The sequence below is a fragment of the Cibotium barometz genome, chromosome 17 (genome assembly GCF_041138505.1).
Source record: "Cibotium barometz isolate CiBa-2024 chromosome 17, ASM4113850v1, whole genome shotgun sequence".
Taxonomy (NCBI): domain Eukaryota; kingdom Viridiplantae; phylum Streptophyta; class Polypodiopsida; order Cyatheales; family Cibotiaceae; genus Cibotium; species Cibotium barometz.
Window position 1 is genome coordinate 39,375,969 of NC_141062.1, and position 72,089 is coordinate 39,448,057.

At 41.3% G+C, this 72,089-nt stretch overlaps 1 protein-coding gene across 2 annotated transcripts; it reads right to left on the reverse strand.

Moving 5' to 3' along the window:
• Window positions 1-30,462: 30,462 nt before the first annotated feature.
• Window positions 30,463-59,172, reverse strand: LOC147629989 (ATP-dependent Clp protease ATP-binding subunit CLPT1, chloroplastic-like). Of its 2 annotated transcripts, none has more exons than XM_086811546.1 (6): window positions 58,816-59,172; window positions 58,519-58,554; window positions 58,282-58,391; window positions 32,746-32,925; window positions 30,810-30,937; window positions 30,463-30,725 (listed from the first exon to the last, which is right to left on the reverse strand). In XM_086811546.1, exons 1-6 carry the CDS (start codon window positions 59,109-59,111, stop codon window positions 30,699-30,701), a joined length of 777 nt encoding a protein of 258 aa, XP_086667672.1. In that variant the 5' UTR covers window positions 59,112-59,172; the 3' UTR covers window positions 30,463-30,698. The 2 variants fall into 2 exon arrangements, with proteins under 2 accessions (XP_086667672.1, XP_086667671.1); XM_086811545.1 differs by having other exon boundaries at window positions 58,282-58,400; window positions 58,816-59,171.
• Between the last annotated feature and the right edge of the window lie 12,917 nt (window positions 59,173-72,089).

Sequence of the window (72,089 nt, forward strand, 5' to 3'; positions counted from 1 at the left end):
TCAGAGCTTGGGTGGGCTCTTGGTAATGGTGATTATTTATGTATAGTTTTTCTTGGTTATGAGTTCTTTGATTAAGCATTATTTTCAGTTATTATGAAAAAAAATTATGCACACTCATATTATCATTTGGATTTGCATTTGTGAGGATTTGAGAGAGATTTGGAGATGCCATTCTCAAGTTTGAGAGGAGATTTGCAACAATAAGGAGGTTGCATAGAAGCTGCCCAAGAGAGTTGCAAATGGGAGATTTGCAACATGGAGAGCCTACTCATTATCAAAGAAGCTAAAAATGGAGATTTCAGCAAGTATGAAGACTATGGAGTCTTCGGTGTCATCAAGGAAGCTGCCAAGAAAAGATTTATGAAGGTATTTTGGATTTTGCCTCATTAATTTTTGGTTTGGGCATGGAAGAATGCTCAATGTAAAGAAGGGTTGCTGATTTATGGGATGAGTGAATCCTATAGCTCTTGCAAGTTGGCAAAGAGCATGTGTGGAGGTGAAAGGCTTATCCAAGCAAGGGGCAAGTATTGTGGGCAAGGAAAGGAGCCCACAAATGTGCACATCAAATGGAGGGATGTGCTGATTTGCTCATGAAAGATGAGCAATGTTCGGTGGAAGCAAGATTAAGCTTTCACAAGTTATATCACCTTGGTTTCTTGGGAGAAACTTGGAAAGCAACCTGGGTAGCATTTTAATGGAGCTTATGAAGAGCTCAATGGCCATATTGATGCTCTCATGTGATGAAAAACAGGTAGCGGGAGAGGAGAGACACACAGGAGAAAACCCTAATGTATTAGTCAAACCCTAACCATAGAGGGAAGCTATGTCCCATCTCACACCATGCATAAAGCCATAATCCAAAAGCTACAACACACTACATGTATTGTGTCCACACACAGCTAACCTAGCTACTGTCCACACACAGTTAACCTAGCTACTGTCCACACACAGTTAACCCTAGCTACTGTCCACACAACTATGACCAGCTGGACGCGGTCATTTATGTCTCACACATGCTACTACCTAACACGCCAACACATAGTGCAACTGGTACAAGCTGACATCGAGCTTGAATCTCAACAGCCCCTCTCAAGCTCATGATGTACTGCCATAGATGAAGATGTAGATGAGCTTGGGCTATCAAAGCTCTAAACACTCCTCCTCAAGCTCATCCCATGTACTCCCAACATAGTACGGAAGTACTCAAACTTCTCCCTGCTAAGTGGCTTTGTAAAGATGTCAGCCACCTGCTCTTCAGTCTTCACATACTGCAAATCCATTGTACCATCCAACACTTTCTCTCTGAAAAAATGATAGTGGACCTCTATATGTTTGGTCCGCGCATGAAAAACTAGATTCTTGGCCAACTGTATGCTGCTCATGTTGTCACAATGAATGACCACCTTGCCCATCAATAGGCTCACCCAAATCAGCCAAGAGACTCTTTAACCATACTCCTTCACATGTAGCTATGGGCTATGGCTGCACCCCTATATTCAGCCTCTGTACTAGATAAAGCAATAGTAGGTTGCTTCTTACTGCTCCAATTCACCACTGCACTTCCAAATGTAAAGGCATAACTACTAGTAGACCTTCTGTCATACAAGCTACCTGCCCAATCTGCGTCTGTGTAGCCGCTGTGTACATCCAAGCCTTTACCATGCTCATAAAGAAGACCATAATGTGCAGTGGTCTTTACATAGCGCATAATGCGTCTCACTGCATCCAAATGAGGTTTTCTGGGGCACTAACCATGTCCCTGCATGGTCTTTGATCACTTCAATCCTAAGAAAATATCTCAATTCACCTAGGTCTTTCATGTCAAACTGCCCACCCAATGCCTTCTTGACATGTATAACATCTGTAGTAGCTCCTATGACAATCAAGTCATCCACATAGTTGACAAGCAAGACAATCCCATGATCTGTTTTCTTCACATAGAGTGAAGAATCTGCTGAAGAAACCTGAAATCCAAGGGAGATAAGATATCATCTTATCTTATCACTCCAAGCACGAGGTGCTTGCTTCAAACCATATAATGCTTTCTTTAACCTGCATACATGAGTGGCGTACCTCCGGTGTACATATCCTTTTGGCTATGCCATATAAACTTCCTCTTGTAAATCACCATTTAGAAATGCATTTTTCACATCCATTTGATACTATTTGTTGTAGCCATAGCAATGGCTGCTCTCACTGTTCCCATCGTTGCAAAACTGGAATAAATGTTTCATCATAGTCCAAGCCTTGGGTTTGTGCATAACCCTTAGCTACCAGCCGCGCTTTATGGCACTCAATAGAACCATCTGATTTGCATTTCACCTTATAAACCCATTTGCAACCAATGATATTTTTGCCTTGTGGTAAGGCAACCAAATCCCAAGTTTCATTATGGACCAATGCATCCATCTCAACATCAATTGCCTTCTCCCATACATGCTTTCCAATAGCTTCTGTATAGCATGTAGGTTCCACATGCTTCACCAAAGAGGTCATATATGATGCATAGCAAAGTCACGATATGTCAACCTGTCAACTAGATACCTGACCCTTTGGGATCTCCGCAATGCATGCGGATCACTCTGAACACCTATCACTCTAGCATGTGGAGGCACATATCTATCCTGTTGCACCTGGTGTGCGTAAAAGTGGTATGCCAAGTTCCTCATCCAAACTTTCTGAACTTGACAACTCATAACCTGTAATGCCAATTCCTTCAACCTTCTTTTTTCCTTTATCCACAGCATTACTCCTAGTTCTCACACTCTCATGTCTCAAGCATCCTGACCATGGACATATAGTACTACTCTCAGACTCTGCTGGCCTAAACATAGAAATAGAACTTGTTTGTGGCAAGTCACATACACATCAGCATTAACAAAATCAATGACACCCTCATCCTTTGTCTTGTGCCAATTAGCAAGTTCATCAAACACCACATCTCATGAGATAACCACTTGCCTAGTATGTGGATTGTAACATTTATATGCCTTGCGATCCTGTGCATACCCAACAAAAATGCACTTTTTTGCCTTAGGATCTAGCTTCTTCCTTCTCTCATCTGACACATGCACATAAGCTACGCTACTAAACACTTTGAGGTGTCCAATGTCTGGCCTAAAACCTGTAAGACGCATCTCTAGCGTACTTCCATGTATGGCAGCTGTCGGTGTCTTATTAAGTACATACACCGCTATGGCACATGCTTTTGCCCAATAATAGTTTGGCATGCTCTTTTCATTGAGCATTGCCCTAGCCACATCACCAATGACTCTATTTTTCCTCTCAGTAACACCATTTTGCTGAGGTGTGTACCTGCAAGTTAGCTGCCTTCTTATGCCATTCTTTCTCAAGAAGTTCTCAAAAGCATGTGAGGTGTATTCACCACCTCCATTTGTCCTCAAAAATTTTATCCAAGAGCCATATTGCTTCTCTGTAAGAGCTTTGAAGTCGATAAACTTTCCCAATACTTCACTCTTCTCTTTGAGAAAGTAAATCCAAGTTATTCTGCTGAAATCATCAATGAATGTCACATAATACAAGCTACCTTTAATGGATGGGTTTTGTGTAGGACCCCATACATCACTATGAACAATCTCAAGTGGCCTCTACTACTCATGTTGCCTTCTTTAGGAAATGGCAACCTTGCTTGCTTTCCAAACTGGCAAGCATCACATACATGCATATTTCCATCATACTTGAATCTAGGCAGCCCACCAACAATGCCTCTTGCCTGCATGTTCTTTAACCTTTGTATGTTCACATGTCCAATCCTTTTATGCCACATTTCAATGTCTTATACCGTATTTTATCTTTTAGAGAACATGGCCAATTTCAACTCAGGAATCCTAGCATCCAACTTAAATAACTTGCAATGACTCTACATCTATTTTTGAAATCCTCAAAACAAAGCAACCATGCTCGTTGAAACGAACCTGTAAACCTTGTTCAACCATTTGACCAACTGAGGCCAAACTCTTTATAAGAAGGCACATATAAGACATCTGCCACCATAGACTTTGTTTCACCATTGTGCATCACCAATGGTACACTTCCAACATGAGTGATAGCATGCTGGGAATCATCACCTGTCTCCACATAGCCTTTCACATCCATTGGCTTCATATGTTCAAACCATTCGCCATGACAAGTCATATGGTTTGATGCTCCATAGTCCATATACCAAGTGTCATCACTGTCACCATGTGTCATCATAGATCCCACGACATGTTTCATGGTAAACAAGTGATTTGCACTGCCATCATGTGATTGCTTTGATGCAAAATTTCTACCATTTGTATAATTTCCACCATGTTGTGCAAAGTTTCCACCATGTTGTGCTCTACCCCCTCAAATCATTTTGTTGACGGTAACAATCCACGTGCCATATGACCAAGCTTTCCACAGTAATGGCATTCCACATTTTGCATAGATGCTTGTTGGCCTTGCCAACGTCTCTTCCACGAGCATTACCTCTATCTCTCTGAGGTGTATATCCACGACGACAGACTCTAGCACCATATGAGGGCTGAAAATTCTGTTGTGGTGACCTATCTTGCCATCCACGACCATTACCACGACCTTGTGTGATGCAAATCTCCCCCTGCCTCTAAATCCCCTTTGTGAATAGAACGCCTGATTCCTGCCATGATCATCATGGCTAGTAGATGCATCATGAAAAGAGTCACTGAGTTTGATTTCCTCAACAAGCAAGAGTGAAACCAACTCATCAAAATTTGGTAAACCTATACTTGGAACAGAGATAGATGTATCAAAAGACTTGTACTCCTTGCCAAGACCACGCAAGGCAATGTCTACCAAATCATCATCAGGCATGGGGGCATTGATAGTTGCCAATGCATCTGTGTACTTCTTTATCTCTTATACATAATCATGAATACTCCTTCCTTTCCGCTTCACATTATGAATTTGTTGTCTCAAGTGAGACTTACAAGACTCAAATTGTTAACATCTATTTTATTCTTTTTAAGCTAATGGAGTTGCTATTTTGAGTATTGTATTAAAGGCTAATTTGTGTTATCTTACGTTTGTCTTTTATCCCTTTTACGTCATGGAGATTAGAGATGCTACTTTGAGTATATTGAAGAACTTCGACCACACATAGTCATCAAGCATGGCACTACTTGTTACACCTCAACAACATACACCCATCAAGCATGGTCTCAAGCTATACCAACAATACTAGGAAACTAGTATTTAATGTGGGGTCACCCATGATACCAATTCACTAGCATGGCACACTAGCGTTTAGGCATCCCCGTTCATCTAAAGGGTGGACATTATGTAATAGGGAGGCCCAGAGACATGTAAATCTTTAATCAATTAAAACAATAATTGGATGCGAGAAGGGACTTAACATAATAGAGAACATTGGAAAGAGTGTAAACCCTAGAGCCAGACACATAAGAAAGGGATAGATTGGAGGCTACAACACAAGTCTCCAATTTATCCTAAGCACTTGCACAAGCCTTGGCACTTGCACACCTGATAGATTGGAGGCTACAGCACAAGCCCAAGCACTTGCACAAGCCTTGGCAGAGGGGATGCCGCCCTTAGAGCCAATCAGGGAAGATTTAAAGGGGGAATGGGAATCAACTACCCTTCACAGGTTAGGAGGACCCAACTCCAAAAAAGAGAAAAAAACTATCCTGATTCACATCACATCACATCCATTTCACGTCACATCACATCCATTCATATCACATCACATCCATTTATATCACATCTCATCCATTCACATCTATTTACATCACATCACATTCACATCCATTCACATTTACATCACATCACATGTCATCCATTCACATCTCATCGCATCCATTCACATCCATCTCATTCATTACATCCACATCCATTCACATTTACATCACATCACATGTCATCCATTCACATCTCATCGCATCCATTCACATCCATCTCATTCATTACATCCACATCACATCACATACATCCCATCCACATTACATCACGTCCACATCTCATTCTCATCCATTTACATCACATCACTTCCTTTCACATGTCATCACATCTCAATCTCATCTCATCACATTCACATCCACATCCATTTACATCACATCACATCCCATCCACATCTCTTCACATCCACATCTACATCCATTTACATCACATCACATCGCATCCCATCCACATCTCATCACATCCACATCCATTTACATCACATCACATCCCATCCACATCTCTTCACATCCACATCCACATCCATTTACATCACATTCACATTTTATCACATCCACTCACATGTTGTCACATTGCATTCACATCGTATTCTCATCTAATTCACATCGTATTCACATCTATTCACATTTAGTAACATTTTCTACTTTCAATATCGATGGGACTTTTTCTAAATTTTTGCCAATTGCTTGGCCTAGTTAAAGGTACATGGATATTTTTATATTCTTTATCTCAAATTTCTCAAGTGAAATATATTCAATATTCTTCTTTTGAGTAAAAGATTCATTGGATTTACAAAAATCAATTCTACCCGTATTTCCCAATAATGCTCAAAATTTCACTTTTGATAAATACTCATAATTTGAATTATGCTAAAAATTTCTCTTTTTTCATTTAATTTCTTGGATCTCAAATATCATGGTAATTCCTCTTTTTGTATTTAAATGATTGAATTCCAAATGTCATAGGAATTTCTCTTTTATCATAAAATAAATTTATCTAAAATTCCTCTTTTCTTTAATAAAAACATCCATTATTTTAAATATGCCAAGAATTCCACTTTTACCATTTAAATGATTGAATTCCAATTGTCATGGAAATTCCTCTTTTATCATTTAAATTTTCTCATGCATAAAATAAATTTATCTAAAATTTCTCTTTAAATTAAATATTCATTATTTTAATATACCAAAATTTCTCTTTTTCCATTTAATTACATGGATCTCCATTATCATGGAGATTCCTCTTTTTGCATAAAAATAAAAATATTAAAAATTTCTTTTTTCTTTAATTAATTATTTATGCATAAATACTAAAAATTAGTTTCCCATGAATTTGATGAAAATCATTCTTTTAGCATAGGATGTCCAATCCTAGAATATGGTAGGAAGTCCTCTTTTCACATTATGCATAAAAATGAGTTATGTATTAATTTCTAAAAATTTTGCCATAGCTTCGCTGCTGCTATTACTGATAATTTTTAATATTTCTAGAAAGAATAAGACTTTGTAATACAATTATGATACAGGAAGCCCCCAACCAATCAACTGGTTTAGTATGTTGAGAAGAAAGCTCCAAGGATTGTTGAAGAGAGAAAGAAGCTCCAATCTCTCCAAAAGTAGAGGATTTTTAAGGGATAATAGAAAATATCATTATTTTAATGTAATACTGGCATGGTATAATTCACAGATTTGTTTACAAAAGAATAAGGATATATTTATAGAGGTGAGGGAGGCCACTAATCAAGTCCAGCTGGGCTCTAAAATTTTCCAGGTTCAGTTTGACTCAATTTGGAGAAGATTTGGACCAGTTTGGCTCCCTTTTTGATTTGGTTATCCAGGAGAGAGGAGAGATAAAAATATCACAATTTTTTTGAATTAAAAACTCATCCACATGTGTGAATTAGGCACCTACCTCAAGAGTCCCCCTCTCCTTACCAAGGTGTGAAAAATGCATCATTATTCTAAAATATCTTATTTTTTTTAGTAATATCTCATAGTTTTTAACTAATAAACCTTATACTCAGTCAACTCTTCATATTATGTGAGAATTTACTCATTTTTGGATATTTTCTTTTATTCTTTGGATTTATCTCATCCCAACACTTGGATTAATCCAATTGGCCCATTGGAACCTTAATTAGACCATAATGCAAAAATTTCTGAAAATGTAGACCCTTAGGCTAAGGTCCTATATACACATTTTCAATTAATTCCAAATGCATATTGGAAATTTCTTTTTGAAATTTTGTTTCAAGAAGGGAATCCATTTTAGACACTAGGAGGATTTTTTATATCCAAAGATATCTTAATTTAGGATTATCTCTCTCTAGACGTTTTCTCTCTCTAGGCCAAAACATGGTAAAACAAGATCTTTCTTCTATTTCAAAGAGGGGAATAATTACAAGAATAGAAGGGGAGGTTCTTACACCTTTACATCTCAAAAGCTGGAGGGAGGAATCTTACAATTGTTTTCCATCCTTGCACACGCGTAGCGTGATCAAAACAAACCCAAGCCTTCCTCAAATCCCCGTCTCTTTTTTGGCACATATAACTCACCAAATCTAAACCCGATGCAAGCCCTGTGGTTAACATTTTAGACACATAACACTGGTCTGACTCATCCAAAGCTTGCCCAAGAAAACAACTACCATGGAAGAACTCAAAAGCACATTGTCTCTTCAATTCTAGGATACTTCACTCTGCTCCTTGCACTGAACCATTGATCTTAGAAACACGCACCATCCTCTTGAATCTACAAGAGAATTGGACAGCTTAACAAACTATGTAAACGTTCATTCACAAGAATTACCAAACGATTAAAATCAATATATGAAAAGAATGTTACCTTTGACATCATTGAATTAGGGGATGCATGTGTTCCAATAATAGTGACAACTCTATGTTGCTAATATTTGATTCATTCTTTGTATGCTTCATGACATCCAATACGAGTTGTTTGGTGATATCCATTTGTACCTTCCTTGGACCACTTATAGCAACCTCTTAAACTGCCTCTTACACAAATTCTCTTATCTTTTGTAATGCATGCCTTGATGTGCCCCTTTGCACCTCATGCAAATGTTTCCCTTGATGTATCATCAAACATAGGCATATATCCATCCGTTGTTAAGCCCAAAGAGGGAAGTTTCTGTGTGAGTTTGCATATTATGTGAAAAATTACAAAGTTCTAATAAATACTCTTATAAATCAAAGTTTACTGAAATTAAGCCAAGACAATAAGCTTAGCAATCCATGATGTTGTATTCGGTGTGCCATTCATAGTTCTACTTCCACACAAGGCATAAGTGCACTCAAATAAGCCTCCACAAGAACTCTTTCGTACAACTCCAGGAAACTTCACATACAGGTTTCACCCAACAATGGCCATCATGTGCTTGCTTCATTCCTTGCATTGGAGAGGCTGAAGGATCACATACATTCGATAACTCAAAGCCATAGTACCATTATAGATTTGAGGAATCTCTTCTACTTTCTCATTATGTGTGCTTTCTAATAACAATTTACAAAGAACACTAGCATGAGATTCCTCAGACAATACGTATTTGACCACACTCTTTTGAAGTGGTGTACCTATGGGAGAATCTCCTATTGTAAGGTCAATAATGACTTCTTTTGGGGTGCTTGCTGTAGTGTTGCTTGACTCTCCTATTATTGGAATAACAAGGTATTATGTTGTTATATATTTATCAAAGATATAACATGGTTCCTCTCCACCAGTAGGTCTAGTTGACTCCATAGATATAAGAATCACTACACGATCATCTTGTGGTTTGATTGCAAAAACTATCAATCCACAGTGAGAACATAATATTCCATCAAAATCATCAGCTTTGGTAATATAACGACAACCCTATACAGTTCTAACAATAGGATCACTCTCCAAACCTCCCACAAAAATGTGAAAAGAAGTGTTCTCCATGGCAAGAAAAGCTCTTAGAAAACCAGCTCAGAAACACACAAGCTCTCAAAAAACTAGCTCACAAACATACAACAAACTAATGACAACGAATTTAAAATCTAAATACAAATTCTATACATATTAGAAAAAAATTTAAATATTATACTCATTTTTAAAAAATGATCATTATAAATAATGTCATTAATACACAATGTCTAAAATTCATTTTCAAATTATACTATACAATAAATGCTTGCATAACTACCTCTCATTTAATGATTATTCCATAACTAACTCTTACATAATGATTATTCCATAACTAACTGCTATATAATGATTATTCCATAACAAACTCTCATATAATGATTGCATAACCTTTATATCTATGATGTGATCCCAATTTAAGCTATATCCTTTTTGTCATCTCTTTTTATGATTCCATCCATTTATATTTCAAAAGAGTACATCCTTGTATTTCCCAACAATTTGAAAAGATTCAAAATGCAACATCTAGGCATGTTTATCATCATCATAATTAGGGTCTCTCCTTTAGGTTTTGCCGTAGTTTTTATGTAGGTTGGGAGGGTTAGTAGCCTTCCAAATGTTCTTATGATTACAACGTACAAACTTATAAAGGCCTTCACTTATTTTCGACATAGAGAGACAAAGAAGCTTGCCAGTCCCATCATATTCCTCCATTCTTCGAAGGTCGTCAAGTGTGTAACACAATGCAACATCACCACATTGTGGAGGAATGCAACACACATGTACACATGCATAATTGCAACTATAAATGTCATGCTTAGCATGTTTGTGTAAGTATGAAAATCATCAAGCATTTTCAAAATACCATAACTTAGAAGTATGGATATATTTTTTATTTTATGTATTTTTTGCTCAATATAAAAGGTAAAACATTTGTTAGCAGCCACAATATTAACAAAAAAAATGTTATGGAAAAACATTTGCTTGGTTAAAACGTGCTCTTTTCATTTTATTAGTTAAAAAATTTTGATGTAAGGATTCCAAAAGTGCAAAAGACTCTTTTGAAATGGGTTTCAATATGTAAAGATGGTGCTTCCTTGGTTGCTGGCCACTTTATGGGGTTCCTATCCAAATGATAGAGGGAAAGGGCCATAGATAGTTTATAGAGTTTATTGAAGTTTAAAGTGTGTGCCTTGGTTGCTGGCCACTTTATGGGGTTCCTATCCAAATGATAGAGGGAAAGGGCCATAGATAGTTTATAGAGTTTATTGAAGTTTAAAGTGTGTGCATGCCTACTACTTGGATAGGGCAAGGAAGAAATGAACTATTTTGAACGGATGCTATGACAAGTACCAAGAAGAGGAAGAAAGTGCAAGAGGAAGATGATGATTGGAGTCCTCCTTGAAGAAATCTAAGTCAAGTTGCTAAGTCTTCAAAGGTGCTTCTTCAAAAACCATAAAAGAAACTAAGGAAGTAGGAGAGGTGGACGAGGGAATCAAAAAAGAAGGCAAGAATGAAGAGGGTTTCATGGTGACTCCTACAACTCGCCGCGATTAGAACTCCGATAGATGTAGGTTCATTTGCTCCATCTCCTCATCCCATAATCCTGTGAAGAGAAGTGACTCAAGATGATGTTATTGCATGGGATGACATCTGGCGATTAAAAAACGAGGAGTTCAAGGATATGATCAAAGGCACAGAGTGGGAATTCATGAGCAAAAAGATGTTGTATGTGTGGGATGGCAATCATCGAGTTGTGACATGGATGGACGAGATTAATAAACGTGAGTCTACTTAAATTGCCTACTTTTTTAAATGTGTTCTTTTGTTTTATAAAATAGTTTTGGGACTATTTAGATTTGCACTATCTAACTATAGCATTCAAGAATGTCACATCAAGACATCCCTGTGTTGACATCAAGACATTCCTGTGTTGACACTATCATTATTGAATTCAATGAGGATAGTGAGAGGGAGGTTCTCACAGTGATCACTCACTTAAACAGGTAAGAGAATATATGTTTTAAGACTCTTTAAATTAGGAATATTCAACATACTATGTTTCAATCTTTCATTCATAACCTTAAATTTTGTTGCCATAGGATGAATGAAGTGGACTATGTTTCTTCTTCCCTTATGGACAAAGTCTTCCTCATTAGGGCACTTGGGCTGGCAAACAAAGAAACAATTATGAAGCACACTAGAGAGATGAACAAGGCATAGATGGACAAGCATGCCTCAACACAAAAAAAAGGGCCGCCCATCCTGGTATAACTGCAAGCTTTTGAAACTTTCCCAAATAGTATTGCAAGTAAACTTTCAATATTTAGACACTTGCAATATATGATAAACATTTGCATATCATCCACTAATGTTGTAATTCGTGAATAATAGGATGAGTACCTTGCAGCCACCCGAGATATTTACCCCCTCTAGTAGATAGTTTGCCTACACAAGAGTTTGAAGAGAAATTGAGAACAGCATTTTATAAAGATGAAAGAAATCCTATTCTATTTCCTCTGTCTATTTCATAGGCAATAACATTTTATGGTTTTAATATTATAATTTAATTATGGTGTTGTGTTGCAGCAGACGACTAGTGCAAGTTAATTAGGATGAGAAACCGTATTGTTTAACAGAGGATAGGCTATACAGCTTGGCAACTAGCTCATTGCCAAATGACCACAAAGCACAAATTTTGGATATTTTGATTGATGGCAGTTTTCAGAGACTGAAAGATTCACAAGTCCCTAAAAGTATGTAATAATCACTTTTTCTATCTTCTTGATATTTACAAAGTACTCTATTTTTTTAATAACAATTTCAATGGCAATGCAATAAATGCAAGTTTATTCAGGGATTGGCTTCAAAGAGAAGTCATAGGGTGTAGCCATCCTTGCAAAAATATCAAAAAAGTATAAGGTAATTTTTCCAAATACATTCTTGGATGACCTCACCGATCTTAAGAGAATGTATTTTGGGAAGCTGTTCGAGGAAACAGTGAGATCCCTAAAGAAACAAGGTGTGGTAGCTTCGAACCCTACTGTCCGTCAAGGCTACAAAGCGTGCTGTGTTCAGGTGTGTAACATTCTACAAAGTGTACTTACTACTTGGTTATACTCTTATATTTTTAAACTGAACGGATATAATAATGTGTAGATGAAATTGTAAGTGCCATGCGAAGAGATCTATTGTAGATGTGCCTACAATCTTAAAAGAATGGCGCAATCCAAAACATGAAAGCACTATGTATACACGATGCAGAGATATACAAGAGATGCCCATTGTTCCTTGACTTTCCAAGTGGCAAATTTTCCAAGAGTGAGAAGGAGATGTATACTCGGGCTTGTAAAGCAAAGCAATCAACCATGGTATGAACTATATAATTAGATATTTCACTTTAATTTAAATATTATTTCTTATATCTTTTTGAATGGTGAATTCTATTGTGAAGCCTGGAAGTCAGCGTGACAAATCACATGCTCAAGGTGGAAAAGGAGGCAAAGGTAAAGGTCTTATGATAGATGAAGGGGATGATGAAGATAAAGAGGATGATGATGATGAAGACGATGATGATGATGAAGGGGAAAAAATGCCAAAAAATAATGCAACAAAGGGGAATGGAAAAGGAAAGTCACTACAAGAAGAGGACGACTTTGATACCTCTCCATCAGAATATGAAGAAAGTGATTCTGATGATAGCACTCGCAAGATCCAGGCAACTCCAAAAGTTGAAGAAGTTGGTCATGCAGCAACACATGTAGGGCACTCTTTTACTTGTGGTTCATTGGTATTATTCTTATATTGTTTGCATACTAAAATAGATTAAGTTATGGATTCAGATAAGCTTGGCAAGAGGTGAAGCGCCAAATGCACCATTGCGACCAATTAATCCACCTAGCTTGGGTGACCTAACTCCAATCCAAATGAATTTGCCACGCATGATTTTACTCTCATTGGTAATGATAATGTAAAGTATTTGTGTGGTGCATGCACTTACAAAATGTACACTTTGTAGGAGTGTCTTGTTGTACCACGACAATAGTCCTCGGTGCTCCCAAACGAACATCAAAGTGCTAGTTCATCTACCGTTATAGAAGACTTGGTGTTAACAGGTGTAATAATCAATTGTGACCACATGTGAAAAGATTGTAAAGGTGTGTCTTTTATATCCTGTAATAACAATTGATGTATAACTCTACTCAACATGGTGTGGTAGGACATCATTCTACAAAGATGATGACATGTGTTGGGGATCCTTTGAAGATAGGCTGTGCACTTCTGAGAACTAGCAGTGTCCCCACCGAAGCTAGAACATGTCTTTGATATGTTGTTAAAGGCCAACATGGGAGACAATACCTTTACTGTTAGTGTGTGATTGTATTGTAGTGAGATTACCCACATGAGGTTCTGTTTATGGTTACCCCGATGACATTGTCCCACCATGGAATCTCTGCACATGTGAGTGATGAGATTATTTTCCCTTCATTAAGACCTTATGTGTTGTGCAAATGTTGCGTGTGTGTATGTCATACTTACGTTTTTTGTGTATCTGATTTCTTGGACTTTGATTACCAAGAAGCCGAAGCTAGAACATGTCTTTGATATGTTGTTGAAGGCCAACATGGGAGACAATACCTTTACTGTTAGTGTGTGATTGTACTGTAGTGAGATTACCCACATGAGGTTCTGTTTATGGTTACCCCGATGACATTGTCCCACCATGGAATCTCTGCACATGTGAATGATGAGATTATTTTCCCTTCATTAAGACCTTATGTGTTGTGCATATGTTGCGTGTGTGTATGTCATACTTACGTTTTTTGTGTATCTGATTTCTTGGACTTTGATTACCAAGAAGCCCTACCACAGGTTGATCAGGTAGGGCGATATGATGAAAGTAGTGTAGATGATATCTCTGTATCATTGCCGTTCTAGAAGCAGATTGAGAATGCAGCTCCTCAATATGAGATCTTAGATGAAGAGTTCGAGCGTATGCAGAATGAACTCGTCAGACCTCGACCACAGCATGTGACACCTGTCAGGAGCAGATCTGGAGAGGCACCCTTGCAAAAGGAGCTTGACGAAGCAGAAAAGGTATCTCCTTTTACCAGTTTCTCCCCAGATTTGATAATTAGGGCCTTTAGGGTATGTATACCCCACATGTATGATCCTATGCCCATCAGAGGCTAGCTGAGAAGTGCACTTTCTGAAGGCTCTCATGGGAAGCCCTGAATCTACAAAAATCAGGGCTTCCCATGCGAGCCTTCAGACAATGCACTTCCCAGCCTTTGATGGGCATGGGATCATACATCTGGGGTCTACATGCCCTGGAGGCCCTAAATATAAAATTTGGGGCCATTCTATATATAAAAAATCATCCTCTCCCATGCATTTCATGATCGATGCTACCTGACATCAATTTTATTGGTTTGCAGGAAATTGTGTATCTTGATGAATTTGATTTGAGGCAAAGTGGAAGATCTGGGGGCCAAGGAAGGGTTTAGAACTCTACACTCAAGGAGTACATTGGCAAACTTGCCAATGATGTGATAGTCTTCCACAAGAGTTGCTCTCCGGGGTATGCAGAGAACTTTTTGAAGATTAAAGCACTTACATAGGGTGACGCATTCAAACTTATTCTGACTAAATCAAGTTTGGAAAAAGTTGTTCTACTTCGACGCTCAAAGTTACTTTACTTTTTCTCGACTCAAAGGTCAGGACCTTCACATTCTGTGGTGGTAGGCATTGTTGTTTTTGGCGGGGGTACAGGATCCCACCGTCATCAGGACAGGCTTGAAGGGTTCCATGATTTGATTCCAACCATCAAGGCAGCTTCAGAGTCTAGAGAGCCTAATAGTAAGAAGCCTAGGATATAGCTATGATGATTATATAAGTTTGATGACTATGTTTTGAGATTACTATGTAATTTTTTATGCTATGAATGGAAATTTGGGTTGCACGGTTTTCTATTTAATACGTGTCTTGTAATGTATTTTATTAGTTGACTCAAGCAAATAAATTCAAATTACACATGTAACTCAAATAAAAACTGTATCCATTCGAAGACGCATAAATCAACAAATTATATAAAGTCAAATTAAAAGAGACTTATGGCAACACAAGATAAGAGAAAAAAATTTAAAGATATACATCGAGCTTTACATAGCTTTTGAGATATACATCGAGCTTTACCTAACTTTTTAATTTTTAATAAAGATATTTTTCTTTTATCAGAATGAGCTCTAATTTTATGTGTACATATAAGTATCATGGAACATCTCCTAGATAAAATATCAACCCCATCAGAGGTCTGTAGGGCTCTTGTCCAAAGGCTCGCGTCGTGTGTATAGACCTGCTATTAAAAAAAGAAGGCCACTACATGCGAACCTTCAGACAAGCACCCTCCTACAGGCCTTTGATAGGGCTGATATTTTATCTAAGACATGTAAACTATATGATCTATGCACAAAATAAATTTCAACCCATTCTGATCACTGCACGCCATGCATCAATTTTTTCTAAGAAAAAAAAATATCGTATAGCACTTGCACATGCACATGGACTTGCTTGCATATGCACATGGACTTGCTTGAATATGCACATGCATGCTCACGATGTAAGCCACATGATCTATGCACAAAACAAATTTTAGCCCATTATGATCTATGCACACCATGTGTCAATTTTTCTCGAAAAACTTAAGAATATACACCTACACATGCACAAATAAAAAAGCAACTACACATGCACATGCACTTGCAAATTTTTTTCCACGAAAATATAAGAATATACATTGACATTAGAAATGAAGAAAACTTAAAATATTCAAATCAATGGGAAAGTCCAGTACACAACATTGGAAACAAGGAAACTTAAAATATCCAAATCCGGTACATCGCATAAAGTACAACTAGTTGAGTAGAATTGAAGGAAAATGTGAAAACACAAAATGATACATGAGCATTTACACAACTCTTCAAACCATGTCATGGTTAAGGTTGAATACATCACTATTGTTACGAATCCTACGAACAAGAGTGAGATCCAAGGGCTTGAGTGTGATGCATCGAGCATGGATGACTAACAGCTGACCATCATGCATGAGATCCACCAAGTAACTTTCAGCCGCCTCTTGAAGAGCAAGATACTCTTGGGCTGACCATCGCTCCACATTACATGCTTGATCTCTTGAAAAGTACTTGTAGTGATTTCCCCTTTGTAGATCTTGCAGTATTTCTCACACCAACCTCGAGAAAGGCGCCTTGGGTATAATCAACCCAGGACTCTTCTGGAACCTCCTAATTTCACGAAAGAGCGGTGGTGTCTGGTCTCCATCTTCTCTTCTTATACGTAGGTGGATGAGCATTTCCAGCTAGAGCAGCAGGATGAGCTTGACCTTCATTATTGTCGGTGTCAGTACGTTCACTAGATCTGGATGAATGAACCGGTATCTTAGAAGGCATCATGTTTGCTCTTTGCTTAGTACACGCCATACTCACAAGCTAGAAGGAATGGAGAGAAATGGAGCAATGGAAAGAAATGAAAGAAGTGCCTTTATTTATAAATGGAACTTACTATAAGTTATTAACACTTACTTTTAAAAAATATCAACAGTATCAAAAAGTTATCCATGTTGACTTTAGTAAACACTTATTTTTAAAAAGTTATCCATGTTACTTCAGCAAACACCTATTTCTTTAAAACATTGGATTGCTCCAATACTCTCATAAACATAAAATGTTATTTCATAATTACAATTTTATCGATATTTCCATTTGCTACCGGCTCTCTCTTGGGTTGTCAACCATTCTGCATAATGTTCATTGGCCATGCTATTTTCATATCTTGTTTTCCTCACTTCATATATTGCCCTGAGAACAACTTCTATATCATTGGATTTGGACTTTATTAATTTGTCCTCATATCTTATCTCTATTCTCCTATACCACCATTGGAGTAACTGCCTCATAGGATTGGAATCATTGGTTCCACCTCCATGTGTCGTTGCTTTTTGGAATCCGCATCGAGCTTGCCAATGAGATCACTCCATGCCTTGTGTGGACCATATCGCCAAACTTCCTTGTTCGAGAAAGTATGGACCATGAGCCTCAAGTATGTGTTGCATTCAAAAACATAGGATCCACAATTAAATTCAAAATATTACAATCACAATTTAATTGTAAAAACGAAATGGAGACCACCCTGACCATATAGTGTGTAATGCAATTTGAAGTCCATGCCTCTGTCACACTGAGTTATGAAAGTTTACAACCGCCTCTTTAAATGCATTAGCATCATCAGAAATAAATGTCATCTTTTGTAAAAGTGGTGCCAATTTATCAAGTGCAATCCACACATTTACCTTTGCTATCCGCGTCCGTCTCCCATTGCTCCGATCAGGAACAACCATGTGTAGTTTTTTCCATGCTTTGTACTTCTCTGGTTCTTTTACAAGCAACTTCCCATCTTCATCTCTCGTGGTGGAGATAAGAATTTCCTAGCCTTCGCTTCTCCAAAACACAGTTTGCATGGAAAATTTTCATGCTTTCTTGACTTTTTCTCGTCCTTTTTTATTTCTACTTGGCCCCGACGCAATCCAACATCAGATAAGACTTGTTCTACCTTCTTGCATGTTGTATATCAGCATCTGAAGCAAGCTGCATCTTGTAGGCAAAACACAAGTACTCAAACACCAACTTCTCTATTATCCTTATTACTATGATGCAATGCAAGGTGCAAAAGTGGACCCTTGTAATAGGATCCCACTTAGGATCTAATGGCACTAACATTCCGTTCCTTTGAACACACTGGTCACGTGGTGGAGCACCACATTGTCCTGTCCTTGCAATCCATTGTTTCTTCCCATCCTTGCCTTTCTTTCTAGATTGCATGCAATATAAGCAAGGGAACTCACCTGATGCTGAATTTGAAACACCAAACATACATTTCAATGTTTTCAAATCGCCAGTAAGATGCCATTCTACCTTGTATTCACCAAATTCATCGACATGTAAAACTTCACCACCCCCGCTGTACAATATTTGTTATCTCTGTTAAGCTACAAAAAAATCTTAAGTACTTCATGGTCTTCCTTTGGTACCTCAAATGCAACAAGCCAACATATTTCATTCTTTGATTGCACACTGAAATATTTTGGATGTTTTGAATTGATGCTGGGAGCCAATGCCCTATTCATTAGTGTCAAGCTAACACATTCAAGCTTTTGGCCCTTGACGACTTCACTCTCATCAAGCTTCAAAACAAATTGAAGCTTACCTCTACACTCTTGTTGTAGAACTTTACCATTGCTGCTTGTAGCTTGCATACATTCAATACAAAGTTATTGTCTACATGAATTTGAAGGGCACTTCCTTTGATCCAGACTTAAGCATCTGTGTATGTTCTAAATGCATTGGCTCACCAATTGTGTCTAAAACTTTTGCATTAAGATCTTTTCGTGCTTGCTTTACATGGAATGGTTTAGGGATGGGCACCACCTGCCTCTTGTTAAGAACAGCCTTAAACCCTGCATCCAATTGCTTATAAAGCATAGCATAGGATTTGGAGCTAATCCCTACCTTGTCACATATGCCTTGAGCATCTATAGCTGTGAAGGTATTGCTTATCTCCTTCAAGCGTACTCTTGTAACATCATCACCAATGTGACAAGGTAGGGATTTGGAGCTAATCCCTACCTTGTCACATATGCCTTGAGCATCTATAGCTGTGAAGGTATTGCTTATCTCCTTCAAGCGTACTCTTGTAACATCATCACCAATGGTTTTGAATTTGAGGTTTTCTAATGCATACTTCACCATACCTTTGCTTAAGACCTTTGTAATTGCATCATCAACCTCTTCACTTGGGTTGGAAAACATATTCTTCATGTTTGCACATTGTGCATAGACCCGCCGATTATATTGCCCACTCCCTTTGGTCAACTCATGAAGTGGTTTGAGCAACCTCACACGCTCACGTGCTTGTTTAGTTTTCATTGAGGGTCCAGCAAGAGTCTTTGCAAGCATTGCTGCCATCTTTATGTTGTCCTTCTCCAAACCCTGCATTTTCAGACTATGAAAGGCATCTCCATGAAAGGAGCCAAGAGTACATGTAAGTGTCCAAGATATGAATGATCAAAAGATCCCTACAATGAACCCAAGGCCCTGTTTATAGTAGCCTTGCCCATGGCCCATTATTTGCATATTTTGGACCTTAGTTTTGCTTCATTAAAGTAATCAAGCAAGTCAGCATTACCCTCACAAACATATTTGACCAAAGAAGTTAAACCTAAAAATTTAGGTGGTTGTTGGGTCGAGGGATAGGCGGGTAAATTGATCCTTCCACCCATATATCGACATGCTTTCTCTCTAATTCCCTAGCTTGTTGCATTAAAAAAGGGTTGACCTTAGAAGCCTCTGTTCTCTTAGAGAGGAACATACTCATCATCCAGATCCACATGTGTAAATTTCTCTTAGAATTGTTTATGATGTTATAAAAACCATAAAACAATATTGAAATTGTAATTAACTCATTACTTTACAAAATATAAGTACAGTAAAATATTATCATTAATTTTAGATACTTGCGTTTCAAATAACATAAAATTAATGCCCTCTAAACATATGCATACCTCCATTGAGCATTGTAGCAACACTTCTTAATACCCTTTTTGATGCAACAACACTTCCTGACATTAAAATAATCACGTATAGAAAATCAATAAAGACAAATATGACTTTTTGGTTCCACTTGATGGCACCAAAAAGTCAAATCACTCTTCATTATTTTCCATGTATAAATAGTATGTGGTGAGGAAAGAGGAGATTCAGATAAAAGCTTAGAAGCTTGCTTGAGAGATTGAAGATTTGAATGGAGGGAAGTTCAAATAGACAAGAGTGACTATTGAATAAGGAAAAGTTTCCCAATGACAACCACCATAACTTTTTGAAAATGCACTAGAATAGAGCTTAAGCGTGTTTATATGCGCTGAAAAAAAATCAAAATACTAAGTTTGCTTCAAGATATATTCGAGTTCTTTTAAAAAACACCACTTTTTCCAATCAACATCCTTGAATTCCATGTTGTACTTATGTCATAAATATAGTTGTGCATAGTTACATATGTCAGAAATATTCTCATATTGTTTTCTTACTTTATAGAGTACTAGCTTTTCACATTTATGAATTTTCACTCCACATTGATTGAAGTTACGTAGAATTTAAGCACATTAGAATAAAATAAGCATTGAATCTCTTTAGAAAATATGAAAAAAGATGAATTTAGATTCGAAAAGAAAAGAGAGAAACCCAATATAATAATATTATTTTTGCACTTTTCTTAGATTTTAGGAAGAGATAGAAAGCCCTTAAAGGGCGCATTTGGAGCCGTAATTATCTCTAATGCAAAAGAAAACATATAGTCACTGGTAGATCTCTTATCTGTGAGCCCAATTAGTATATGTGTATCCATGTATCTGTATCTCTGTGCCAGCCTTATAGAAAAGTTCATAATCAACTATGGACTTTATGTACCTAAGAATCCTTCTAGCCACATCTAAATGTGGCTTCCTGGGGGCCTGCATAAATTAACTCTCACAAGTCTAACTGCATAGCTCAAATCTAGCCTAGTAATAATGGTCATGTACATCAAGCTACCCACTATGCGTGTGTACATAGTGGATAGTGGGGTCCTCAAAAAGCTCACTTGTATCTATGAAAAGCTTTGTGTTCTTCTTTAATGGCACTGAAATAGGCTTATAGCCTATCATACCATACTTAGACAACATGTCTAAACCATATTTCCTCTGTAAAACAACAAAATGCCATGAGTTGATCTTACCACCTCTATGCTTAAGAAATATTATAGATCACTCAAATCCTTCATCTCAAACTTATTCTTTAAAAGCCTCCTGATATCATGTACATCAGCATCACTATCACCAATGATAGTGATGATCAAGTTATTCATATAAATGACAAATACAATGATCCCTCTATCTTTCTCACATAAAGTGAAAAATATGCATAGGTTTAAAACTAGTTGTATTTCTTGCTAAGACCATTGAAGGTCAACGAAACCATATCATCATCATCTACTCGTGATCCAATAGAAGCAAGGGTATGTGCAAGCCCTTTAACCTTAATTAAGTAATCATTTATACTGAGCTTTCCTTTGGTCACATTATGTAGCTTCTACTTTAGGTGCATCTTTCGAGCTTGGGTATTTGTGATATACATCTTCTCAAGCCTCCCTAGGCATTTGTACATCTTGTACATGCACAATCATAGAATTTGTCACACTGATAAACAACTAATACAGTAACTTTCTGGCTCTTTCATGCCATGCTTTATATGCTTGCACTTTACTGACGGGTCTAATTTTCTTCAGTAATCTCTAGCTTCTTTTTATCATTTGTGATGAACTTCCAATATTCTTTTCCCATATAGGAATTGGTCAACTTGAACTTCTATACCTGGAAGTTATTCTTGTCTAGCGTCTCACTCACAATTTGTGACTATATCTTTACTTTCAGTAGCTTACCAAACATTGCTTGCAAAAAACCATTTGCACTTGCAACAAATTTGTAATCTTTAACAGCAACACGGTACTATAAACTTGTTATAATACCACTATATGTGACACCAGTCACATAAACATACATCCGCCAACACCTGTAAACACTTAGATTCTCTGCATAGACTGTCTTGTAACCAAATTTCTGCTACAACTTGGCACCAAACCAAAAAATGTGCTATACAACCAAAATAAACACTTTATACTATGAAAAACTTGTAGAGCCAAAACGAGGCCCAAAACACGTCTAAATCACACCAAAACACGTAAAAATATAGTTAATAGAATTAACTACACACAACATGGTCTTCTTTCTTCACCCAGGAGGATGCCTCAATCTGAAAAAATGACTTCCCTATCTGCTTGTATAACTGTCTCACAGCTAACCAAAAGTGTTGCTCCAAAATCAAGGAGGGAAAGAGTAGAAACACCCTTACACATGTACTACTTCCTTGCTTGCCTTTATAGCCTCAAAAGGCGAGATTCCAATGCTCATATGATATTTGCTATTGTAGGCAAATTCTACCAAATCTAACCATTCATCCCATGCATGTTGTGTCTCATAGCAATAATGCCTCAAGTAAGTCTTAAGCCACTTGTTCACCCTCCTAGTTTGACCATCGGTTTTCGGGTGATAGGCCATGCTTGGAATTCATCTAGTGCCCATGCTCTAAAATAATGTATGCCAAAATGTGCCCATGAACTTCACATCTCATCCATAACCTTTTGCTTGAAAGTTGAATGAGGCACAAGATACACCCTCTGCTTATGGTATGAAAGACCATTATGCAACCGAAAACGAGGTAAATGATCACAAGTACCATGCTATAATTTTTGTACCATTTGTGATACCTCTTCATCAATAATATAATCCTCTTGCATGTCATCAATCATATACTCTTCTTGGATATCATTAATCTAATCCTTGTGCACTTCTGTAATGGACAATAATGAGCATGCACACATTCTAGAAAGTGATTCACATTATCCTTTCCCTTCATATAAGTGATCACAAAGTCATAGTTTTGAAGGATAGCCAACCACCTTCTTTGCTTAGGTGAGAGATTAGGTTGTGAGAAGAAGTACTTGAGTACTCTATGATCACTTCTTATACAAAGAACCTGCTTCCATAGAGATAGTGATGCCATTTCTTGATTACATGCAAGATTGCAATCATCTCTTGGTCATAAACATGCAACTCCATCTCTATGTCATCAAGCTTGTGGCTTTCAAATCCAATCAATCTTGGTACAACACGGCACCAATGCCTCTTCCACATGCATTCACTCTTATAGTGAAAGGCTTGGAGAAATCCGGGCATAGCAAAATAGGAGTCAAAGTAAGCATCATTTTCAGCTCTTCAAAGCTTTTATGGGCTAGCATCCCAAAAGAATGCCTCTTTCTTCAAATTTTCCGTCTTCAATGAAGTCGCTATGTGAGAATATTTCTCAATAATGAGCCTCCGATAGAAAGGTGAAATACCCAAGAATCCCCTCAATTGAGTGATATTGGTGGGAGCAGGCCAATTCCTTGCACATTCCACCTTCTTAGGATCCACTGTTATGCCATCTTAGCCCACAAGGTGACCAAGGTACTCCACTTCATTTGCCATGAACGTACACTTGCTCTCTTTAGGATACAAATGGTTGGCTCTCAATGCATCCAAGACTTTACACACATGAACCAAGTGCTCCTCTTCACTCTTGCTATACGCCAATATGTCATCAAAGAAGACCAATACAAACTTAAAGAGGAATGGTTGAAACACTTTGTTCATCAAGGCTTGAAAAGTGGTGGATGCATTGCATAATCCAAACGGCATCACCACTTTGTTCATCAAGGCTTGAAAAGTGGCAGGTGCATTGCATAATCCAAAAGTCATAGAGACCCCTCTCGGTCCTAAATGCTATCTTGTATTCATCACTACTCTTCATCCTAATTTGGTGGTAGCCATATTCTCAAGTTAATCTTGGTGAAGAATTCGGCCCCTTTCAACTCATCCAAAAGATCATCTCTCCTTGGGATTGGATACCTATTCTTGATAGTAATCTTGTTCAAATCACGATAGTCCGATGCACATGTGAAAGGTACCATTCTTCTTCTTTACTAGAAGCACGGGTGATGCAAACGGTGATTGACTTGGCTCTACCCAACCCATTTTCATCAAATCTTTGACTTGTTTTGCCACCTCATCTTTCTCAACTTTTGACAATCTATATGGAGTCTTATTAACAAGCCTAGCATTATGCTCAAGATCTATCCCAAGATCCACATCATGCTCAAGTGGCAAAGCACTTACGCATTTGAAAAACATCTTCATAGTCCTTTAATAGTTTTGTTATTCCCTTATGTGTATTCTTGCTCTCCTCCACATGGTCTTCATCTTTGTGAAGCTGTAGTACATACATTTGTTCCATTTTTTTGAGCTCTCTCTTGAGTCGAGTGCCATTAATCAAAGTCAACTTTGAGCTGCAAAATCCATGCAAAGTGACACTCATTTCTCCATGCATAAAGCTCATGAAGCCTTGCTGCAAATTCATGGAGATGGTCCCAAAGAGTGAGCAGCCAATCACAACCCAAAACCATGTCCAATACTAGTAAATTTGTTTTGCAAGTGTAATCTTTTAAGAGCGATACATTCACATCCTTACAAACCATTGTACAATCCATAACATCTCCATTTTCCACTTGAACTTTGTGCATTATTTCCAAGGCATCTGGGTAAAATTTAAGATTACACAATAATTGTCAATTCACAAAACTGTGTACTACCACTATCCACCAACAAGAATTCCACTCTTCCATTGACCATAGCCTTAAGCCTCAAAGTATTTGCACCCTTGCAACTGGCATAGGCTTCATAGGAGATTGAGCATAGAGTAGCATCATATGCACATGCATCCATAGCACACAAAGTAATGGGTAAACCATCATCTTCATCATAAGGCTTCATAAGGGTTCAATAGAGCACCACCGGGGTCAAATGGAAACTCATCATATGGCTCTATGTCAGTGTCGGCATCGACATATTCAAAAAAATCATCAAATGATTCCACATCCTTGCCATTTTTCTCATCAATCACTTCTAAGAACACCATGTTGATAGTGACATTATTTGACAGGGTCGTCTTGTGCCACTTCTCACCGCATTTGTAACATAGACCTTTGTTTCTCAATGCATTGATGCAGTCTTCCTACATAAATTTTCTCTTATTAGTCCCATTGTTGTAAGACTTTTCATTCCCTTGTGAAGGCTTATGGAAGTGTTACCAAACCTGAAATTTTGTTTGCCACCATTTGAAATCTTCAGTAAACCCTTTCTTGTGGAGCATAAGCTTAAGGAACTTGTGAGTGTACTCCTTCACACTTGAATATATTTGTTGGCGACATCCCACTCACAAACAAGCTTGTCCTTATGCAACTTAGAAGTGAATGCATCTTTCATGTCCTCCTTGAAAGCATCCCATGTTGTGATTTTGTAGTCTTGTGATTGGAGATGCCTCCACCAAGCATGAGCATACCCTTCCAAGTGCAAGGTAGCGTAATAGATCTTGGCCCTTTCACTTTGAGGATTCATCTGGAAGTAGAGGTCCATCTTGTTGATCCACTCTTCAAAATCTTCGTTAGAGGTAGTTTCGCCATTGAACTTGGTAAGCATAATTTTGTCTTTCACTCCTCTAAACTCTTCTCAATCCACATGTTGATCCCCAGCATGAGCATGAACATTGCTATCTTCACATCTTTCATAATGATCTTCGTACCCATGAAACCTTGATGTTGACCATGACCTTGTTAGGTACACAAGGATCATTCTAAGAAGGAGCTGAGAAGATTGGCATGCATGCTCTTTGCCCTTTGCATTGCTTGGTGTGGATGCATACATAGAATCATGCATGGCTCCAAGGGAAGAGTGCAAGTTTGGGTTTTTCTCCTTGTTACCAAATGTGGCTTGACCCATGTCACTAAACATAATGTCTTTGGCTTGCCTTGAGCCTTCGACATTGTTGATCGACTATGATGTGTCCACCCAAGCCATGAGAGGTTCTTTCCACAAAGAAATCATGCATTGGAGTAGATCCATGAATGGGTTGCCACACATGATCTTGACTGTTGTATTGTGACAATTCACTCTTCAAATCATTGCGAAGCCCTTTGATTTATTCTACCATTGGTTTCATGATTGTTTCCATTATTCCATGCATTAGCATCATCATTTGTGTCATGTCACTATTCAAAGCGAGTGTTGTATTTGCATTAGTTTCCCCACCATGATTCGGTGCATTAGCAACTTTGGAATAGGTTGTACCACTTTGTACATGATATGCCCTTTGATTCTCGTTTTCATGCCAGCTCCCGAGCTTAGGATAAGTGTTTCTATTCTCAATCATGTCGACATGTTCCATATTCTCCATGTCCTTCACCTCTTAAAGAACTAAGGCTTGTTTGGGTGATCACTGTTTTGGCATTACAAGCTGAAATGAAAACAGAGTGTGGAAAGCTCAAATCTTGTTGGATTTTGGAGATTTTTTGTTCTATGGGAAGCTCTAGATGTGTCTATCCAAAAATGTAAAAATAGTACGAAATCGATGTGCCCTACTATTCTCGGTTTTAGGGTTTGCGTATCACTGCTACTAAAATTTAAAATTTTGCCCTCAAACCTTGAATAGAGGTCCGAATCTTAATGTCTTTAGCTTGTTGGAAAGCTATTGAATAGTACTATCACCCCTCTGAGCCGTTTCACTTCAGTCCAAGCCTAAGTACTCTCTGTTTTAAATTTTGGTCAAAGAAAACTATGTAGAGTTAACCAAGTGGTCGATGTCGGAATCGAGTGGTTTCCATCTCAAATGAAAGCCCTAAAGAGAAGGAATTCACCATCTATTCTCAATTGTTGATTGATCCCCTGTTCATTCTCAAATAGCCATGTTTTTTTGAGGCCGTATACATGCCTTGGAAAGATCTTAAATGTGCCCTGACATAATAAGAGTTTTGTATTTTTTGAAAAAAAAATCCTAATTTAGCCGCCCTTCAGAAGTCCAATCAAGGATGTCTTTAGCTCTTCTTGAAGCTTGAATTGAGCTCTTTCCAATGGTGTTGTATAGCTTTCAATCAACCTCCAAAACACTTATGACTAAATTTAGAGTTTTGGTTGCAGCCATGCATAGATGTTGGAGAAATCTGACGCCGCCGCTTTGGGATTTATGCCAAATCTCAAATATCTAGATGCATCAAATAAGTGTGCAACCAATGGCTAAACCTTGCCATAATTCTAGTGAACCAAATCACATCGAATAGCATCCATATTCATTGCATAATGCCAATATCATACCCTCCAATGGAATAGAATGCTAGGCCCCCCCTTGCCCGCATGCAACCAAATGGAATCAATGCCGATTGAGTTGATTGAGTCAATGACATTCTTCGATGCTTGCCGATCTCCCAAAGCACTCACGGCACAAAAGGTTCATAACATTCTCCCCCTTGGCCTTTTCACTGTATGCCAAGGATACCCTCTTCCCATAGTAGCTTCTAATTTTCTTGATGAAATTACAAAAGATCAATTATATAGGAAGAGGTAGGAGACTCACATGACTTGCATGAACTCATGCTAATACCATCATAACATGTATCAACAAGCATGGACTCATGCTCTTTTCCATCATCATATAGTTCCAAAACATCAAAAACATCCCACAAGCGTGTGAATCAAGTACATGTGCTCATACCATCTCTTGCCATCAAATAGGCATGTCATATGTCATTCCATAGCATGTAGATGGCTATGAATGGCAACTAGGGCATCAAAATGACATGAAATCAAGCATTGGCATCATCAATAGCATGTATGTAGCCATAGAAGCCCTCAAATGCATGAAATTGATTGGCATTGATCAAAATCCCCAAAATATTGACCTAGGGTTTGGCCCCAATGGCTCATGTGAGTGCAAGGACTTGCATAATGCCATCAATGTCTTGTGGAATGACTCCAAAATCATGGCAATGTCATGAAAAAATGATCAATAGCCTCCAATGGTAAGAAATTAGAGTTTTATGAGTCAAACCCTAAATCTCCATGAGAACTTGCAAGAAATCGTTCATTAATGCCCCAACGAGGAAGAGAAACTCACCAATGGTACTTAGAAAGCTCCAATGCTTGAAGGAGGTGAAGATTCAAGCCTCGTATGATGAAAAACATGATGCCTCATGTGCAGCTTTGTAGCCCTCATTCACCTACCGTCATGTGAACAATTTCCCAACTTTTCAAAAGTGACCCGATTCAATGGTAATGGCGCTAAAGCCTGTGTGAACAATGGTTCATTTTGTTCTGTTTTGCAAACGGAATACTAAAATGCTGGTTCTCTTGGAGCTTACAAGTTCCACATTCTTATTAAGTGATTTGAGATTGGAAGACCAAACCAACACACCATTCATTTATCAACAAATATTATGAATCTAGAATTCGTTATAGCAATATTTCCATGATAAAGATTCATGAACCATGTGGACAAGTTAAAAAGCACGCAATGTGCATGGACAATGGGTACACACCCATAGGGTTTAATGCGAATGTAAGGACAACAATAAAGATTATTTATTACTAACCATTGAAAGAGTCCTTACGATTCACACTTGAAAAGCCCTTAGAACGCACACCAACCAAAATCAATCATTCATCCATGGAGATAAAAACATAGCAAATGCAACTGCTTCATGAGAATTCCTTTCATGAACATTGCAACACAAAACTCCAATCATGGCATTAGTCATAAGCCATGATTGATTAGTTAATATTTTTACTAGTAAATGACCCACCGCTTTGCACGCTTATTAAAAGCTCCGTCCCTATCTCCCCAAACCTATGCCAAAGCTCTTTCTTCGTCTCTCAAACCTACCACGTGTAAGGCATGGGAATAGTGAAAATGAAGAATAGATACAGATTAAAATATTTTTGAGATGTTGGAACACACCAAAGCGTACTTCAGGGATTGTGCAGCCCCTTAATATGACTTTAGTGATTCATAGAAACTTGTCCTTGATGGTGCCTCTCAACAGCACCTACCATCCAATCCCCCCACCACCTCATGTCACACTCATGAGAAAATTCTTTTGAGTTCCAATATGGCACATGATGACAAGACACATGAATCCTTCAGCCTTTGACTACATCTAAACATGCAAAATGATACTTACTCTAACAGTCAGTTGTAATTTCGTCAGTGACTGTTGCAACATTAGCTAGAGATAAAGATACCAGAAACAATAATACAGATCCAATGATGCCACCAAGTGGACCTCATGGATTGATTCCCACATCCACAAGCAATACTTCTACTAGACATTGTGTCTCTGATAAGAACTCCAAGATGAAGTACAAATGCAATACTTACCACCAAAGCAATTCCTCTACCTTGAACACTGCATCCCATTTTCCTGCCAAAACTCACGCATGCTGTGCACTAAATTTAGAAGCAATGCATGCTCATTTAAGGTGCTCTAATGCACACCTAGATGTAGAGCTCTAAACAATGTCATTCTCAATTCAGCCCTGGTGATTCTGCAGTACACTCACATTAGTAATGAGGATGAGAAAATACAGGTAAAGTAAGGAAAGCTAGTCACCACTCACCCTATCAAAAATACCTCTCACATTTTTTCCCAAGAATCAAAACATAAACAAGACAATAGTCCTCTTACTTATGCTGTAAACCTTCACTGCATATTGTGTTACATGGTTGCTATGTCTAACAAAAAAGCATTATGACAACAATTTATAGTTAACCGCTATTGCACGAAACTGTTTGAACCAGTAGTTTGGAGCCAAAGCTACTTGATCATTCATACAAGAATTTATGTCTATGCCATCTTCCAACTTATGTGGCTCATTCCAAATGTTTCAGATGGATTAAAACCACACGCTCTTTGTAGGAAATGTGAGGGTCAAACTTACAACCTCTAAGATATGGTGGGAGGAGAGCAAACCACTTGGGCAAGAGCCCACCAACAGAGCTACATACAAAAAAGACATGCATAAATAGCTTTCATTTTATGCAAATAAATGTTCACTGGTGCCTGTTGTGTGTTGATGAGCACATGTACTCCTAAACAGCTACTTAACAAGTCATTACACACCTCTACCCACCACTATAACCTGACTCACTTGGCAAGTATGAACTTCCTACCCATAGGCTTTGAGACCAGCGAATTCCCCATAGGTTTGACATCAATTAGAGACAGAAAGAGAGCAACAACTAAAGATGACGAGGAATGCAAAGCAACAAGTCTCTTTACTTTGAAAACTTGGTTCTCAAACCCATTGATACAAAAAGAGAAAACTACCAAAATCATGTGCTTTCTTAAAAGTACAAACTTCAAGGGGGGGAACTTCTTGATGGCGTACCATGTCCCCAATGAAACTTCCAAATCACAAACTGCTCAAAGAAAATTAACTTAAGATCCTCTAAGACACCCATAGGTTGTTAGCTATGCTGCTTCACCTTTCTTTCTCAGTTAATTAAGGAAGGCTGCTTCAACTGCAACTCAACACAAGCATGAATCATTCAGGTTATTATCCATATGAGTAGTACTACTTGCAATAAAACAATAATAATACTCACAGTTTCTTCAAGCTCTTTTGCGTTTTTGTCATCAAAACCTAGGGCAGCAAGAATTTGCTGTCCTGCCGAACCTTTTTGGGCCCAAATACCAAGAAGCAAATGTGTTGTCGTCACCTCACCTTCATCCCCTGCACATTAAGCTTTCTCAAGTAACTTAGGTGGAAAGTAAAGTCTAGGTATAAACTAATTCCAAATCACTTAAGTTGAGCTCTTCCTTGAAATGTTTGTTCTTTGGCTTATGAAGGCTTTTCATGAAGGAAATCTCCCAATCATCTCCAAGGATGCGTAGTGGTTATTAAGTCAGTCACGCATATCAAGTGCCATACAGGGACCGTTTGGGTATGGAAAACACTAACACAGATAAGTAGGTCAAGTGTGCTGCCTTTATATTTAATTATATATGATGCAATACCTCCCAAAAAAAAACTAGACTCATAAATCTTAATGTATAATAAGGTATGATTTTGGAGGGACCCAACACTACTTCAATACCGTAGCTGTAAAATCAGGTTCAAATAGTGTTGTTGCTCAAGCTAATGCTTGAGGATTAAACCATTTTTTTCCTATTTCCTTTGTCAAAGAGGTCACAAACCTCTAATTTCTCAGATTAATGATTATCTTGATTAATCCTACAAGCATGTGTCTAGATTCCAGGTAGGCCCATGATGGATGTCTAGAACATGGTGGGACTACGAAGGGATCCCTGGCATGGCCCATAGAGATCGCCTTTGGATTTTCCAAGCAGGACCCGTGGGATTTGAACACTCTGCATTTACTTTATTTTATTTTTAAAAAAACACCCCCACACCCCCCCCCCTTTCTCCCATCTTCCTGGTCAAGTGCTTTTAGCTTTCGGTTTTTTTAAAAAAAAATCCATGGCAAGTTTCGCATCTTCTGGTCTTGAACCCCTGGGTGGGCGGGACACAGGCCCCCAGGTACCAAAGCATCCAGATGTCACATGCACACCCAGAAGGTGTGCAAGTGCCATGGCATATCAGAGCATTCATAAGCATTTAGCAGATAGCATTCAGGATCATCAAGTATTAATCCAGGCATTAATCACAGCATAAGCATGTGTTTGGGGCTTATACAGCACCAACAACAGGTACAAGGCATTTAAGAGCATTTAGTGCATGCATCAGCCATTACCTCAGGTCAGGACTTGCGGAACCAGCCAACAGGTTTATTACAGCAGCCGACATCATCATCTTCAGCATTTATGAGTCGTGGAAGATATTTTCAGGCAGCCGACTGCTGTACGCTGGCCGACCAGCATCAGAACATCATATAAACATATTCAGTCCATTGTCTCATCTCTTCTCAGCATTTTCCTATCTAGGGAGCAAGGAGAGTCAGCAGATCAGCATATTCAGCATTCAGACAGCAGTAAGCATTGAGTTCAGCCCTGTTTGATCTCATTGGGTCTCCAAAGGAAATTGTCAGACTATGCAACCCTATTGATCTCTGGTGGCCCTCATCTCACATAAGGCTCTAGTGATTCTAGGGTTTCCTTATTTTTTGGTGTTTTCTAGAAGAATTTTAGACCATTTATTATTCTTGTTCTCATGCGCCGATTTGCTCCCCCAACCCACTGCCCGGCAGAAGTTAATACAGCTCTCTCTCTCTTGCAGGGTACTCCAAATATGCCTCTACTATACCAAATAAGTTTGCCACCTTATTTGTATAACAAACCAAACCAATTGCTTTGCCAATAATGTAATCTGCAGAGCCTTGCAATTTTAAAAACAAACAGCTGTGGCATCTACTGTACTGGTGCGTGAGGTAGGAAAATAAGACAGTTAAATCAATCTACTTATAGAAATGGAAGGTCATCAGAATAATAAGAACGCATTAGTAGACAGCACTGACTTGCTAATCAAGCTTACTGTGACCTGTCTAACTAAATCAGGTGGCACAAGTCAACACGAACACTTGCCTGTTTTACGCTTCTCGTCTACAGCCCAATCAAGGGCCTTTTGGGCAGGCTCCGTCAAAGGAGGATGTTCTGGGCTGAAAAAATACATGTCGGCTTTTCCCAATAGTTTGATCGTTTCATCTCTAACTCCAAAAAGGGTGATCCCATTTGCACGTAAGTATCTTGCAGCCTGACTGGTCCCTGCACACGTATATCTTGAGACATCAATTTCCAAAAATCTGCTCCACCAGGCATCTACTATTTAAGCATTAGCCAGTATGATAACCTAGCAGCCTTTCTTAACCAAGGTATCAACATATTAAAACAAATATGGACAAAGAAAAAAGGGAAATTTGAAGCAAATATGATGCGAAGGCAAGAAGAAAGGACGACAAAACTCATACAAACTTGAACCTCCACTGCACTCTCTGCAGATTATTATGAAATTTAAATCAGACAAAAGCAAGCTCTTGATGCCAAAATTAAGCACATACTAGAGATTATCAAAAGTGCCAAAAATTTCTATGCAATCAAATGTAAATGCTGACATCGACATTCCAAGTTTTGCATTAAGAGAACACAGAGGCCTCAACATGAGCTTATTGCCATGCCTTTTCTGACTTGGCCAATGGACTTGCTAGAATCTCTGCCATACTACAATACTAGGACAGAGGCAATTTCTATCACATTTCTGGCCTGTTTACAACACTTTCACTGCACAAGCTGCCGCTGATTTCTCTTGCTCCAAAACCTGTTGCCCATCCTCTGTTCTTTTGTTCCCAACCTGCACGTTCTCATAGGCCTTTGCCTCCGCATACTAAAAGGCCTGCATCTCCTACTACCCAAAAGCATTCCTACCTCGCTGTACACTTAATAGCCTTGTCCCTTCACCAATTTGGGCTCACAGGAAGCCAGCCTTGTTGGTCATGACCACTCCCGGCTAGTTCAAGTGTGAACATAGCTTACTCACGGGCACCTTTTCCCTATGATGACTGGACACAAGTTTTTTCCCCGTGTGAACACACTTATGTGTGTTGGGCACCTTGCCCTAGGCTACTCACATTGTACTTTCATATTAATATAGAGTACATCTTTTCCAGCACTCTCACGTTTCTCTGTGCTTGAGGTTGTGTGTATGTGTATGTGTGTGCAAGCTAGCTTCCCTCCTACCCAACATTGGTATCAGAGCTTGGCTAGGGTTAGCATTAGGGTTTGCCCCCTGCTACCCATCAAAGCTTGAGCCTATTGCACACATCTGGAATTAGGGTTTCGCTGCATTAGGGTTTTGCCTTCAGCCACCCTGTCGCCGCCCTCAGCCGCCTCTGCACGCCCCCGCTACTCTGTTCGTACGCCGTACTGTATGGCTCTTCCGCCGCCCTTGTGTGCTGCCGCTGCCGCTGCCGCTGCCGCTGCCGCTGCCCTTGTGCGCTGACGCCGCCGGCGACGACTGTACCGCCGTCACCGTCGCCGCCTATACCTGCGTCGCCTCTGCCGCCGCCCTTGTGCGCCGTCGCACCCAGCCGCCCCAGATCTACTTCACACCGCCTGCACCGCTCCAGATCTGGCGCCACCCATCCACTACGCCTCAAATCTGGGCACCCAGCGCCAGCTGCGACAGTAACCGTCTATGCTCGTACCTACCTCGACGCCATCGCCGCCCTTAGCCGCCTGTGCGCCGCCGCCTGCGCACCATGAAACCGGGCTATGGACACACAACGCAGTAATTCTTTCAATTAAATACCTGGACTTTATGACACACACACAAACAGAATCCTCGCTCCCTCGCTCAACACCAGATTGGCCCCGAAGTCCGGCGCCCCTTTCAGTATTTATTTATCAATTAATTCAAGGGAAATTACAAGGGTATGGTATCTGTAGTTACAAGAGCAATTCACAGCCAAGAAACCCCTGTTTTAAGGAAATTTCGACAGCATTTCGGTACATAAACCTTCCCTGAACAAAATCCCAAGTCCCTGGTCCTCTTCCTTGGCCTTCTACCACTCAAATAAGCCCAAAACAGTGAATTTCAGCTTGCTGTATTTTCTGTACAGACCTGTTTTCAGCTCTGTTTTCAGCTCTGTACAACCACCACAGTCCTGGTAGACCCTAGCAAGGTCCTTCTGCAATCTAGCATCAACTGGGCCTTGGAACAGCCCCTGAACAGTTCAAAAACAGCATTGATTTAGTGCTAAATTGGACACCTGCTTGGTGAGGTAACTATCCTCACTTGTTCCTGCTTTGGAGCAACAGTTAGCTGCTCCTGTTCCTGTCAAAGGAGGCTCTTTCCTCAGCCAAAAATCATATTCCCCACACAGCTGTACATAATTCATGAGAGTAGCCCACTAGAGGGGCATTTTCATAGCTGAATATAGGTCAAGAGAGGCTGTGGGGAGCAAGCTCAACCCTCAGTGCATAGAGAACAAGGAAGGGGAAGCTCCAATAGCTCTTAACCTGCAACAATCCACCTGCCCTTTTACAAAAATGAGCCCAGGGGGAAGATAAGCAAGCGCCCAGTTTCCTGTACTTAGAAACTGGCCTAAAAGCTGCCACATGGCAGTCATGCAGCTCATTTCCCGTTCCAGCCTTCCGTTCTAAAAATCTCCCAATCTGCTAACATTTTGACATCAGTCCTTTGGTGATTATTGATCCTTGCAACATTCCGGAGAGATTGACGCGAAGAGATTTCAAATCTGATCACTGTCCAAAAATAGCAATTTCCCTAAATTTTAGGAGATATGCCCAAAGCATTCCTTCAGGTCATCTGACCAACATTCTCTTTCGTGACCACATCAGAAAACGTAATGTGGTCATGATACAGTGACTTTTCATTTCATGGACATTCACAAATGTGCATCTACATTTATGGCCAGGCACACTGTCCTACACCATTCTCAGTGGCCAAGTACACTGTCCTGGTCCACCGTTCGTCAAGCCTTCAGTGCCCAATCTTCTGGGATTTCAGGGTCCCAAGGCTCAAGTAAACCATCAGTCGCACGAAGTCCCAATGGTCCACCTTCTCTGGTCATGCAATGTCAAAGCTTGATCCAAGAGATATCTGAGGGTAGAAATCAACAGCAACTAAAGAACAAAAAGAAAAAGAAAATATATATATTTACTTAGGTAAATACAAGGAAAGCAACTGCAAAAGTTCACCACCTGGTGACACCTACTACCGTGAGCGCCGCCGCCTGTGCCGTCGCCCACCGCCGTACGACCGTACCTGCGCCTATACCGGACAGTTGTACCTACAACTGTGCCTACTCTGCACTACCCAAATCAACTTCAAATTCTAGATCTGCAATGTTTGACCTGAAATTGCACACATTGCCTGTTCAAATTTGGGGCTTTGTATAATTAAGCCTGCAATTGCAAAACTGGCACACATTGGCATTGATTTCAGCAGATTTGGTGCATAATTGCACTAGAAATTTGGGGATTTTGCAGAAATTGACTCGATTTTGCAAAAATTGGCACTATTTGCAGGTAATTTTGGGTATTGCAGGCACATTTGGTTGGCATTGGAGCATTTACCCCAAATTTTTTAGGAGTTGCAGCATTATTGCAGTATTACTACTTGTTTGAACACACTTGTGACCACCATGTTTGGGAACACTGGTGATTTATTTGGTATGCTTTCTGTTGAGGATAAGTTGGATGGCACTAACTATCCTATGTGGACATACATGATGAAACATGTACTTGTTGCAAAGAATTTGTGGGTTTATGTATCAAGGACTGATGTCAGGCCCATTGCTCCTGCACGAGTAACAAGTACTTCAGGAACCATTGATGCAGGTGATGATGTATCTTCAGGTGGTGCTACATCTTCTGCACCTTTGCCACCCACTCCAAAACAGCTCAGATGGGATGCCAAGGATGCTCAGGCACATGCTTTGATTGCCCTTTCATGCAGAAGGCAAGTTATACCGCACATTCGTTCATGCACTTCTTCTAAGGGTGCATGGGATGTACTTGCTTCTTTGTATCAGGTTCGCAATGAGACCCGTGTTGCCTATCTTCGCAAGAAGATTGAGTCTGAGCATATGGATGAGGGTGACTCAATGGACAAGTTCCTTACCCGCCCCAAGGATTTGCGAGAGCAGCTCATCAATATTGATGAGGTCATTCAAGATGGTTCACTTGTATCTACAGTGCTTCAGGGTTTGCCAGAATCCTATCAGGGTTTTGCTATTGCTCTTCGTCTACTCATGAAGGGTAATCCAAACTTGTATACCTTTGATGAGTTGGTGACTCTCATACTATAGGAGGAGCAGTCTCGTTCTAATAGGACCACTATGCTTTCTGCTGATCAGGCATTTGGTGCCTTTGATCAAAACAAAGGTAAATCTAGGACTTCATCTAGTGGTAAACCTAAGGGCAAACCACATGCCCATTCAGATTCTACCTCGTCTAAAGAGGGTGACAGCAAGAAAAAGAAGAGATGCAACTATTGTAGAAAATCTGGCCATCTTATTGAGGAATGTAGGAAGCGCATTGAGAGTGAAAAGAAGAAGAAGCTTTGGGCTTGTACCTTTTAAAAAAGGTGCAGACTTCAAAAGTTGAACCCTTTCTTTGCTAAAGAAGCATTGCTCTATCAAAATAGCACTATCAAAAGCACGATTCTTCAAACTACTTGAAGCAAAAACCTAAAAATACACAATGAATAGAAAGATAGGAAAGAGAATAAACATAGAAAGACTTGATTCTCTCAATGTAACATGCTTGCAAAAGCGTACTCAATTGAAGCTAACTAAACGCCACTCACATGGACTGCAAATACACAAACAACAAGGCTGAATTGACCTAATCTACTATAAATTGCATGAATGGATATATACAATGGATAACATGTAGATTTGTACACAAGATCTAGTCGCATCCTATTGTGCCAAAACCTAGAAAATTTTGATGGATCTTTTGGGCAAAAAACCACCTCATCCACCACTCAAGTACACTTACAACTCTGATATCTTGGATCTCCACTATTGGTGTGGCCACCAACTCCAAGTTCTAAACATCTATTGACTCTTCAAAAGACAGAGGTGTAACTCCTTGGGCAAATCGGCACTGAACAAGAGTCTATGCTCCTCCAAAATGCAATGTCTATTTGCCGCCAAATCTTCCAAGTCGTCTGGCTAAATAGCCCAAACATATACAATACAAGTATAACCACCCTTGCATTACCACCCACTTCATTTGAAGGGCATAGCACAACAAGGCCCGTGTGAGATGGTAAGCCCCAATCACCTCTGAGGAGCGACTGAAAGTATCGTAGAAAGTCAACTTGTGCTCCTTGCGGTAGACCATGCCCACATGATCATACACCCATGTGTGACCCAGAATAGCATCCATTCCACATGTGACATTTTGAGCATTTCAATGTCCAAAAAACTCCCCAAAAGCCAACGGTGCATTCTCCAAGGTCTCCACAACCCGAAACTTGGTTTGATTTCTTATGCTTGCCCCTCGTGGCGGTGGCTAGGACTACACCATCGGTGTCCACTGTCATAGGCAGCTCCAAAAGCTCAACCACACGATCTCCGACGATGTCCCTTGAGGCTCCTCCATAAGAGAGTGTGAACATCGAATGTCCATGAATCATCTCTCAGCATATCAACATATCATACCGACCGAGGACCACCATTGAGATCCTCCCAAACCACCATCAAGCAAAGAGCAATTGTATACTACTGGGAGCGAAATGGGAGGTAGATGGTGCCGGTGTCGTCGATGGTGTTGTGGCTGACAAACTCGCCTTCTTCTTGTACTTCTCCTTGCTGTTTTCATTATGCTACTTTGTGTTCTTTGAGCAATGCCTTCCAATATGCTTAGTGGAGTCACAATAAAAGCATTGTCCAGCAACAATCTTGGCACGACGCTCTTCAGGGGTGAGGCGAGTGATGAATCACCGATGCTCCCCCACTTGCCTCGCCCTTGGAGTTGGACTACCCACCCTTGTCTTTGCCTTTTTGCTACTGCCCTGTTGTTGAGTCCTAGACTTGGAACACTCCCGCATCTCGAGGGTCGTAGAGCAAGACGAATATTGCCTGAAAGATCACATGGCCGATGTGCACGAGCATCTACATGCAAGGATAGTTTCAAACCATCCACAAATCCCTCAATCTCCTCCAACCGCAAGACGGTTCTTGAGAGTATGAGCAAAAGCTTCCAAAAATGGACAAGAAAGTCGGTTATTACCAATTTGCCATGTTTACACATAGAAAGCTCCCACTATTTCTTCAATTCACTTCACATTAGTAATCTACGACAATGAACTGCTTCAAGACTACCTTGAAGCAATCATCGACCGTGTGCAGTCATAGAATCTAGGGGCTCTACCCTATCCACGCAGTCAACACACATGGATGCTAGAAAAGAAAAAAATTTGCAAGTTCACTAGGCTCTGATACCAACTATAGAACACTCAAGCCTATGTGCATAAGAGAGAGAGAAGAGTGCAACGGAAACAACACACCCAACACACACAAGAGCCCTAAATTATTGTCTGTATTATGTTCAAGAACAAAGTAATACAAATGAATCTCTTGTACAAAATATCACTGTGAATGGAGATGTCAAATTGCAGCCCAAGCCTACTGAAGTGTTCCTGCCCACCCTAAACCCTGTAGAGAAACACTCCTATGGCAAACTAGCACTCAAAGTTAACAGATGATTTTCTTGGGCACGTGTCTATAAGCATCTTCTATGCTGATCAACATTTTTCTTCTTTCGGCTACCTTCATGGCTTTATAAAAGAACGTCTTTCTTATTAATAAAATGTATGCATAAGTGCCCATGGCTGATATTAAAGGTGTTCACACATAGTTACGAGAAATGCCGGAAACGCCCATTTTGGAGAGAAGAAACGCCGTTTCGTGCAGTGCTGGGGCTGAAACGCGTTTCACTTGCAGAAACGTTTCTGTCTGGCGGAAACGGCGAGTTTCCAACGTTTCTAGCTGGAGAGAAACGTTTCATAGGCCATTAATGAGCGAGTTTCCAACGTTTCTGGCTGGAGAGAAACGTTTCATAAGCCATTAATGAGCCGTTTCATGGGTCTCAAGCCATGTGGCAGGTGGCTGTCCAAAGCGGGTTGAAGCCCATTTGCTTGCCTTGCCACAGTTTGGCATAGGTAAGATTGCTCCAACAGATGCACAAAGAATGGAACGCAAAGCTTCACTTATTCCCCCTCCACCAAATACTCGGCGCAAGGAGCATACAATAAGTGCTCCAACTCAGCATTCAGCTTCTCATGGAACTCCTGTAAGTGCTACATCTGGCCATCCACCCAGTTCTTTTCATATTGCATCGTCTCTTGGGAGTGGTGGAAGCTCATTTGATATGCCTACACATGCCCTCCCCAAAGGAAAGGCTAGGCAATCCACTCTTCACAAAGCATGGCATCCACAAAGAAAGGCACAGGTTGATGCTGCTATAGCACGTTTTTTCTACTCTTGTGGGATCTCTTTTAATGTTGCCCGCTCACCATTCTTCAAAGAGATGGTGGCTGAAAGTGCAGCATTTGGTGGTGCATACACTCCACCCCCTTATGATGCCTTGAGGGAGAGATTGCTTGAGAATGAGATAACATCCATCAATGAAGCCATTGCACCTCTAAAGAAGAAATGGAGCACGTATGGGGTCTCTTTAATGGCTGATGGGTGGAGTGATATACGCAGCCATTCATTAGAAAGCGTTCTTGTAGCATGTAGAGAGAATCCACTCTACATAAAGTCTACAGAAGCTGGGGTGAGACAAAAAACTACTCCTGTGCTATGTGAGTTATGAAGTGAGGTTGTTGAGTATGTGGGTCCACAAAATGTGGTTCAATTTGTTTCAAATGGTGAGAATACCAACAAGGCAACAGGGGCCTTATTGGAGCAGAGGTACCCACACGTTACATGGAGTCCATGCATGGCACATTGTCTCAATAACTTGCTTAAAGACATTGGAAAGTTGCATTGGGTAAAGGCCACCATTGACACAAGCAAAGAGGTTCTTTCTTTCATAACCCGCCACCATTACTCTCTTGCATTATATCGCAGGTTTGCAAAGAAAGAGTTATTGAAGTACTCAGACACCCGCTTTGCATACAGTTTCATGATGCTTCGTCATCTCTTTCATGTGTGACCAGCCCTAAAGCAGATGATGGCATGCCCTGATTGGGAGTTGTGGCCTACTCATAGGCAAGCACTTGGGCAGCTTTGCTATGCTACTATTGCACAAGATGAGTTTTGGCCTTCTGTTAAGGTTTTGAAGCATGTGGATGAAGATATGAAACCAGCCTACAAAAATCTGACGGGCGGTGGAATGAACACTCGCACACAAAACACTTCATCAACCATGGGAACCTGAAAAAGGAAAACAAACAGGTGAGCTAGAGTGCTCCTGCAAATAGTGCGAGGACACCGATTGGCCCCAAAACGCAGTGGCGCCCCTTGCGGTATTTCTTTACTTCATCAAATATGAGTACAAAGTACAACTTGTCGAATCCTCTACCAAGAGGATTCCTTTCAGCTTTTCACCCAGGACTTTCCAAATAAGATCTCTCGTTCTCACAGCAAAGCTTTCCATAAAGAAGGCACACCTGTACGACACCTCTCTGCTTGAGAAGGTCTTCTCCATCTCAACCATGGATCTCACGAACCCATTCCCAGACAGCAGTAGGGCTGTACCAAACCATATGTCCTTCCTATAGTCACAGCCTGCATGTAACCTCGAGAAAACTATAACCTGTTCACATGAATCCAAAGACATGCTTTCCACATGAAACCAAAGACTTGTATCTGATAAACCATAGACCTGTATCCCATAACCATAGGCCTGTATCCTCGATACCAAAGTCTTGTTTCTTCTCGAAAGACCAATGTCTTGTTTCCATGACAGATAAATCCACATATGCACCATCCAATCACGATGCCAAAAACCTAGAGAGAGAGAAAGATAGAGGACGTGTCAAGCAATCCCTGAATACACATAGGTCCAAGACGAAGAGCAACACACATCTCTTCCAAGAACATCATCCTGTGCATCTTAACTTGATCCTCTGTATCCAAATCTCGTAAACAAAGCCTGCTTGCGAAGAGAGAGAGAGAGAGAGAGAGAGACCCCTTGGCTGTTAGCCCCTCGGCGCCTCCTTCAGCTCACCTGAGAGAGAGAGAGAGAGAGAGAGACCCACGCAGACTGCTTCCACACATGCAGCCACCTGGCGTAGAGAGACTCCCATCTGACACTCGTCTGGCTGCCCTACTGTATGCAGAGAAATTCCTTCTTGACGCCTGCCTGGCTGCCCATTGCTGGTTGCCCATCTGGTTGCCTGCTTGGCTGCCCATTGCTGATTGCCCATCTTGTTGCCTGCTTGGCTACCCTATACTGCCCGTCTGTAGTCCACAACTGGCTGCCCTATACTGCCCGTCTGTAGTCCACAACTGGCTGCAGCATTAGCATCTGGCGGCGGCGGTAGCATCTGGTGGCAGCAGCACATGCAACAATGCCCATGTACAGCAATGGTTGCACCTGGCGGCAGCAACGCCCAGCAGTAGTAGTGGTAGCCACAACAGTACCCGGCGACAATCCATGCGCGCAAGTACAGCAGCACCCACCAGCACTGAAATTTGAGAAAGCTACGCTTCGGAAGAGGCCAGGACGAGAAGGATCATATCCTAAGCTTTCTAATCGTTATTATGGACCCTTCAAGGTGATTCAAAAGATCAATGAAGTGTCATACAGGCTTGCTTTACCTAGTCATTGGAAGATTCACAATGCATTTCATGTCTTTTGCGGAAGTATGTCGGGCCAGATCCTAACGAGCCTGTCACAGAAGATCCGCCAAAGATTGATAAGCTTGAGGAGATCCTCTAGCCAGAACAGATTGTCTTTCACAAGGAGAGAAAGCTATCTGCAAGAAAGCTTTCCAGGAGATACCTTGTGAAGTTCAAGAATTATTTGCCCATTGATGCAAAGTGGGTAAATGAGGATTATTTTGTTGACTACCCACAGCTGTTGCAGGCATATCTTGAGGCTTTTCAGTTGAGGACAACTCTTTAAAAGCCCGGGGGGATGTCACCAATTGGCCGACCATTTGGTCCATCTCCAGATTTGTGTCTCGTTCACTTGAGGCCAGGCCGGTGTCTCATGTGAAGGGGCCAGTATTTTTGCATAACATGGACGGAAGCCAGACTGGTGCCACCCGTGTGTTAGCAAGATGGTGTCGTATGGACGGGAGCCAAACTGGTTATGACCTGGACTGTGTTTGTCACAAACCCCTATATTCTAGGGACATGCGGATGCGTGTCAGGCCTAGAAACATGCGGATGCATGTATGTATTATACCTGGGCATGTGTATGGATCATATGAGTGGATGCATATGAGTCCAAGGACATGGCAGGACATTTGTGGACTTTCGGGCGGTGCCCGTGTGGATTCCGGCCATGCACACATGGTGTGTTATGATGGCAGGCGGAATATTTTCAAGTACAAGAATGATGATAGGTGGTTCTCCAAGTTTACATGTGCACAATGCATAAATGATGCATGCCATAACTTTATTTTACTTTGTGTGACATTGTCTTGCTGCCTGGACAATGCTTGTTATTTTGGCTTGTGAAGTCCGAGGGACCGGGGACGCCCGGGCACCTTGTGGACACGTGTGCGCACTCCTGTTTGGGCCTAAAACTGTGGGCTTATGGGTTTTGCAGGTGGTAAGTGCGTCCACACTCAATTTACAGCTTATTTCATTTACTACTAAAGTTTATTGGTTTGCAGGTCCACACTCATTAATAAGTGGCCGGACAACTTATAATGCGTTCGCATTTGGTTGGACCAAAATTAATGAAGTCCGGACAGCTTATGACCATTTCCCATTTGGTTGGACCTAAACTTATACAAACAGGACAAATGGAGCACTATGGGCTGGACACCTACCTGGACACCTTATGGGGACACATGTCAGCCAGTATGTGTACCCACCAAGCCCCTTAGGTGGCACTAGAAAAAGGCGCCTCCCTCAAGAGGCCTTTTGGGCTGTTTTATTCATCATTCAACACATTGGAGAGCTGGTTGGAGCTTTGGGAGTTGCTACAGGGCTGGTTGCTTGCTTCCCGGACTCACACAAGCTTGGATAACGATCCCCACACTCTTCTAAAGGGCTGGTTGGTAAATTTCAGACCTGCAATTTCTGGTTATTGCGAGTTTCGGGCTGGTTACAGGTGTCCAAAGTCAACTTGGACAATACAGGACAGCTCTAGGGACCTCCACAGGGCTGTAGGACCCCTTACAGGTGGATTTCTCACGATAGAAAGTTGCTGTTTTGGACTGGTTATTGCACAAAACAGGCCGGACAGCAATGGAATATGTGAGCATGGATGTGTCTCAAGGAATCCTGGTATAACAGGTGCTTAGGGCAAGCATTGGGGACACTTGCTCGCGGAGAACACAGGTTTCTGGATCAGTTTCTCACGTGGAAACAGGGCCTACAGATCCATTTACATCTTGTGCAGGGCGGAGTACCTGTGAGGATTGTGATACTCGTGCAGGGCGGATGTACCTGTGAAGAGGCTTGTGCAGGGCCGATGTACCTGTGTGTAGGGCGGATGTACCTACAGATTCTCTTGTTTGAAATGTATTCATTCATGATGTATTTGGAAGAATCAGGTGCAGGCTGGTGGTGAATCCCCAGGCACCCGTAATCTTGTACTTTGCAGACTCTTTTGGTAATATAACCTAAAGGGGGGGGGTCAGCCTATCATCGGCCCCTTTATGTGGTGTACTGTCATTTTTCAGCTTTGTGGTTGTAATGCTCAAGTGTTAAGTGCTCAGAATCTTGTTCACATTCATACGATTCCAATACACCCGTCCGCCTCCCGTTACAGTGTTCTATCCATGGGATTGTCACAAGGTTGGATCAAAACGTACGTACGGATCCAATCCGTACCGTACATCCGTACCGTACGGGGATCCGTACGTACGGATCGATCCGTACGCCGTTTTTTTTTGTTTTGTTTTTTTGTTTTGGCTTTGCTTTGCTTTGCTTTGCTTTGCTTGCCTGCGAGATAAATGTTCGCCTGCGATAAACTTTTTTTTTTTGGGTTTCGCCTGCGATAGCGTCTGGACTCCGTACGGCGCACACCTTCCGGTAAGGGCCTCTACAGTCGCACTCTCTCTCTCTCTCTCTCTCTCTCTCTCTCTCTCTCTCTCTCTCTCTCTTCGCTACTGTTGCCGTTGCTACTGTCACCGCCGCCTTCCTTTCGCTTCGCCTCTTTCTGTGTTCGCGTGGTCTCGCTCACTTTTCCCCACCCACCCTTGCTCACTTTTCCCCACCCACCCTTGCTCAGGCCCCCAAGGCAGCAACATAACTCTCTCTCTCTCTCTCTCTCTCTCTCTCTCATAGCCTTAGCCCACCCTCTGTGGACCGTGCATAGAGCTCTCAGCCTCTCTCTCCTTCAAGTCTCTCTCTCTCACTCTCTCTCTCTCTCAACTGAGCTGCCCACTAAATATTATGCATTGCATGATTGCTGAATCCTGATTGAAATTGTATGGCATTGTGCATTGAATTTGTTAGAGCAATCATGCATTGACTTGTGATTCTAATTTCTCACTTTTGAATTAGTAGGTTTTTGACCTTGTTGTGTCTCTATTTCGAAAGTTTTAGATGTCAATGTGGACATGGACTGAAATTTTATGTAGGTGGCTGAAATTTCTGAGATTTTATGTATTTTTACCAATGGTACGTATTTTTACGTACCTTAAATTTTTTTCCGTACCAAACAACGTACAGTACGTACGGATCCATACAGTACATAACGTTTGGAACCACCTTGGATTGTCACGCCATGGATAGAACAGTATTTGTGCCGTGTCTTGCCTATGGGACTGTCACTCCATAGGGAGACTCGTGCCTGGATCTGGATCTGTGTCTTACCTATGGGACTGTCACTCCATAGGAAGACCGAGATTTATACTTTCTGTCGTGCCATTATTATGCCTGACAGAAATGTTTAGTACTTGTTCAATGAACGGGAGATATGTCCATGATTCTGTTTGCACATGCATTCATGTTTGCGTGCATGGAACTGTCTTCGCGTGACTTGTATTTTTTGTGTTTGCCTGTTTGACGTTCCACTTACTGAGCGGGGACGCCTGCCAGTGAGTCGTGAAGTTTGCTCTGTCTTCTGACGAGTTTTGTTGCGTGTGAACACAGGGGTAAGTGTATTGCATTTGTTTATTTCATAGCATTCTTTTTAACCTTTGTTTTTATAAGGTTGCAGTTTCACACTCATTAATGAGTGGGCACCCTTCCCAATATCTCATCGTGCCTTTAGAAGGGTGGGCACCCACGAATGGACCATGGTGGGGAGAGAACTCCTCCCTTAATCTTGTGTGTGGGGGTGGGTGCATGGCCACCTACCCACCCCCCTTGGAAACGTTGGAGCTGGCCGCTTCCATGCAATCAAGGTGGGCCGGCCAGCTGTTGGTCGTGGGCCCCTCCATGCAAATCTGGAGTGATCCTCCTCTTATATATAGGCGGATGTGCATGGCCACCTTCTTGCATTTGGCCGCCAAGCGACCTCTCCAGCGTTTACCCGCAAGACGGCTGCACCCAAGTTCTGATTTCAACGCTGGCCCACAAGCGAGTTTGCTTGCTCTTTCGCACAGCTCTCCTTTCATCTTGCTCTGCATGCGGCTACGCACAGGCCACCATCCTCTTGCCTTGCAGGTGACTGTGCCTAAGTCCTCCCATCCCTCTCGCTTTACACGCGGCTGTACAACTTGCAGGCGGCTGCGTGGATTCCATCTCTCTCCTTGCTTTACAAGTGGGCGCACACTGGCGACTGCAACTAGACGGCTGTGCCCAGGCGGCTGCACACAGGTTCTTCTTTCTCCCTTGCCTTGCAGGCGGCTGCATACAGGCTTCACAACAAGCGAATATTACATCCCATACTACGGGGCAATTGCTGGTTCTCCATCCTGAATCTCTCAAGCTGGCAGCAACAACATTAATAAAGACTTCTCTTTTCATATGTGGGTGCCTAGTACTACTGGTAACTGAAGGCCATATCCATTATTTTACAAGGTAAGTGGATTGAGATTCAAGCAAAGGTCTTTGGTGTAAATCTTACAGGGGATACTCTCTGCTGCCAACACCTGTTCGGTACCAGGTAGTCCAAGCTTCTAGAGAACCACGGTCCATGAGTGCCGAGATCGGGAGAGCTGGGCGTTAGTACAGGAGCGCCTGTTTGTGCGTGGTCCTGGAACACCAGTGGGGCGCTCTCTGCAGATTCCAGTGAAGGCACAGGACCGTAGAGATTAGACTTCTTCCAGTGGATCGCTCTCCTTCGAACGTTGACTTCAAGTCTCTTGTTTGGTAACTGTATTCATCTCAGTTGTACATGGACATCATCTGGTTCATTGAACCCATGGAGCATTGTATCACTTAAATACCCCCAATAATATATCATATATTGAGGGGGGGTCGGCCCGTTCCGGCCCCAGTGCTAGTGTCTCCATTGATCATCATTTCAGTTTTCAGTTGTTATTGAGTTGTCCATTCATATTGTGATATTTAAGTTGTGCTATTTACGCGTGTGGGTGTCCAACGAAGTCTATTCCCATTTGACGGGATCGGATTCACTGTCCCAGTTTATAGAGAAGAAATATTTGGATATCTCATGGATATGATGCTTTTATGGATAAAAGTCCACCTCTACTCCAAGGTGTGTGGTTAGCACGGAGTATGTGGTAAGAGTTATGGTATACAAGGATTATGGTATACAGGTCTATGGATTCCTGGACTTCTTTTCTAGGGATTTGGATCTATCCTCACGTTTATGGATTATTCTTTTTGGCTCCTTTTATTTGGGATGCATTGGACTTATGAAACTCATTGTTCACATGCCCTGTGTAGTGTTCTCTTGTCCTACGTGCTCTCTTGAAGATTGTTTCTACCATGTGTGGGTGGAACAATAGAGAGCAGATGGAAGGGAACATGGGCACTTCAGAGGGTAGTGTCGAGTACAACATACCGTGTGTAGTGTTCTCTTGTCCTACGTGCTCTCTTGAAGATTGTTTCTACCATATCTGGGTGGAACAATAGAGAGCAGATGGAAGGGAACATGGGCACTTCAGAGGGTAGTGTGAGTTGAGGCCGAAATGCCTACAAACTATTGGTGGCCAAAATGCCTATAAACTATGTGTAGCAGAAATGCTTATGAAACACCAGGTTATCTATGCCTGCGAGTGATTGTTTACTTGAGCCCACCTCTCATCCAAGGTGTGTGGTCAGAGTACCAACACGGAGTGCAAGTAGTAAAGTGGACATGACGCCTGGTTGGCACGGGACTTATGTCTATGCCAAGGGTCATGTGGACCGATGCCTTGTTGGCAAGAGACTTATTTTGTCTCGCCCATTTACTTGGGACATGGATTATGATATCTGGACATATGGGACTGATTTATCTTGCTCATTTACATGGGACATGATTATGATATCTGGACTTATGGGACTATTTTGTCTCGCCCATTTATTTGGGACATGGATTTATTTATCTTTATGCCATATTAGAATCACGAGCTCCCCATATAAAGGCCAAGAGGTTCATTGTTCATCTCACCATGCATGTGGATTCATGTTGGGATTGTGAGAGGGCATTTCAATGAACACTCCACCAAACACGTGGATTCATGTTGCGATTGTGGAGTGAGTGTTTCATTGTTTCCACGCCATGCTTGTTGATCAGAGTTGGGATTGTATGGGAGAACATGGAAACTGTTGGGATTGGGAGAAAGGATTGCCAAAACTATCGAGAACCAGCTTTTCTGTCACTATGGTTTATTGCTCTTGAATGGCACCAATTTGTGTGCATAGCACATGTTTCTGTGCAAGGCACTAGTTTCTTGTGCATGGCACTTATTTAAGTGTCTTAGCACCTGGTTGGTGATTTTCATTGGCATATGATTATCTCATTGATATTGGTGATTGAGACACAATTGGCTCTTGTGCCTGTGTCTAGCATATCTTCCATGGAATTCTCGTCCATTTATTTTGGGACATGATTTTGATATTGGTATTATGGAGACTTATTTAGTCTCGCCCATTTCTTTGGGACATGGATTCTTCAGTTATATTAGATTTTTGAGACTGTCTCTTCTCGCCCACTTGATGGGACATGATTATATCTTGAATATATGGCTTGAAGCTTAAAGTTGCGGACAAGTTTTAAGAAACTGGGGAGGATGTCACCAGCCTGGACATTTCCCAGTATGAAAGGGGTCTGGTGGACTCCAAGATGTCTAAATATTTAGAAAGTACAAGCTTTGGGAATGGGGGATTATCCTAGAATACAAAGAACCACACTCCTAAAATTTAGGAGAGTTACTATTTTTTGGCCCGACTCCAATGGAAATTCTGTTCGCGTCATTACATCTGGAATTGAGCAAATACCAAGAGTTCGCAAAGAGCCTATGACAGAATGTCTACCAGTTGGGATATTTTTAGAGACAAAGTTTATGGAAGGACCCATCTCTTAGATTGGGACATGTGGCAAGAAAGTGGACCAAAGTGAGACAAGTGGCCCGACACTTGTTAGAAAGTGGATCAAAGTGAGACAAGTGGCCTCACACTTGTCACTTCAGCTATTGTGTGGCTCTCCACTTGTCACTGTAGCCTTCTCTTGCCATTTTAGCTCATGGGAGGCCCAAATCTATAAATTGGAGCCCTCTCTTCATTAAGAGAGGCTCTCTTGCTGCACACTCTACCACCGTTACAAGCTGCCCTAATGATGGCTACTCTCTTGAAGGCTGCCCATGAAGAATACCGGCTGTTGGGGACTGTTTTGGAGACTTCCATCGCGAAGAAATACTGAAGCCACTGTACCTGCTGTACTAGTCACTGTACATGTTGTACCAGCATTTGTACTTGTTGTACTTGCTATACCAGCCACCGTACTTGCTGTACCAGCCACTGTACCTACTGTACCAGCCACTGTACCTACTGTACCAGCCACTGTACCTACTGGACCGACTGAATGGAGAGTTGTACTTGTTGTACCAGCTCTATTGCATGAAGACCCGTGGTTTTTGGGGAAGAATTAGTACCCACACGGAGGTATATGGATTATATTGTTGGCTCGGCATTTCTACAGCCTCTGTTCCAGCTTGGTTGCCTCGTGTTGGGCTGTGTTATGGCATTTGTATATGGATAATCCGGCATCTCCCGTGGGGAGAGTAAGGCCCTCAAAGCTTGTACATGATATTATTCTCCTTGGGTAATAAAATACTCCGGCCTCTATGTGGTGTCACGTGTGCAAGCTCCATTTTCAGCATTTGTGGATGTTTTGTCCAGCTTTTAAATGTTTTAATATGCATTGATGGTATCAACAAGTGTGTCAAAGGCCCTAGTCCCCCGGGCATTCACCGCCGCGAGTTACAATAGGCGCCTGCATTCAGCCCCTTTCAAGCCCCAGAACAACATACATACCTGCATTTCTGCACAGATCAGAGCCGGCTGCAGTTCAGTCCAGACCAGCCTGCGTTTTCAGTCCAGCATCAGTTCTATAGTAGTACCCCGCCTTCTGTGCATCATCCATACATGCAACAGTCATTTGGTGAAGGTAACATATCATTCATAAGCATTTACAGCATAGTTACATAGCTTAGAACAGTCCACCGCAGTCCTTTCTCAGCCTCAAGTGTGCAGCCCTTCCTCATGCCCTTGGGAAGAGTGCATAGGCTCAAGATCAGTTCATTGAGGTGTTTCTACAGCCGTGTACAGTTCAGCCAAACTTCCAATCCTTCGAGATCTTGCGTTTGGCTTATCTACAGTCCACAGTCATTCTCTCTAAAGTAATAAAGCAAATACTATCTCGTTATCGGGATAGGGGGCCCTTCTGTGGGTAATTTGGGTCCCAATCTGGTGTACAGTTCTCATATATCTCTCTCTCATCTCTTTAAAGTTTGAAGTATTAAAGTGGATTGCTAAACTCATGAAACTTAGGATCCACAAGACGGTGTGAGCATTTGTGTGACAGGATCTTCCAATACAAAGACTTACGCTGCATATTACAGGCTGACTGGTTATATGAGGGGGTATAAATACCCAACCCTACCAAGTGATTCATTTATCTCATATTTCACAAAGTGCTGCAGCTACTCAAGGAACGCAAGGGTGAAGGTTGAAGGTCAAGGGCAGAGATTCATCTCAGCCAAAACAGGTCAAGTCAATCTTTTATTTTCAGATTTTGCATCATTCTAATAAAAGCAAATACACCATTCGTGGTGGTGGGGACCCTACAAAGGGTATTCGGGACCCAATATTGTGTCCTCCTCTCCTCTCCCTCCCTCCCTCCCTCCCTCCCTCCCTCCCTCTCTCTCTCTCTCTCTCTCTCTCTCTCTCTCTCTCTCTCTCTCTCTCTCTAGACTCCGATGGACCACCCCTTTCGGAGTGACTCCTGTTCCTCGGACGGTTCGCTTTCAGCCTCCGGAAGTCTTCCACACACACAGTGGATGGTCAGATTGCGCTTTGGAAAGGTAGTGCATTTTCCTGCTATGGCGAGCAACGACAACGAGAGAGAACAAGAACCTTGGGACCAAAGTGCACCAGGCAGTCCATCTAGGGCATCAGGCATGAGTGTACCAGAGATGATCCAAAAGATGGTGCGAGCAATCGCAGATCAGAGTACCAAATTGGAAGAGCAGAAGGTGCAAATACTGACTCTGGAAGAGTGCACCCGTCCTCCAGCTCCGTGTTTTCTGTCTCCTCCTCCCTCTCATTCCATTTCCCAGATTCTAGATCCTCTACAAAGGGACCCTTTCGAAGGGTCACTACTGTAGCCGAGTTCGATGCTCGAGTTGCAAATGTGTGCAATGCAGATTGGACAACGTGAAGACCACGCCATGCGACGCGTGGAACATGAACGATACCTTGAGGCTTTGGACGCAAGATTGACACCAGCGGCTTCCTCAAGTCATTTTCCCGAGAAAATGAACTTCAATAAGTATAATGGTAAACTCGACCCCACAACTCTTTATTCATGGTTGCATCAATTTGAAGCTTACTTTGCCGCAGTTCGAAAAAGTGATACTGACAAGGTGATCTTAGCTAGTTGGTACTTGGAAGGTGAGGCCATTCCTTGGTGGACCCAGTGGACTCATGCCCACACCAGATTATGTATAGCACCTTATCTTTGGAACGAGTTTGTCCTCGACCGTAAGCAGCGGTTTCTACCGCCCCATTACCTTGAGCGACTCGAAGACGGGTTAAGGGAAGCACGTCAAAATGCGCAACCAATCCTTCAGTTTGCCAATAAAATTTCAAACTTACGTTTGCAGTTGGGCTTATCTGATACGGACAAGAAAGGGCAATTCCTTTATGGCCTTGGCATGCAAATCCAGTGGAAGGTGCGTATGTTTAGGCCAGCCACCTTCGAAGACGCACTCACGCTTGCGCTAAGTGCTGAAATGAAGCACAATGGCGAAAAGCCCAAGACTTTCCAGCCTACTACTCCCAAGGCTAACACCTCGGGAGGGGGGGGGGGGGGGGAAGGCCAGAACCAGACGAGGTCATCCCGAGGACAGAGCACGGAAGCCTCTGGTTCCAAGAACTCAACCAATGCCCCCAAGCTTACTCCAAACCAGAAAGCTCAGGCAGGCAAGACCGGTGGCAAGTCGAGTGCTAAGGAGATCGCTCAGTACAACGACGACCTAAACTTGAACATTTGCATGGCCACGAAACAGGTGGTCAGCCTCCTTCCTCCTTTTTAAACATTTGGACACTTGGGTTATGCATGGGTCTACCTAACTCCATTGTAGTTTGAACACTGAAAGAGCCCCATTCAATTTTCTCCCTCTTACGTACAACAAGTGTTCCTTGCCCGTGAGTTCCATACGCTTGTAAAGCTGTTGTTTGTACTTCTGCACCTGACTGTACAGATGCTGCCTACGCTATTGTACCTGCCCGTATTGCCTTGTACTTGCACGTACTACACTATACCAGCCCCATCCAGCCGTACACTGCTGCTATACCTCTGTACTAGGCCGTACAATCATCTACTAATGTCTGTACTTCTAATGCTGCCTTAGTTGTACCTGTATCAGGGGTCCCAGTCGTTGCTGATGTCACCTCCATATAGCCTATCAACTGGCCGACTTGTTCTGATGCTTCTGCTTTGGCTGCTGTGCCTGCATCTCTTGGCCATACATGTCACAAGCAGGCTGTCCTAGCTGTATACCTTGAATCTGAACTTGCTGTTGTACTGCTTACAGGCACTTACTGCATCATAGTACCTGTTGTACGTGTCTTGGGTACATACGTGCTTGTGATACCTTATCATATCTGTTGTATCAGAGGTAATTTTTGGTTTTAGAATCCAGTTATATGTTTATTTGAAGAGTTGGTTGTGTTGGCTGCTCAGCAAGTGCTCAAGACCTGCGAGTTGGGGAAGCTCAGTACCATCTACAGGAAGTAAGCTTTGGGCAAAAACATTCAATATTGTATGTCGTTAATTTGGTCAAAGGGAAGGCCCTCATTGCTTGTACTGTAAATTTTTCTCCTTGGATTACCAAATACTCCAAAAGGGAGGTCGGTTCATTCTGGCCCCACTGTAGTGTCACTGTATTTTAAGTTCATGCTTGTGGATTTGGTGTTGTATCTTATTCCATTAGTAGCGCACAAAAGGCCAAAGGAAAGGCCCTCATTGCTTGTACTGTAATTTTTTCTCCTTGGAATAACAAATACTCCAAGACAGAGGTCGGTCCATTCTGGCCCCACTGTAGTGCCATTGTATTTTAAGTTTATGCTTGTGGATTTGGTGTTGTGGTTGTGGCCTTAAGTATCTAATTGATTAGTAGCGCACATGAGTGTTTGAGAATCCCGTGACCGGTTACATTGGTATGAGAGCAAGGTTTCCTTCCTGCCCTGTTGGAAGACAATCCTAGCTGGGGAAGACATTGGCCGTTAGTGTGGTTAGAAATGGCCAGCCAATCCACTAGCATGGAGTAAGGAGAGTGAAGTGTCAATTGAAGTGTCAATGTGTCACCATAATACACAATGAAGTTGTAATGTGCATACTTATGTGGAAGCTTGTTTAATGAAGATTAACCCTAATCACATGCACAAACTGACACAGAGTACTAGAGAGAAGGAGAAGAGAGAGTCTTTTTTTCTCAGGAAAAAGATCCTTCTATTAGTTATACCAAGAAAAACAACCAAAATGACCAAGTACAAATCCGTCCTCAAAGGGGAACCACCAGTCAAGATGAACAAAGAAGAGGATGCACTTCTCCTTTGGCAGGCCGCTCTAGGAGAAGGCTATCTCATACAATGGGGGAAGGGGGAAATACCCACACAAGTGGACTGTGATGCCAAGTGGAGTCGCCACCACCATCTGTAAGAAAGGGACCGTGCCACCAAATCTTGAGGAAGGCCTTCCGATGCTTCCTTGACCATGGAGAGTATGAATGATATCGAGCCAGATTCTCCGAATAGACTCCGCTAGCGGGATGAGGGTGCCTTCAATGGCTTCGCTACACCGAGCTCTCCAAATATACCATGCAGCTATACTACTGCAAATCTCCCATCTCTGGCAAGAACCTGGGGTCCAACGACCAGTAGCCGGAGCCGGAACTGGCACAGTGGAAATGAAATACAAAGGTGAGAGACCTAAAGGGCTAGTAGTCCCCCACCTTTCTCCTCATACGGCATGATGATCGTGGCCTCAGTGGCCCAAGCAATAGCGCCCCACGTAACAATACGGGTGGGAGCCCAATCCATAGTGAAAATGCGTAGGATCCTTTGCTAGACCTACTGGGCCTTTGGGCAATCCCAAAGACTGACGCTGAGACTCCTGAGGATGGCCACACCTCTTACATGATGTTGGTCTACCCCCAATGGCCAACCATGTGCCAACTACTAAGCTCCTATGTGCCAGTAGACACATGAAAAGAGTGATCTTCCGCGACCGAAAGCTGCCCCACGGCCACTTCCAGAAATCTACGGGAAAATGCAACGGGAGACTTTCGGACTGCCAATGTGCTGCTGGAGTGCCCTCCACCTCTGACATCTAAATCCTACGGCCCAACTGTGCAGTGAATCCATGATAATCACTAGCCAATGCCTAAACAAGACTGATATTGACAATATTTCTCCACTCACGAAACAAAGTGTCAAAAGAGATGGGCAAGCATTGCCAAAAGCTTTCTTTTCCTGACTTTCAACCTTTCTTAATCATGGAAAGTATATTTCCATGTCAATCACATGAAACCATTAAAGAAACTGTGCTTCAAACCAAGTGCAACAAAAGATAGTCAATGAGGCATCACCCAACCATGAAAAAACCACAAAGAAGAGCATGCAATTTTCTCAATTACTACCCCACTTGGTTGGCCAACTACCAGGAAGCCATGTGTCACGCACATGTTCCCGACCAATGTGTTGTTGGAGTATGCACAGGTGGAAGCATAAACAAAATAAGAGACAGAAGAGGGAGCAAAGGAGAGAGAGCTTGTGGCCAAGATCACCTTTTATAATAGCATGAAGCTTTACAATGGCAATAGCCAGCAAGAAAGTGTTGAACTTGTGCTTGGGATTGAACTACATCAAGTGATTATGTGATGCCCCTTTTGTAGAGAAGGAAGTGAGCTCGCCGACTGCTCATAACTGGCCGACTTGCTCACGACTTCCAAAAATAGGAGCAATGGCTAAAATACCTAATTAATAGGTAAAGCAAATATAACACTGAGATGAACAGTTCTAACACCCCCTCTGCAACTCATAGTGTGCAAGAGTCTGAAGAAGATAAGCTGATGAAAATGCAAACATGGACCCTCCAGTACTGTAGATACCGGAATCACCTCGGAGAGAGCACCCACCAACCTATTTCCTCGAAACAAAATGCCACCACGAACAGCAAGGAACTTTACTTGGCTACAAATTCCTACACAAGTGTGCAGTGAACTCCAAGAATAGATGATGAGAAAATGCCACCACAAACAGCAAGGAACTTTACTTGGCTACGAATTCCTACACAAGTGTGCAGTGAACTCCAAGAATAGATGATGAGATGCTATACACACCGATCCCATAATCCCCAACAGTGGACGGAAAACACATCACGTCCCAAAAGCCTCAAACAATGAACTCGGAACAGATCCAATTCATTATTTCTACTACACGAAAGACAACCATGGCCTGCCAATTGTCTAATGCTTGAAACTCCGAATCACGGTTCCCATGCACCAGTAAGTGAAGCTACAATCGGCCCCCTCTCCCGCCCACAAGCGTCGTCTGGCTAGAAGCACATGGAGGGAACTCCATGTACCCAAGCCGGAAGCACCCTGGGAGCCCTAGATGTGTTACTAGAGGAATCTGTATCATTGTCGTTTGTCATGTCTTTGCCCTTTTTCTGAGATGAAGACTTGCCCTTGGTCTTGTCCTTCTTCTTGGACAAACAATCCTTGGACAGATATCCTCTCTTCCCACAAGAGAAGCAGCAACTCCGACCTTTCTTCTGAATTGTGAAAAGTTCCTGGTCAAAACTGTTGAGAGACACCTTCATCTTATCCTGTGACACTAGGACGGTTTCTTCCTCCAAGAGTAGGGAGCTAAGATCATCAAAATCCAACTAAGTGGTTGTGACCTGGCACCTCAAAGATCGAGAAATCACATTATACTCCAGAGGAAGCTTGGTGAGGATAAGTGCAGTCCGTTAAGTAGAGGACAAAGAAGCACCCATTGCCAGTAACTGGTCATGGATAACCTTGGCTTTTATGAGAACGACTGCATACAACTGCTTACCTGCACGAAATAACAAACCGTAGAGTTACCCTTGCAAAGTAACTGCCCTCATCGACGAATCTCAAGCAAAGAGATCCTCCAATTTAGACCATAACTAATGAGCACCGGTGAGAGTTTGCACGGCCGGTGAGACCTCCTGTGTGATGGTCCGCACAAGCACTGAATGCGCCTTCGAATCGCAATTCTCCCAGTCTTGTCATTCCACAAGAAATTCATCCTCATGATCCTGAGTCCACCGCCCTAAACAATCTCCCACAAACCCTTGTAGATGAACCAGCTCCGCATTTGCATCTTCCAATGGGCATAGTTGGGTCCATTCAACTTGTCATCCTTGTTCGTACAAGGGGGAGCCATATCCACAGAGCAACAAAGAACACAAACCTCAGCACTCCAAAACTCCTCAAATGCTTTCCAATGAAGCAAGGCACCAAGACCAATCAGCCCCCTCTCAAATCTAAGAGAGAAAGAGGCTGGACAGCAGCAAAACAGTCCTAGAACCACCGGGAACTTCCTACCGAAAGGGCAGGGACTCGTGGAGGAAGAAGAAGATGTAGAGCCACGCGTCTAGCGACACCTCATGCAAGAAACTCACCACCAATAGATGCTGAAGTAGAAAACGCAGACAAAACTTCACAACCAGACTAGAAGGCTGGCCGACAGCAAGAAGATGATGGCTGGACCAGAAAACGCAGCCGGGTAGTGAAACGCAGCCACTGTAGGGGACTGATCTGCAGCCAGCAGAAGCTATGGAAAAAAAGACGCAAGGCAAAGAAAGAGATGGCGAGCAGATTGCAGAAGTGTGGAGCAGCCTGAAGTGTGGAGCAGCCTGAACCTAAGCGAGTGATACCATGTTGGAGTATGCATAGGCGGAAGCATAAACAAAATAAGAGAGAGAAGAGGGAGCAAAGGAGAGAGAGCTTGTGGACAAGATCACCTTTTATAAAAGCATAAAGCTTTACAATGGCAATAGCCAGCAAGAAAGTGTTGAACTTGTGCTTGGGATTGAACTACATCAAGTGATTATGTGATGCCCCTTTTATAGTGAAGGGAGTGAACTGGCCAACTGCTCATAACTGACCAACTTGCTCCGACTTCCAAAAATAGGAGCAATAGCTAAAATACCCAATAAATAGGTAAAGCAAATACAACACTGAGATGCACAATTCTAACACAGTGTGCATGAGACAAACTATTAGATATTTGTGCTTTGAAAAAAAAAATTGGGAGTGAAGTGTGCTGAAAGCCTTGCATTCATGGCTCCAATTTGTAGGGGAAACTTGCAAAGAAAGCATAATGGTAGGCAGGTAGGGTCGGCCAGGCTCAATGATAGAAAAAGCACCAACAGATGAACCAGCCACAGCAGTTGGTCAATTTCACTAAGCATGGTAGTCTTACTACACGGCACCACAATTATGATAACCACTTTACACCAATTTTGCAATATGGTCATGTGTAAGTACTGCTCTGATTTCCAAGCCGAATATCCATATGGCTTCAGATAGTGTGCCTTTTTATAGATACTTGTGAACCATCCATGTGAACACTGAACCAAGCGCCTTCAAATATCATCGCCCCACCCATAGGACAAGCAGAGACTTGGACGGGAGGCAATTCTCCATCTATGAACAAAGAGCAGCAATGCTCTGTTGCAAGGGGTAAAAGAGAAGGTGGGGGGGGGGGGGGGGATATACAGTGGTAAAGCTCTCAACTTCTATATCTGTAAAACAACACACATGCACACATGTATGCACGCACGCTGAGATAGAAGGGTTACCTTCAGTTAGAATGCCCATCAGGAAAGCTTCTGTGCCTGTAGTAGGGTACTTCAGCTTTCTTGCCTCCAGTTCAGCCATGCTAAATGACTTGATTGCCCTGGCAGACCATCTACCAACCCTTGCAAAACAATGTTACCAATAGAAATTCACCACATGTAATGGATTCAACACACCCCCCAAACAACAAAAGGACAAAAAACATGACATTTCCAAGGACGGCATCCTAGAAGACTTACTTTGGCCGGTTGGGGCTGGAAACCCTATCAGCGTATCTACATAAAATGAGAAAAACAGTGTGTCAAATTGCAATCGAGTACAGAGCTGCTAACTCTTAGAAAGCTCAAATTATGGCTTTCTAGCTCTGCATCATGTAAGGGTTTGGACATGACAATAGTCAGATTAATGAATTGCAATCCAGGAGTACATCTACATACGGTTCCTACGATATATGCTATTCAGGATCTTTTACTGTTTAATGTTATTTACTGTGTAGGGCTAGAGTTTCTTCTGAATAGAGTTCGGGGTGAACTTACTCTGATGGCAGCATCATACGGGTGAGAGGCCCTGTGGTCGCTCTTCTTCTTCTGCACATTTTATGCGAAGGAAGGAGGGACCATAGCGAGCCTGATGAGCCTGCAGCAGCAAATGGCCGAGAGCGCAGCGATGAAGAATCTGTGAACGAGGAAGAAAGGGGGGTCATGCCATGGCGAGAGCTATCCAAAGACTGTGCAGATGCTGAGGAAGAAGATGCCACTGATTGAGATGGAGATGGTGTGCTGCCCACTATGCACGAAGAGGCTGCCGCCGCAGTACAAGCCGCCATAGCCATAGGAGCTTCTTCGGATCAGAGCATTGTGCTTGGACTATGTAAGTTTGATGTGTAATTGAATTATGATTAAAATTAATTCTACTTTTATGCTTGAAATTAATTCTACTTTAGGTCACATGTATGCCCAATAATATTATTATTATTGGGTGCCCAATTTTGGGAGTTATTAATTAATTACTTCAACAGACGTAACCTTACATATGAACGAGAGAAGCCTTAGACCTTAGAGCAAGTTTTTTTTTTTAATGGAGTATCGCGATTGTTCGGAGCACCGACTTTATGGAGTATCGTGATTTTTCGATGAAGGGTTTAAAAGTGAGCTCCGCCCCGCATTGAAGCTGGGGCAAAGCCCCTGCGTGCGTGAGAGAGAGAGAGAGAGATGTATGTAAGACGGATCCCGTGGTGCAAGAGAGGGAGTGCTGACGCTATATGTAAGACGGATCCCCGTGGTGAGAGAGAGAGAGAGAGAGAGTCGTGTTCGCATTCTATAGAAGAAGACAGCGTGGGAGTCGTTATGTTGTGTCTGAGAGATGTACATCTGTCTCGTGAGGGGGGATGATGCGAACCTTTTTTTTTATTTTCAAATCAACCTTAGCCCAAGACGAAGGTCGTCTATTAATATATTAGTGCGCGCTAGGCACTAATATATTAATAGACGCTGAACCTAAATATGTAGATATTCAGGCTACATATTTAATTCAATTACATAGGGGTGCGATATGTAATTGAATTGTGCTTAAAATTAATTTTACTTTACCATATTACTATACCCATGTAATTTAACATCATTTCATGTAACTGGCCATCATGCTTTTCCAATTCCTGCTTCCTTGCTCTATATATATAGCGTTTGTGGGCTAAGCGTCTACATAATGCCCTTATTGTTATACAATGATTCCTCCTGTGATGCAAGCTTCAATCACGCACTCTTGGTATGGCCATTAGGCTTTTTTAATTCCTGCTTCTTGCTCTATACATGGAGTGTTTATGGTCTATGATTTTGTTCTGTGTTATCTTCTCGTGGCTTAGCTCAAGATGAACCCTAAATATATATAGGGTTCGTGGTTTGGGCTGTGGTTTTTTCTTCTCATGGGGCTTAGAAGTGGTCGTGTGCTGCATGTCTTGCTCCTCTTATTGGAGCACCATCATGTGCTTCGCCTATGTAGGAGAAGTTGATATGTAATCCAAGTCCTCTCCTTTGACGGACTCATCAAAATGTAATCCAAGTCCTCTCCTTTGAAACGGACTCATCAAAATGCAAAGTACCCAAGCCACAAGATTGAGTTCTCCCAACAAGTAATACACCACCTTGTAGAGTTAATATGCTAAAACAAAAAGAAATACAGCATTAAGTAGAAGAACCTTTAGATAGAGGTTGGATTAGACTTAGTAATTCACCTTATGGTGCTCCCGTACTTTTGATCAAGAAAAATAATGGCACTTAGCGTATGTGTGTAGACTATAAAGCTCTAAACAAGATTACAATAAAGAATAGGTACCCCATCCCCAAAGTTGATGACTTATTAGATAAATTGAGAGGGGCTAGGGTATTTATAAAAATTGACTTATCATCAAGTAAGAATGGCTAAGGAGGATGTGTATAAGACTATGTTTAGGACACAATCTAGTCATTATGAGTTTTTGGTAATGCACTTTGGACTTACCAATGCTTCTACAACTTTTAGTCGTATGATGAACCACATATTCCTTAAGATTTCGAGATCGTATTCTTTTACGACATACTAGTGTTCAACAAAAAACGTTGAAGAACATAAGAAACATCTAGATCTAGTATTCTCTCTTTTGAAAGAAAACCAGGTTTATCTCAACCCTGAGAAGAATAGTTTCTTTCAAGACAAAATTGAGTACTTGGGCCACATAATCTAAGTTGAGGGCATTCGAGTGGAACCAAAGAAGATCGAGTCTAATGTCACTTGGCCTAGACCTTATGATATACATGATTTATAATTATTCTTAATATTATGTAGCTATTATAGGAAATTAGTTAAAGAACTTTGTATACATTGCATATCGCCAAGATAGAGATCTCCTAAAGAAGGCTAACAATTTCATTAACATGATAAATCTTTTCAAGCCGTGAAGAGCTCCTACTCATGCCTATGTGTTACAACTTCCTAACTTTTCTAGACCATTCTTTGTAGTTGTGATTGATGCTAGTGGCTATGGGATTGAGGCAATCCTCGTGCAGGATGGTCATCCCTTAGCTTATGAGAGCCGCAAGTTGAAACTTGTAGAGTGTAACTATAGTACATATGACAACAAATTTACTACTATAGTACATACTCTTAGCCATGGAGCACACAAGTCTTGGTAGGGAGTGAGTATCAAGCTCCTAGTAATCAACCACATGGTAAGCAAGTATAATCCCAAATGAGCAAGATAAGCCAACTTCTACTCACCTTATATAAAAGGGGTCATTTTCAAGCAATCAAATCATGTAAGCTATCTCAAGTCTTTTTATGAGTACAAGTCTCAATCTTGTAACCTCATTGAACTTGAGTCTAAAGGTTCATTAGCACAACACACTCATCATCATGAGTAATCTTAGGCTTCACTCACTTTAGCATTCTCTCAATCACCATAGCTCACACCATAGCCATCTTGCTTGAGGTACTCATGTTTCTTAACATAGTAGCTCACCTTAGCCCTAGCCCATCTTCTCTCTACACACCTTCAGCTGGTCATTTTCAATGTCTTTAGCATTAATCATTGTGATTAGTAGAACATCATCCTCTTACATAGTGTGTGTAGGAGAAGTTGCAGCATTGGAGCTCTGAGATCTCCTCACTCTCTCCACATTGATGATTAAGCTATCTTGGGAATATCTTTCCCAATCCTAGGTGGCCCTCTAGCTCAAGCCTTTTACTTCAATTTGTGCATAGTCGCCCCCATAACTTGGTAGAGAACCAACACAATCCTAGGTGGCCGTGTAGCTCAAGCCTTTTACTTGAATTCGTGCACATCCACCAGAACTTTGTAGAAAACCAACACAAGTTGAAATCCTAGGTAGCCCTCTGGCTCAAGCCTTTTACTTCAATTCGTGCACAGCCACCAGAACTTGGTAAAAAACCAACACAAGTTGAAATCCTAGGTAGCCCTCTAGCTCAAGCCTTTTACTTCAATTCGTGCACAGTCACCATAACTTTGCAGAAAACCAACACAAGTTGCTTCCCTACATTAGGCAAATCTCTCTTAGGGGTGCTTGGACCATAGGCCAATGACTCTGTAGTCCGAATCTCTCTGCATTTCATCCATAGGTCGTCGTCGCGCTACAACAAAAAAACAAATTGCCCCTTTTTAAGCTAGATCTACTGTTTTGAAGATCTAGAGATAAAGGTGTTTACTTGGGCCACTCCCTCTCATCGAGGGGAACATTACCATGTAAAAACCCCCATCAATTTCCACTCATATGAGCTCAATTTGATACTCCACCCTCTAGTCCTATTAATCACACTAAGGCTTAATTAGTATCATTAACACTCAATTGACTATTATGAGCAAAAATTGAGATTGTCAATCATGAGTTGGAATAGTATTTTACTTACATTTAAATCACGTCATTGCTTGATTTTGCACTTTTGAAAACCTCATGTAGCACCGCCAACCTTGTATGAGAGTAGTCACTAGCAAGTGAGTTCTACTCATTGCTAAGACCCTCTCAATGGCAGTAAACACTTCATCCATTATATTAAAAGGTTCGGTGGGGAATGGTTTCACACCTGGTAGAAATAAATGAAGTGCCTCTTAATGCACAAAAAGCTGTGGAAGATTATTAAAGAGGATGCACCTGACAAAAGTGATGAGTGGGTAGAGAAAGATGAGCAAGAATTATCACTCATTGAGTTATATTTGGGGCCTAATCTGATTCACCACATTAATCATAAGGTTAATGCCAAAGAAGCATGAAAAGAGTTAAACACCATGGTTGGGGCTAAAGCAAAAAATTAAGAAATTCATCTCAAAATTGAGTTTTATGGGTTAGAAATAAAGTTCAATGAGTCACTAGCACAACATGTGACCAAAATGACCCAATTGGAACGCATAGATGCAAAGGTAGGAGAGAAGGATGCATTAACAATTCTCTTGAAGAGCATGCCATTGGAATATGATGTATTAGTGACCGCATTAAAGAATCTTCCATCACCCACATTTGAAGGATGCATCTCATCACTTCTTCAACAAGGAAGGAAGCTAAAGAATAAACAAGGAACCATAAATGATAGCAACCAAGCACTCTTTAACAAAACCACCAAGAAATGCTTCCACTATGGAAGGATGGGACACTACCAAAGTGAATGTAGACTCAAGCAGTGGAGTCTTCGTCGAAACCCATTTCTAGGGTTAACAAGAGTACCATTATCTTATATCAAGGAGTCAAGGTAGATACACCAAAAGGTCATACATTCAAGTTATGAAGCAATGGCGTCCAATTCTACAACTTGGACAGACACCGTAATGGTGTGATGGAATACTTATGGCAATTTTCGCTTCAAGAGCATGTGATAGTAAGTTAGGATGAAGTCCCAAGTGATGTACTTCATGGATATATTACGAGAGTAGTCATTGTAATAGCATTAGGCCACCTATGAGCCTAAAGTGAGAGGAGGGATGAGTACACGTAGTGTAACGCGGCGGTGTGACAATGCTCGTGGGAGACGCGGTGGAATTACTTCTCAAGGAGTTATAGAGCTTGGAGACCTCAAGGGTTGCGAGCTCGGCCAATGGAAATATTCTCACGAGACAGTTGCGGTTCACCAGGTAATCTCTTGTTGGATGTGTTTCAAGGGGGGTTAGGGTGGCCTTAATAACAAAGAGGAAATCTCCAACGGATAGACTCTTCTAAGAGCTACATTAACAAACCTCACTACCCAAGCCTATGTTTTATCTCAAATGATATAAAGGTGACCAAATGAGTAGACTTAGTCTCTTGTCTTTTGTTTCAATTAAACCTTACCACCTAAGAGTAGCTAATCTAGCACTCAGAGGGGGGTATTGAAGTTTTAAACCTTGCATTAGCTTAAAATTTGGCACCAAGGGTTGGGGGGGGGGTTGAGAAATATGGTGCCATGGAGCACAAGTCTTGGTAGGGAGTGAGTATCTAGCACCTAGAAATCAGCCACATGGTAAGCAAGCATGATCGCACATGGGCAAGCAAGGCCAATTTGTACTCACCTCATATAAAAGGGGTTATTTTCAAGCAATCAAATCATACAAGCTATCTCAAATCTTTCTATGAGTACAAGTCTTAATCTTGTAACCTAATTGAACTTGAGTCTAAAGCGGCATTAGCACAACACACTCATCATCATCATGAGTAATCTTAGGCTTCACCCACCTTAGTATTCTCTCAACCACCATAGCTCACACCATAGCCATCTTGCTTGAGGTAATCTTGTTTCTTAACACTTAGTATTTGGAAATATTATCCGAATTCCTAATAATCAAGGCTGATCAATAGGGTATTAGACTATTGCTCTATTAACCCCTGATTCCAAATAAACATATCAAATGGGTGTCTTTTATTTAGAGTTTTTAGCCAATGATGCAATATCAACTTGGCAAGGAAAATGTAGTGTCTAGTGCTTTAAGTAGAAGACCAAGCATCAATCATATCTCTACCATAGAGACTTTGCCCTTTGAAGCCATGAAGGATTCTTATGAGTAGGATTGGAGCCTTAGAACTCAATAAAAGATAACAAATGATGAATTTTCATATAATGAAGGATATCTTATCTTCCAAAAGAGGTTATGCATCACACAACCATTCAGACAGTTTGGTTTTTAGAGGTTATGCATCACACAACCATTCAGACAGTTTGGTTTTTAGAGGAGATGCATCAACCTCCACACATGGGTCATAGATTGGCATTTATGAGATAGGTGGAGATGGTGCTGATTGAAGTGCTACATTGATGATAGTTTGTACACAAGGCACATGAAGACCCACTATAATGTCATATATAGTATTATTTTGGTTGGCTATATGCCACAATTTTGCTATTATTCTACCCATTTTGTATGGTTGGGTTGTCAATTGATAAGCTTACATGCTTTAGTCATTTATTTTATGCAAAACCTTACATACATGGACATATTGTTATTTCTATAAAAGGGAAGCCCAGTTTTGACAAGGAAACTATTATTTATTTTTAGAGTTTGCGCAAGGATCTTGTTTTAAATTGAAGATGTTTATATATATATATATATTAAATTATCTTTACCATGAGAGGATTTTGGGTCACTTATTTACATGGGATTCAATGCAAGATTCAATGTTCCCATTAGGTCTTGGAGAGGCAATTAATTGGTAGGGCAATAACTTTACGAAGAAATGAAATGCTTTGGCTCTTATGAATTACCACGAAAGAATGCATAGACTTTATTGTATATTTTTGTCTTCTTTTGAAGTGATGGATTTTGAAATTGATTTTGTGTAAGTAGGTCAACCCGTTTACAAAATAAAAAAGGTAAGAATATCATTTTTTAAAATATTATTTTTAAACCTAAGGTAGTTTTGGTCTATTTATGCAGAGTAATTACTATTAATATATATATTGTTTGACTGGGAAGCTAACCATAATGTTATTTGAGACAATGTGCCAGGATGACAGAGAGGGTTGATTCTTTAAACTACTCTAAAGATTTGGATTCCTACTCATCACAGGTAGAGGATTATATGCAATCTCTAGAAGGTGTGTCAAAAAGGAGTGCTACCTATTGAAAGCCTGACCTTCTTCAAAGTAGAGATTATGCCCTTTTGCATACTATTTTCCCTCTGCATTAAGAAAATGAAGTTTTCCAAAAGGAAAAATGAATTGATTTTGAGCTAAAACTATTTAACTCAAATCATACTACTGCTTAAATGCTATATTGAAAAGAAAATAGGCTTATATGAAAAAAATATTTAACTCAAATCATACTACTGCTTAAATGCTATATAGAAAAGAAAATAAGCTAATATGAAAAACTAGTCCACAAAATTGAAGTGATAAAACTATGAATTGTTATGAATGGAATCAGCTAATATTATTAATTAAATAGTGTGTACAAGTTTTTATTACAATAAAAGGCTTGTGCTTCCAATTGTACAATTGTACAATTAGATTTTTATCATTCCCATAAACTATAGAATTGTATAGTTAGATTTTTATCATGCCCATAAATTAAAGGTATGGTTTAATTTAAAAAAATGGGGCCCAAATATAAACAAGTCCCTTAACTCTTTTTACAAGCTTATAGTATCTAACTTTATTAGCCATTATACATCTAGGTTCCTCTCTCTTTGGCAAACACTTCAACTATGAGCCTCTAGTGGAGCTTCTTGTGTTACCTGGGGTTGATGGTTATAAGGTGCCTTATTACATTTTTCGAAGTCAAAGAAGTGGTGTTTTTTGGGGCAATTTTTGTACATTATATATCCCCTTTATATATGGTGATGAGGTGCCTTATTAAATTTTTTGAAGTGAAAGAGGTGATGTTTTGTTTGTCTGGTATGATATATCCCCTTTGCAGGAAAACTCTAGTTATAAGCAATCAGCCCTTTACACCTTTTCTTCCTCTCTCACTTTACCTTCCTGTATGTCCAACCCTCTTTGTGCCCTCCCAAGTTCCTTTTAGTAGGTAGATTTATCTCTTCCTGCCCTCCCAAGTTCCTTATTAGGTAGCTTTACCTCTTCATCCCCCCTCTGGCTTAGTCCATTTCCCACCAATCCTTCACCCCACTCTCTTCTAGGATCTATGTATGGCTTCATCCTAGGAATCTGTCACCTTATCTGTCCTCTGAATCTCTAACTCTATTAGAGCTTACCCATCATGTTCCAATTCTCTTTCTTTCTGATTATGCAATTGCATGCATAATGCCCTATTTATAAGCAATCATAGCAAGCATTATGGAGGTGCTAAAAAAACCATAAGTTGTCCCAAAACCTATCCCAAAACCCCCCATGGTTCTATGTTCACATCAAACCTCAAAGAGCGTATTAGATTTGGTGTTTTGTGCATTGTGAAAGTGTGTAGAAGCAAAAGTAAGGATGATTTTTATGGAATATATATGCTCTTGTTTAAAATATGTTGTGCAAGACTCAAAAGTAAGACTATGCAGTTAACTAGAAAATCTCGAGCTACATTAGACTCTTATGCCAACTTGGACGTAGGTGAGATATGGTATGGTTTTATTGGTTTTTAAATGATGTAATCAATGTAAGGGCAAGACTATGCCATAGGAGTTCTTTGGCAAGTCAAAAAGGTGCCAAATTATACCATAATGGGTGGAGGTCTAGGAAATTGTTTACCATTATGTGAAGTCATGCTAGAAATAGATGCCATTTGGGGCCTCTTTAACGAGACATGGAAAACTTAAAGCCCTCCCATACCCTTTTTTTTCCAAATCAGAGATTCTACTTAGGTTTGATAAACCTAGGGCAATTAGATTGGGTCAAAAATTGATGTGGTAGTGAACCAAAGGTGGTTAAGATTTGTGCATGAGCACATATAAAACTAAGGAGCATAAGGATTTTCCAAGCTAGCTATTTAGCCTAACATGCTTGGAACAACTGCATATTGCACATGCCATTGGTTTGTAGAGCTATTAGAAGACAAGCATATAAGCATATGTCCATCTGATAAAAGAACCAACCTCTTCTAGCCAAGTAAAGAAACTGAGAATCTCGGATTACATGTAAAAATTAAGGCAAGGGGCTACTTTAGGTGGCAAAAAAAAACTTGCAAATGATGTCAGAAATGATGCCAAAATTGGTGGAGTTTTGATACACCTTGTGAGGCTATGTAAAAGACCATGTGGAAAACTGACTTTCCTAGGCTCTTCTTTGAACTGTACGTGGAAAACAGAAGGCTAAGGGAACTACCAAAATTTGCATAAGGCCTAAAATCTACTCTTTGGTCAGTTTGATCAGCCTCCAAAATTGATATGCCAGTGCCTTAGCTAGAAGAAGGCTTGGTTCAGTGCCTTAGCTAGAAGAAGGCTTAGTTCAGTGCATGGGCTAATGTGAGAAATATAAGGCCTTGCCTAGATTAGGTGGGGAAAATTGGGACCTTTGAGTCCAAGTTGCTAGATGTTTAAGTCACTTTAGGACTCTTGATGTTATCATAATGAGTTGATAGGCTTGTCACATTATAAAAGATTAACTTATGTATGACAATGTGCCAGATTTTGAGCTCCATATGACCCTCTTTGAACTAGGTGTGCAAAACTAGAATCTAGGGGGGGTGTATAGGTGCCAACGTAGAGACTAAGTGCTGAAAATTTGTTGGAAGTCCTTTGATTAGTCAGGTATGTCCATAATTGCTCCAAATTGCATTTGCTAGAGGTCCTTAGCTAGAAGAAGGCTTGTGTTGGAGCATGTGTGAAGCTGATAAAGAAAACCCCCCTTTTCTAGCGAGGTGGAGAAAATTGGGACTTTTTGAGTCCATGATTGAAAACTGTGTAAGAGGGGTACTTTGGGTAGCTGGAAAAGCCAAGAGAAAAATACTCATAGATGTCCATATGAGGACAAGCTTTCAAATCCATACCTCTAACGAGATCACGACGGTTAAGGTTTGGTGTGCCTTTAGTGCTTGAAATTGTTCAAAAACTAGTAGTGGTGCAACTAGTTGAGGCTTGTGCACATGGATTTGATAAATTGGTTAGCAAAAGGCATCTATTAATACACCCGCAAAAAATAGTTAGTTAGAAAGTGATAAAATTGACCACTTGTTTATTGCATAGAGCTCGTCTCACAATCCGATAGGCCCATGGTTTGACATATTGCATCTACATGTTGAAGGAAACATACATGTCAAATATTGGCTTGTTTAGAGTTAATTAAGGTGTCCAAAGTGGAGAGTGGGGAAAATTGATTGGTTTTCTGAGCCTTGACTAAAAGTATCATTCCTTTAGCAACCAGATTGCGTACAAACAAAGTAGAGGTACCATAGACAAGTAGTATAAAAACTCATCTGAATTTGATGTATTTAAGGCCCAAGATTCCTCAGCCCAAAAATTTATCAATTTGAGTCCAATTTTTTATTATCTTCGTACATGGGCTGTCTTAGTCCACCCCTTACGGCAAAACGTTCGATTGAGGAGAAACTTGGTATGGAGCAAGTTTAGGTAGCATTTAGCATATATACCCAACCATGTAGGAATTTGGCACATATAGGGACTCTTTTTAGCTAGGTGTGGAAAACTTATAAGAATTTGTGCCACAATACCATCTTTGTTGGGAGGTGTCTACTTGGACAAGCTCAAAAATGTTGGAATTAGGGTTGCAGGAATGCACACACAACTTCAAGAAGATAAGGAAGCTTGAGCACAACACAGTAGTGTATTATGAGTGCCAAAAATGAAAGATTACAAGCCCTAGAAGATAATGGGCGTATATACAATGCACGGGGAAAAAAACCTCCTAGTGAGGGAAAAAGTGCCCCGGCGGTCCTAAGTGTGTTCACACACATCACTACTATAATATGGTAACAAATCCCCCCTGGAGTGATGCGGTGAACAAGAGCTAGCACTCATGTATAGGGAAGTGTCTAGCTATGTGGACGAATCCACAAAAGGGAGTAAGCCCAAAGCTTTGCGAAAAGCTTCGAACTTCTCACGAGGCAGAGCCTTTGTGAAAAGGTCTGCAAGGTTATCCTGTGTTGGCACATAAGCCAAACTGATCTCTCCTGCAGAGAGTCTCTCCCTGACATAATGGTAGTGCACCTCAATGTGCTTCGTACGAGCATGGAACACTGGGTTCCGCGCAACTGCCAATGCGCTCTGACTGTCAGTGAAGATGGTGGTGGCAGATGGCTGCCCAACACCCAAATCAGCCATAAGGCGTCTGAGCCACACACACTCAACCGTAGCTGTGAAAGCTGCCCTGTACTCAGCTTCACAACTAGAAGTGGCCACAGTAGGCTGCTTCTTGCTCAACCATGATATGCATGAGCTTCCAAGCATGAAGCAAAAACCACTCGTGGACACGCGTGTGTCATAACAACCAGCCCAGTCAGAATCTGAAAAAACATGTAAATCTGGCGGCAATGATCCCCCCTTGGGATAAAACAACCCAAGATGCCGAGTACCACTCAAATAGCGAAAGATACGCTTCACTGCCTGCCAATGCTTAATGCCTGGGCTATGCATAAATCTGCTCACCTGTGAGACTGCAAACTGAATGTCTGGCCTCGTAATGCATACATAAATGAGGCAACCAACAGCTGTCTGATAGAGTGTGACATCAAAGTGATCTCCAGCATCATGAAGACTCAACTTCAAACCTGTCTCCATTGGAGTAGCAATAGGCTTGCAGTCTTCAAGGCCAAATCTCCGCAACAATGTTTCAATATACTTTGTCTGACACAAAGCAATACCTCCATCACACTGCTTAAATTGTATCCCCAAATAATGATGCAAATGCCCCAAATCTGACATCTCAAAAGAGGCATTCAAATCAGCCTTAAAATCAGCAATATGACTCTCATTTGGTCCTGTGAGCAGCATGTCATCGACATAGAGAGCAATGATTAGATGTACACCATCCACACGTTTAACATACAAAGTGCTTTCTGTTGGACTATTCTGAAACCCATGTGCAGTCAAATATGCATGTATTTTTTCATACCAAGCTCGTGGAGCTTGCTTTAAACCATATAAAGCCTTTTTTAACCTGCACACTTTGTTTTCCTGCCCTCTTTGAACAAAACCACGAGGCTGCGATACATACACCTCCTCATGCAAATCTCCATTTAAGAACGCAGTCTTTATGTCCAGCTGATGTACATTCCAACCATTATGAGCTGCTAATGCACAGATGCTACGAACAGTGGTCATACGACATGTGGGAGCAAAAGTCTCATCAAAATCAATGCCCTTCTCTTGAGCATAACCTTTTGCAACAAGCCTAGCCTTATGGCGATCCACTGTGCCATCAGGCTTACGCTTCAATTTGTATACCCACTTAGTGCCAATGGCCTTCTTGCCAGGGGGCAAGTCACATAAAGACCATGTACCATTCTTCATAATAGCATCGTATTCTGCTTGCATAGCAGCCATCCAATTTTCTGAACTTTGTGCCTCATCAAATGAAACAGGCTCACTTTCATCGCACATACTAGAAACAGCCAATGCATAACAATCTGACGCATAAGAGGCACCATGAGAGCCAGAACGAGTGCGACTAGACAAAGGGGCATCCAACTTGCTGTCACGCAAAGTCTGCACCAGCCATCTAGGCATATTCCTAGAGCCCTCAATCTCTTGTCTCTCATCCTCAAGTGCATCATGCACATCTGCATCAGATATAGGCTGATCTGTGCCATCATTTAAAACCTGCATAGGCTGAAAAACTGCCTCATGAGGTATTGCACTTGACTGTGCACCACTGAAAAGAGGCAACAATGTATCATAGACATCACGTGAGCTGATATCTGTCTCCTTAGTACATGAAACCAAGGGCTGAACTGCATCTTCCACAAATACAACATCACGGCTAACCAAAATGCGCTTTGTCTGTGGATGATACAAACGATAGCCTTTGCTCTCAGCACTATATCCAACAAAAATACATTTGACAGCTTTGTCATCCAATTTTCTGCGATGTTGCACAGGCACTAATGCATATGCCAGGCAACCAAAAACACGTAAATGGCCAACAGATGGCTTGCGGCCATGCCATGCCTCATATGGAGTGACAACCTGTAATGCTTTGGTGGGACACCTGTTTAGTACATAAGTGGCACACATGACAGCCTCAAGCCAAAAACCATGTGGTAGACTTTGACTCTTAACCATACATCTTGCCATTTCCATGAGAGACCTGTTTTTTCTCTCAGCCACACCATTTTGCTGTGGTGTATACGGCACTGTACATTGGTGTTTTATCCCACGCTCAGCCAGAAATGCATTAAATTCTGAAGACATATACTCCCCCCCTCGATCTGAACGGAGGGTGCCCATCTTACTTTCTGACA

Bases quoted from the DNA above. Each gene is read 5' to 3' on its own strand.
- LOC147629989 (XM_086811545.1), bottom strand. From the start codon at position 59,111: ATGGCTATGGCGGCTTGTACTGCGGCGGCAGCCTCTTCGTGCATAGTG. The intron at 58,555-58,815 runs GTAAGTTCACCC...CATTTTATGTAG, and splicing joins CGTATGATGCTGCCATCAGA to ATACGCTGATAGGGTTTCCA. The intron at 30,726-30,809 runs GTGAGTATTATT...GTTGAGTTGCAG, and splicing joins CAAAAGAGCTTGAAGAAACT to TTGAAGCAGCCTTCCTTAAT.